Source organism: Pinus tabuliformis, chromosome 7 (assembly GCF_031772625.1).
Source record: "Pinus tabuliformis cultivar Carrire ecotype Pingquan chromosome 7, CPIR1, whole genome shotgun sequence".
NCBI lineage: Eukaryota > Viridiplantae > Streptophyta > Pinopsida > Pinales > Pinaceae > Pinus > Pinus tabuliformis.
In genome coordinates, this window is record NC_142293.1 from 897511869 (window position 1) to 897583957 (window position 72089).

The following is a 72089-nucleotide window of genomic DNA, read 5'->3' on the forward strand; positions in this document are numbered from 1 at the left end:
TACATACTGCCACATGCAACATTCCTTGTGGCATGATGGTTCTAGCAATGGATGATCCTCCAACTCGAACTCATCTGCATGGACCATTAATCCTTTTCCTGCCACAATATTAAACATCACTTTTCTTTGCAACAACCACCATCGTTTCCTGTCAATGTTGTCATCAACAAGCTTTGGCAACAAGATTAGATACCATATTAATGAATCAATAATCAACCTCTAAAATACATTCTTTAACATCTACTCATATGCATGAGCAAGAATGACATACTATTTAACTAGTACATATACTCAAGTAAATATTGTTTTACCTCCACAATATTTATTGACACTAATGCATAATTTTCTTTAAGAGATCTAACTCTTTAGATCTACTAACATGTATAACACAATCGTTATATCTTCATACATGTAATATATTGTTGTTTCTATGCTTAAGTACATATGTTCTTTTCACATAGTTATTTTTTGAGAACTCAACATGGTTTCTCTATCATACAAGGAACATAACTCTTATATCAAAATGTCTATTCTTTGTGCATACGTTGGATTATCATAATAGCCATTCTTTAATATATGCAGCACATATTCCCTTCACTAGAATACTACCATCATTTCATGTAACAAATCACATACTTCTTTCTTAAAGGAAGTCATTATAACCCCATTTCTTTATCTTCCTATAAGTAAGTTCCTCATGCTTCCCTTTCAAGAAATTATTATAGATACCGTCTTTATGCATAAAAATTTAGGAAACAATAACCTGGTTAACTTAACCTTTTATGCACTAAAATTGAGAAATCGACACAATCTCATCTAACAAGACAATCTTTTCAAGAGATTTTTATTTTCAAGAAAGTTAACATAATCACTTTCTCTATGCACGCATGAAATAATATTTCCAAAGTCACAATAGCTACCCTTATGTGCATGCAACTTGTGTTATTCCTAACACAATTAATCTCACCTCAGTGCACATATTCTTTTCATGAAACAAGTATGGATTCTGGTTCTTTTATGAACACTATTCATATGTGTCTTCTAAGGAAATAATCTTTATTTTTGTTTTCAAGAGATCTCCCATAAGGTCATTATTTTCATGCATGAATAATGCACTCTTTTCCTAAAAAGAAACTATATTTATGTGTATATAAAACATACTCTTTCTTCAAGAAAGTTAGTATGATTATCTATGTGCCTAGAAGCACATCATTAGAAATTTCTATCATGCATGCAATGCATAACTATTTCACAAAAACTTTGAAATTAGCTAATATCCCAATGCAATAAAGCATATATCCCTTCTCAATAAAATCCAACTTAATTGCTATTTCTTTTATATGCATTCATTAAAATACTTTCTTTACCAAGAAAACATATAAAATATTCAATCTTTTACTGCATGCATTAACATATTTTCTTTACCAAGAAAACATATAAAATACTCATCTTTTACTGCATGCATTAAAATACTTTTCTTTACCAAGAAAACATATAAAATATCCAATCTTTTACTGCATGCATTAACATGTTTTCTTTACCAAGAAAACATATAAAATATTCAATCTTTAACTGCATGCATTAACATGTTTTCTTCACCAAGAAAACATATAAAATATTTAATCTTTTACTGCATGCAACAACATGTTTTCTTCACCAAGATAACATATAAAAATATTTAATCTTTTACTGCATGCATTAACATAATATTTTCCAACAATCCAAAAAATAAAGGAATGCAGTTACTTATCTGATGGTGTAAAAACACTGTGCCTTGCAATAGTCTTAGGTTTCTTCGGTTCCGGCAGAGGAATCTTGGAAACTATAACGGTTAGCACCCCATCCTGATAGGCAGTAGAAATGGGCTCTACGTTGTTGCCAGTAGGCACAGTGAACTCTTCTCATGAATCTATACTCGTGCGCCAGGCCAGCATGAAACCCTCGGCTCCTAGCATCCCAATGGATGGGCGAATTCATGGTAACACCATCAGCTAAACCAAGACAATTATGGTAGTGAAGAGTTGTGTCAGAGACATGAATAACTCTCGGCATGCTTGGTGTCTTTGTTTTCAAAACAAAAATAACACTCCTTCTTGACCCTATTTCTCATTCATCTAGAACCCTTGTTCTTGGCAGTATTACTTAAAGAAGATTCGTCGCTGCTATCCGCAACAGCGCCCTTGATCTTCATCAAGTTATCACTGTTAATCTTCGCCCATGAAGACATTGACAGTCCCTCGCACAAGATCAATCCCTGAGCCTCTAAACTAGCATAGCAAGGGCATTAGCAACATGCACCCAGAAGGTTACCTAGACATGCGAAAAGATGGCAGAGAAATAATAAGAGGTTAACACTTCATAAGTAAAAACCACTGCAACCTCCCACCAAAATATGTGCATAAGATGAAGAGCTAAACAAAAACCCCCAAAGCGCCCTCTGATTCCCTCCTTGATTTCATCCTCAATCTTGTTTCTTGAATATCAAGAATTAGTTTTTATAACTGATGGATAACTTTTAAAGTTAATATTTCATAACTGATCGATTTACCTTGAGTTATTTACGAGAGGGATATGACATACTCCCCCCTTTAACAAGAACACCATCCTCGGTGTTCATCTCTCGTTGGGAACTTGAGATTTTACTCATGATATACCATCTAAACCACACAAAATGTGATCCTTCCTCTTTAAAATCAAAGATTTCATTCCAAGAAATGACAACAAACAAAATAATAATGATATAATCATAAGAAAGATCAATAGTCATAAGCACTCATAATTGCAAAAATATGCAAGTTATAATTTCCACCACTTGGCCCTTATTCAAATTCAAAAACCAAACTCTATATCAACTTACCATTACTTACCATCTACTCTTGAGAATCATGAGCACTTTCACGTAAGAATTTTAATAGTGGTTGGACAACCCATCAACTCTCCATGGTAAGTAATCCTGTAATGTTTGAAAAACAAATTAAATCGCATTAGTCATAATATTGTGAGTCAAATAAAATACTTTTAACTATCAATCAATTGTGTAATGTTAGATGATTTTTAAATCACAATACTTTTACAAGTACTTAAGAGCTCATCACTACTCCACATGCACACTAAATTAACTCTCACTAAATACATCCACAGAGTACTTCTAAAAGTACCAAAAGAGCACCTAACTCCCTAATCATCAAAACAATCAATCACCGCGTCAAGTAAAAGTTGTCTTAGCCCCTACCAAGACGTTCACAAGATTAATAATACAATAAAGGAATTAAAATTTCCAATAACTCCTTATTGATCACTAAGCTCATTTCCTGTTAAATGTGCATGACATTTTCACACATCTATATATGAAATTCATTTTTAACATAACATATAGCTGATTAGTTAATTTCCTTAGCTATGAGAACCACAATAGGCTAAAGAATTCCCAACCCATGGGAACTAGTTTTCACAACCAGATCGAGTCATTTGCACATCCATATAGTTTCTTTGATAGAGACCTTACCAGGTCCAACATGGAATTCCACTGGCCAACCAGCTCAAGAATTCCAATGACCACATAAACTCTTTTCCCTTATTGAGATAATTTATCTCTAGGGAGAAGAAATCCGGGCAAACAAGTATTATCAACCCCTATGGGTAGGTAACTGCCATCAACCCAAGGCATTCTAGCCTTTCACAATCCGGGCAGACAAGTACCATCAACCCCTCCGGGCAGGTAACTGCCATCAACCCAAGGCATTCTAGCCTTTCACAACTATCTGCAACTGTCTGGCATGTTAAATTTCTCTTTTATCACTATCCCCAAAGTAATTTACATAATGAACCATATAATCATTATCGTTAACAAAACAAACATGCATGTATACCATGCATCTACACTTAACCCTCAACATGGGTCCACAACATCTAGATTGTTAGGAAACACAACTGACATACATGTTGTATGCATTCTGATTTCCAAATAACACAATCATGCATATCATATAACATTATTATTTCTCATTTATGATTGCAATTCTCATTGCAACATTTTACGTGACGAGTTTCCTTGTTGTCATTAACCTACCACTACTTAATCCCATTAGGAACATTAGTTATACATATGCATCCTTTAACAATTATTCACTTCCCTAATATTTTTCCTTTGCGGCACAATACTATCATGCATAAAAGCATATGCAATATTCATTACTGTATAGATGTCAACAATAGTTGAGCTAACAATCTAAACATTTCCAATTTCCCTCAATGTATTGCCATCAACAGACCAATACATGAAGTAACTACCATAATCACTTGTTTTCGAATTGTAATAAGCTTAAATCAAATTCAATTCACGCACATAAGTGCTATTAGTTAGTCATACAACACTAACCAATCACAACAACCAATCATCTTAATGGAACCATGGCAAAACTTAATCAAAATTAGTTATGACAATCAAGTCTCACTACTTGACTCATTTCATATTTTCAATATCTAAAGGGGTTCTTCTAATGTCCTTTTAAAATAATTTGTCATCCTATTCAAGGATGTTCCCCATAATTTATATTCATGCATTGGCTCATTAAGTTTCGTTCATTGTAACTTCAATCTTGTTTAATAAATGCATCATTGTTATTGCCATATTTGCAAATCAAAAGTGGGTAGTTGATTGTCACTTTCCTCAACGAGTGTTCAATATTGTTCCTAAGTGTAATGAGCGTTCAATATTTTTCTTAAGTGCGACAAAAGTTTCATTGTCTTTTATCCTCATCAGGAAGCCAATGTCATGAACATAGTTATGCAACAACATTATTACTTACTACTCAAAGCAATTTAAAAACAAATCACACTTATCATGTCGAAAGTAGTGTACTACATAAATCAATATGTGAATGGTTAAACTCATACCTGAGTTAATGCCCACTGATGGTGTACCTCAATTTCCTTTCCACTTACAACTTCCCAAAGGCGCTAGTGCTGCAACATTTAGCTTTGATACCACTTGTAATGTACCCTGGTAACCTCGCATGTAAAAGAAGCGAGTTAGAATTTTTTTTATACAAATTACCCACACATAATTATCTAACTTACAACTCCACAATTCCTCATTAACCATTAGATATAATGTTCATTAGTATTTCAAGTAAATTGCAATAAAAGATAGTAAGTTGCATAACCATTAACCACCACTGTCGTAGCATGAACTGTCTCATGAATCCTTGCATCCATTTCATGATTTCCTTAACCATATTAATTAATCACATACTTGGACATTATGATTATCCCATCTAATAAAGAACCATCATCATCAAGGATTCAACATCATCAAACTGACACAAAAGGCAAACACACCATTGAACACCGATATACCCTGGAAACCTCATAGGGTGAAAACCAGCAAATGTTTAATCTTATTATTAAACACTCGTGAGGGATTTCACCCCTCACTCAATGGCTTATAAGGGATTCCGTCCCTTAACCATTGTTATAAAATCATTACAATGGAATATCATTAAGTTGTCACATAACTAGCTAAAAGCTAATACATATTTCCATGAAACCCTTTTCTTACATACCACCACATGCAACATTCCTTGTGGCATGATTGTTCTAGCAATGGACGATCCTCCAACTCGAACTCATCTGCATAGACCATTAATCCTTTTCCTGCCACAATATTAAACATCACTTTTCTTTGGCCACAACCGCCATCGTTTCCTGTCAATGTTGTCGTTAACAAGCTTTGCCAACAATATTAGGCACCATATTAATGAATCAATAATCAACCTCTAAAAGAGATTCTTTAACATCTACTCATATGCATGAGCAAGCATGACATACTATTTAACTAGTACATATACTCAAGTAAATATTGTTTTACTTCCACAACATTTATTCACACTAATGCATATTTCTCTTTAAGAGATCTAACTCTTTAGTTCTACTAACATGTATAACACAATCGTTATATCTTCATACATGTAATAAACTATTGTTTCTATGCTTAAGCACATATGCTCTTTTCACATAGTTATTTTTCGAGAACTCAACATAGTTTCTCTATCATACAAAGAACATAACTCTTATATCACAATGTCTATTCTTTGTGCATACATTAGCTTATCATAATAACCCTTCTTTAATATATGCAACACATATTCCCTTCACTAGAATACTACCATCATTTCATGTAGCAAATCACATACTTCTTTCTTAAAGGAAGTCATTATAACCCCATTTCTTTATCTTCCTATAAGTAAGTTCCTCATGCTTCCCTTTCAAGAAATTATTATAGATACCATCTTTATGCATAAAAATTTAGGAAACAATAACCTAGTTAACTTAACCTTTTATGCACTAAAATCAAGAAACCGACACAATCTCATCTAACAAGACAATCTTTTCAAGAGATTATTATTTTCAAGAAAGTTAACATAATCACTTTCTCTATGTACAGATGAAATAATATTTCCAAAGTCACAATAGCTACACTTATGTCCATGCAACTTGTGTTATTCCTAACACAATTACTCTTACCTCAGTGCACATACTCTTTTCATGAAACAAGTATGGATTCTGGTTCTTTTATGAACACTATTCATATGTGTCTTCTAAGGAAATAATCTATATTTTTGTTTTCAAGAGATCTCCCATAAGGTCATTATTTTCATGCATGAAGAATGCACTCTTTTCCTGAAAAGAAACTATATTTATGTGTATATAAAACATACTCTTCCTTCAAGAAAGTTAGTATGATTACCTATGTGCCTAGAAGCACATCATTAGCAATTTCTATCATGCATGCAATGCATAACTATTTCACAAAAACTTTGAAATTAGCTAATATCCCAATGCAATAAAGCATATATCCCTTCTCAATAAAATCCAACTTAACTGCTATTTCTTTTATATGCATTCATTAAAATACTTTCTTTACCAAGAAAACATATAAAATATTCAATCTTTTATGGCATGCATTAACATATTTCCTTTACCAAGAAAACATATAAAATACTCATCTTTTACTGCATGCATTAAAATACTTTTCTTTACCAAGAAAACATATAAAATATCCAACATATTTTGTTTACCAAGAAAACATATAAAATACTCATCTTTTACTGCATGCATTAAATTACTTTTCTTTCCCAAGGAAACATATAAAATATCCAATATTTTACTCCATGCATTAACATGTTTTCTTTACCAAGAAAACATATAAAATATTCAATCTTTAATTGCATGCATTAACATGTTTTCTTCACCAAGAAAACATATAAAATATTTAATCTTTTATTGCATGCAACAACATGTTTTCTTCACCCAGATAACATATAAAAATATTTAATCTTTTACTGCATGCATTAACATAATATTTTCCAATAATCCAAAAAATAAAGGAATGCAGTTACTTATTTGATGGTGTAAAAACACCATGCCTTACAATAGTCTTAGGTTTCTTCGGTTCCGGCAGAGGAAGCTTGGAAACTATAACAGTCAGCGCCCCATCCTAACAAGCGGTAGAAATGGGCTCTATGTTGCTGTCAGGCACAGTGAACTCTTCTCATAAATCTATACTCGTGCGCCAGGCCAGCATCAAACCCCCGACCCCCAGCATGCTAGTGGATGGGCGAATTCATGGTAACACCATCAGCTAAACTAAGAAAATTATGGTAGTGAAGAGCCGTGAGACATGAATAACTCTCGGCATGCTTGGTGTCTTTGTTTTCAAAACAAAAACAACGCTCCTTCTTGACCCTATTTCTCATTCATCTAGAACCCTTGTTCTTGGCAGTATTACTTAAAGAAGAGCTGCCACCGCTATCCGCAACAGTGCCGTCGATCTTCATCAAGTTATTAGTGTTAATCTTCACCCATGAAGACATTAACAGTCCCTCGCATAGGATCAATCCCTGAACCTCTAAACTAGCAAAGCAAGGGGATTAGCAACATGCACCTAGAAGGTTGGGTCGGCAACATAGACATGCGAAAAGATGGCGGAGAAATAATAAGAGGTTAACACTTCATAAGTAAAAACCACTGCAACCTCCCGCCAGAAGACGTGCATAAGATGAAGAGCTAAACAAAAATCCCCAGACCTCCCTCTGATTCCCTCCTTCTTGATTTCATCCTCAATCTTGTTTCTTGAATATCAAGAATCAGTTTTTATAACTGATGCGTAACTTTTAAAGTTACTATTTCATAACTGATCGATTTACCTTGAGTTATTTACGAGAGGGATATGACATCCACCCAAACATGCCCTCTCTTGCCAAAAAGTGTAAACTAGCTCGATGATTTCACCCATAAACCAACCTAGATCCATCTTAACTCCAGGGGATCAAACTCTTTTCACTCTAAAATAGATTTTCACCTCAAGAGATTTCATCCCTCTTCTTAACTCCAGGGGATCAAACTCTTTTCACTCTAAAATAGATTTTCACCTCAAGAGATTTCATCCCTCTTGGTGCTTGGTAGATGTGGAGTTAAGATGTATCTAGGTTGGTAAATATTTATTTTTAACTAATAAAATATAGATAACAGCTTTTATTTATAATTTTTAAAGTAATTTATTACAACTTTAGTTTTTTTTTTAAGGTGGTAAAACTCATCATTACTCATTTGCTAATGGGTAAAAATAATTGTTAATATTTGTTATTTCTCTTGGTAATGTAAACTAACTCATTACTATTGTTCAAGAAAACCACATCATTTAAAATATTTTACTAGTAATTTGGAAAAGGGTAGAATTTCATTATTAACATAGACTCTTATCAAATTAAAAATAACTTGAAATCTTTCTTTAAAATAAAAATATGATTTTTTAAATAATAATAATTATAAAAAACCCAATATGTTCTTTTACCATTAAAATTAAAATGAATCTTCAAAATGCAAGGAATTACTTTTATTTATGTTTTGAAAGTAATTTTGTACAACTTTAATTTCTCAATATTTTTAAGGATATGGTGAAACCTATCTTTACTCATTTTTTAATGGGTAAAAATAATTATAATTTGTTATTACTATTGATAACCTAAACTAACTCATCACTATTATTCCAAGAAAACCAAATCAATTAAAATAATTTATTATTAATATACACAAATATTTTTTTTCTTAAACATTTAACTTATTTACTTATTTTCCAAAGAACATGAACTCTTAATTTAAAATATGTCCATAAATTTTTAAAATATATTTTTTAATTAATAATAATTATGAAGAAACAAATATCTAGTTTCATTATTAAAATGAGCTCCTTAACCCTCTCATTTTGTCAACTCAAATAAATTTTCACTTAATTTTGAAGCTTTTAATTTTCTCAACATTAATGAATATTAACCTTGAAAAGTAAAAAACTCAAATATATATATATATAATTATATATAATTTAATATGAATCTTAATAAACACAGTAAAGTCAAATGTAAATAATAATCAGAATACAAATAACATGAACATTTTAAAAGAATTGCACATGATTCGTCCTTGTGTGTAAACAATGGGGTTTCCGATAATATTGAGTTCGAATGGGGTTTTAGATAATATTGAGTTCCAAAGGCTCCAACGCATAGATATTCAGCAGCCTGAAATGCCTTTTTATGCTTATCACGGTTTATTTAATAAAGCTTTTGTAACTAAGTAATTTAAATCGTAAATTCAACTAAATTTTTATTAAAAAAAATTAGAAAAATTAAGGAATTTCACAAAATTAAGTATAAACCAAATTAACATTTCACAAAATTAAGTATAAACCAAATTAACACATAAAACTAGCATTTGCACCAGATGTTGCAAAGAAAACGCCGTAAGGCATAAAGTGCGGAAATCCATTATCCATGTAGTGTGTGCATTATTCAACAAGGTGGATCTCTTTAAATTTGTTGCAAACATTTATGTTATTGCATTGCTAATTTATTTAGAATCTACTACTACCTCCTCTTCTTGGAATATTAAATTTCTTATCACCCCATGATGACAATCCCTCTAATTATTGGAATCACAATTTTTTCCACTTTAGTGGGTTTACCGTCAACCTAAAGAAACATGAATTTGAGTCACTCAACTAAAAAGAAATTGCTAAATTTCTATTTATCATGTTTTGAGTAAAAACAATTAATAACTCATATTTACAACCCTTGAAATATTTACAACCTTTTAAGTCTTGTATTTATAACTCATATTTATAACCCTTTAAAATGAAACTAACTATCTATATTTTTATTAATAATAAAAAGAATCTTCTTTATAAAACTGACACTCACATGCTACTCCTATTGAAAAGGAATCAATACTCTTTGATAAGCAATATTCTTTGATAAGCAGGGAAAGAATTATACTCGACCTCAGGGAACTCAGTGGGCAAAATTATCAATAACTAGTTAATATTGATTTGCATCAATTTCTTTTGGTCCAACCAGCAATTAAAATCCACCCCTTGCCACTGCAACAATAATACACCATATATCACCTTCCCACTAAAACTGAGAATGAGCTGCAAATAACTGTGAGAACGCGGATGCCTCATAAGCATGGAGTTAAGTTTGATCCCTGAGCTTTGCTACAATCCTCAACTGTAGAGATATTGAAATTTTTAAGAAGACTCTGGCCATTTCATAAGCAGCTGACTTGACAACAGAGTTTGTCTGTTGCTGAGTCCCAATCATAGAGATGTCTATATGAGTTATGTCAATGTCTAAGTAGAGCTGTTGAATATGGAATGTCGGTGTAAGTCCTCATCTCTGTCCAACTTATGTCAAAGCAAGGATGCTACATAGGAAGAAAGAATTGGTTAATCGGTTGTGGATGATGGCATTTTCCCTAGAAAATGCAATATCTCCTTCATTGATTTCAAAACTCCATTGCTTCACTTGCACCTATCTTCTCAGGCTTTCATATTGATAAAAACAATGTAGAAAATTTTGGTTGAGTTAGTTTCAAACCATAAAATCTACCCCAACTTCATCTAATGGGCTTGTAATATAGCCTTCTTTCCCACATTTTCTTGATTATAAAATAATGTCAAAGTAAAACAAGAGTTAGAAATATTTTTCAACAATAGTCACTTGCATCAGATAATTATTATCTCGCTTGGTTTTCATCCTTATGGCTTAATATGGACGGACCATTTTCTGCAAGATTAGGAAAGCCTACTGTGTCTTTGAAAGATCAATTTGATTAATGGACATAAGTTAAAAATGCAGTGATCATCCTGTAAACAAATATATATACTCTATATATATCAAAGTAGTAGACTGAAGGCACTGAATTTTCCCATTTCAGACTCATATATGATATATCTATTCAAATGTTTACATAAACCAATATTTCATCCACAGTGGCTAAGAGTAGTATATATCAAAGACTGAAGGCACTGAAATTGCCCAATTCACTCATATATATGTTCTCAAATTTCTACACAAACCAATATTTCATTCACAGTGGCTAAGAGTATATATCAAAGTAGCAGACTGAAGGCACTGAACTTGCCCATTTGAGACTTATATATCTATTCAAATTTTTAAACAAACCAATGTGTGATCCACAGTGGCTAAGAGTATCTATCAAAGTAGCAGACTGAAGGCACTGAACATGCCCATTGCAAAATTCAGACTCATATCTATTCAAACTTTTACACAAACCAATGTTCATCCACATAGGCTAAGAATATATATCGAAGTAGCAGATTGAAGGCACTGAACTTGCCCTTTTCAGATTCATATACCTATTCAAACTTTTACATAAACCAGTCTTTCATCCACAGTGGCTCGTGATTTTCAAAATTTTTATGTATGCCATAATAAGCACTTCACGAATCAACTAGGAATTGAAGGCACTTGCACAAAGAATATAATAACATAAAACCAATGTATTCTTGCACAAAGGAAATCTACTTCAACCTCTACTGACGATGCCGGTTACTGAAGAAGAAATACAGGATGTTGTTTCCCCAAGAAAAGAAATCGCGTCCTCAGCCACTTTTAAGGGTAACACCAGTAAAGACTAAACTTCCCCAATTGAACCACGTCCTCTATAGCATATGCTAAAAGCATTCACGGAACACGATCCCTCGATGTAAATGAAATACTCAATTCTCCTAAACACCACCTTGACTTAATGAATATGGCTGTGGCTGGTCAGAACTCCGGAAAACGAAACTGGCATTGATAATGAAAAATTTCTCTAATTAATTCTGAAGTATACAGGCTATTAATCTTGTCGTACCTAATAATCCTGAGGAGAGCTCAGAGATCATAGAACAACCGTTTAAAGCCGTGAAACAATTTGTAAACTCAACCATCGGAAAAGAGTAACGATATGTTCCTCCTAATTAGACAGGATCTGAACTGCTGATAACAGAAGGAAAGAAATAGTAATTCCTTTTCACATTATCATAAGACGATGAAAATGTCATAAAAACAGAGTACATACACCTTATTATTATCTGCACAAGGCTACGCATGCAGGGAAGAAAGACATGAAGAGTCTCTGCGAAGAGTCTCATCGCCAGCAGAAGAGTCTCATCGCCAGCAGGTAGTCTCTGCGAAGAGTTTCATCGCTAGCAGAAGAGTCTCATCACGAGCAGGGCAGGCCTGGCCTTTCATGGCCCATTACCATGGGAAAAAAACTATTTTTCTATGAAAAAACAGATTAAATGAACGGCAGAAAACACCCCAATCATCTAACACACAGAATCAATGGCTCAGGATCGCACACGTCACATTTTAGGGATGTCTTTCTCAGAGGGAACGCCTGACGGCGTAAATATGATCGCGCAGTGGCATGAAATGACAGTGCATATCTGAGCAAGTGAATAGTCAAACATGTGAATAAGGTGCAATGTTATTACAACGTTAATGCATTATTATTATTGTAGATGATAGAGAGACTGAACAATTATTATTGGAACGTTACAGATCTCTGTCGTGTTAGTTTCCTCCACCCTATAGATGCCATTTTCAATGTATGTGTTACATCATAAGGAGGGTAAAAAAGAAAATTAATAATAATAATAATAACACGACCCTGAGAGATGTCCCCTTGTGCGTTGCTGCTTTATTCATTGGCATTTGGTATGGTGCATTAGTTATTTTGGAGTGAAAGGCATAATTGTTTAACATTTGTTTGAAATTGGAGCCTAAATTTCAAAACAAATTGCGTGAACAACACATTTAAACTTCAATTTGAATTGAGAACTGGAGAGAATGGGAAATAATTCACAGCAATGGCGTGCAAGATGATGCCATATGTGGTCTGACTTAACTTCAAATATAATAGATAATGTTGTTTTGGAGACCAACACACCTATTCCGTATGATCTTGTTAATGATTTGAAAATTTATGAATATGGTGAGCCTGGTCATTTTGTACGAGAATGGAGGGTTAGGAAGTGGTTCGGGGTCTCAGTCCTCGATACAGGTGTAGTTCAAGTTATGGTCGTCGTTCTCTAAGACGTTGATGTTTCAAACCTATATGGGGACGAAGTATTAGCAGGTCACCTCCACCTCGTCATGATCATCGAGTTCAACCTTGCGATCATGTCTTCTGCTTCTGGTGTGTTCACTGTGCCATGAACTATCACAGAGTCATATTGTTCACTCTGTAGGAGTCCATACAATCATTTTCCAAGAGTGTGAATTTCTTGACTTTATTCTCTTGAAAGAATTTCTAAAGGATTATAGACAAAAAGCAGAACACATACAAGAAGAAGAGTGAAAAATGAAGATATTCTCTCCCGAACTTGATGATCCTGAAACTACTAAAATCATGTATGGTTCAAAGTTGAATGGCTCAGAAACTACTACAAATTTTAGGGAATCTTTCCAAGAAAAATCACTTTTAGAATTGAGCACTACAACAAAAAGCACAGATAGTATTTACTCATCGGTGCTATTAGGAAGGGAACTGAGTCAATGCATAAATCTTCTTGTCATCAGAGTGAATCAGTTGATGTTGAAACATAAGTGATCGTTAACATTCTTAAAGGAAATGATGGTCCAGGAGGTGTGTCTTCCAATACAATAAAAGATCATCCAAATACACCGTCTTATTTCATGTAATAAAGTTACACTGGATGATGTTTTGTATTGTTGCTGCAAAAGGTTACTGTATCATCTTATGGTCCTGAATTATGGTCATGTGGTACTTCAATCATGCATTAATATCACTGAAGAGAGAACTCTTAACTGCCAAGTTTTTCAATGGATACACCCTGGAGATTGACCATCTGTTTGTTTAAAGTTGGACCATATCTTGGAGAAAATATTTCCTATAGAATATGCTGAAAGGAAAAAGCCAGTTCTTGTCCAAGAAGAAAAACACCAACACCAACAAATAGAGGGGGATATGACAGATGCCCTTGTGGGATAGGATGTTTTCTCCTTTGATATCAGTAACCAGAAGGCCTCTTGCTGCATCAATTTTAGTATAATTCTTAGGGACATGCTAGCGATTTTGTACGTTTCCTGAATCAATCCCTCGATGTAAATGAAATACTCAATTCTCCTAAACACCACCTTGACTTAATGAATATGGCTGTGGCTGGTCAGAACTCCGGATCCTGAAACTGGCATTGATAATGACAAATTTCTCTAATTAATTCTGAAGTATACAGGCTATTGATCTTGTCGTACCTAATAATCCTGAGGAGAGCTCAGAGATCATAGAACAGCCGTTTAAAGCCCTGAAACAATTTGTAAACCCAACCATCGGAAAAGAGTAACGATATGTTCCTCCTAATTAGATAGGATCTGAACTGCTGATAACAGAAGGAAAGAAATAGTAATTCCTTTTCACATTATCATAAGACGATGAAAATGTCATAAAAACAGAGTATATACACCTTACCATTATCTGCACAAGGCTACGCATGCAGGGAAGAAAGACATGAAGAGTCTCTGCGAAGAGTCTCATCGCCAACAGAAGAGTCTCATCGCCAGCAGGCAGTCTCTGCGAAGAGTTTCATCGCCAACAGAAGAGTCTCATCGCCAGCAGGCAGTCTCTGCGAAGAGTTTCATCGCCAGCAGAAGAGTCTCATCGCCAGCAGAGCAGGCCTGGCCTTTCATGGCCCATTATCATGGGAAAAAAACTATTTTTCTATGAAAAAACAGATTAAACGAACGGCAGAAAACACCCCAATCATCTAACACACAAAATCAATGGCTCAGTATCGCACACGTCACATTTTAGGGATGTCTTTCTCAGAAGGAACACCTTACGGCGTAAAAATGAAAGAAGAATTATATCATTATTATTTCTTTTAAAAGAAAATCAAGATTTCCTCTCCTTGAGAAATTAGCGACGCATTGATTACGCCAAGTTTTAAACACTTCTAAACCTCAAGAATCCTGCATGTAGATAAGCAATGCCATTTTTTAACGAGTTGAATTTAATTAGAATGTCGGTTTAAGAATATTTTAATATTTAATGTTTATTGAACTTAATTAAATTGCTGGTTTAAAACTATATTTTGTTGATTTAAAAATAAAAAGTGAATTGCTTGACCTGCCTTTTGTCATTTAGGATATTAAAATCTAAAATATTTTTGAAATTAGAAATCTATCAATTAAAAATATTAGTGTATTACTTGACCTGCTTTTGTCATTCTGCCTTGTCACTACGACTCTGTATATTAAAATCCAGAATATTCCTGAAATCCACTAAAATCCCTTCCAATAAAGCCATTGGCAATATCAATTTTTTTTAAATTCTAGAATACCTGAAGTCACCGAAAAAGGAACTCAAACTCTTGAGGCACAACCTCCAATTTCTCAGCTTTCAAAGCAGGTTAGGGTTGTGCGTCCTCCTGGATGTAAACACCTGTAACAGATCACAAATGCAAACACACACGAAGACAGTAGAAAGAAGAAACTTCTATATATATATGCAATACAATGATGTGTTTCACACAGAGTGAGAGTTTAGGCAATTTATTTAAAATCCATATGGAACCTGCAATATCTAAAACGAAGTCAAATACTATTTTTTGCAAACCCAGCATTCGCGTATTCTGATCTTAGAAAGTGGCCTTGTTCAGCGCCGTAAACGTGACGGAGGACGACTGGTCTATGCTATACGAATCGTATTGCAGGAAGAAGTGCGCCACAAACAACCGCGCCACCATCACAACAATGTCTTTGCCCCCACACTGCTTGTTATCGGCGGACGTTTCATCCGTTTCGCGGCCGTTGGACCAGAGAACGTACTTGAGCATCTTCTCCCCTTCCGAACCCATGAACCGACGGGGCACAAACTCATCCGCTCTATCGAACAACTTTGGATCCTTGGTCGCAAAAGACATGAAGAGTCTATGCGAAGAGTCTCATCGCCAGCAGAAGAGTCTCATCGCCAGCAGGCAGTCTCTGCGAAGAGTTTCATCGCCAGCGGAAGAGTCTCATCGCCAGCAGAGCAGGCCTGGCCTTTCATGGCCCATTACCATGGGAAAAAAACTATTTTTCTATGAAAAAATAGATTAAACGAGCGGCAGAAAACACCCCAATCATCTAACACACAAAATCAATGGCTCAGGATTGCACACGTCACATTTTAGGGATGTCTTTCTCAGAGGGAACGCCTTACGGCGTAATTATTATTTGAAAAGCCATCGATACTATCACATAGCATATATAATATATAATCTATTTGGCAGGGTCTACACCACATAATGTTTAAGGGAGTACAAATTCTTATGAAATTCCACCAAATACGTAGGGAGAAATTGAATTTTATATGAATACAATAAGGAGTTGTCTAACAAGGTAGAGGAATTGCTTAGACGGCCAAAAGTGATTGGAATTTGGGCAAAAAAATTCAAAAAATCTTGTAAAAGCAGTGTTTGAATTATGTTTTTGATGGTCGAAATGGATTCAGCTCATCAAAAACGTATAGGACACCTAAAATTTTGAAGTTTAAAAACCATAACTTGGATTTACAAAAATATTGGCCAGATTTTCTCTAAATATGACCAGAATTTCCAAAAGGTTCCGAACAACTCCTCCGCCTCGTTAAACTATAGGATAATGCTAAACACTGAAATTATACTGGAAAGATATCAACCAATGTGTGAGAGCAGTTGAATTTTATATGAATATAATAATAATAAACACAAATAAAATTCTTAAAACTGTAAATCTGGACAAATAGAAAACACTGCTGCCCCCACATTGCAAGTGCCAAAACCAAAACCAGTCTAATCCAATTTCTCCAGGTTCTCCCAAATAAATCAATAACTGCAAATCTGGACAAAGAAAACACTGCTGGCCAACAGCAGATCATGGTTATGAGGATTCTGAGAAACCTCAGAGCAAGAGATGAGTTTCAAGGATGTTTTGAGACAGAACCTAAGTCATCGTACTCCCGGAATATACTCATTGGCAATATTTATCAAATTAGAAGATATAATCAATTAAATGCAAACATCGTTAAAAGATATAATCAATTAAATGCAAATATCATTCGCAGTGCAAAATGGAGTTTGACCATTTTGGAATCCTGGAGAGGAAAACCAATGTTTCTTTCACAGCAATACATAAATTTATTATCAGAATCATGACATCATGACAGCGATGACTATAAATTATAAATGAATGAATTATCTTACAAGGAAGTACAGTGAAATCTGAACATTCTCTTTATCACACATGTATGTATGCGTTTCTGATAAAATCCCCTATTCTCCTCGGTGCAATCGACAATGGCACCCAACAAAATTACCATAGTCCGTCAAGTAAATGCTTACCTCTGAGGGAGACATCATATTTGCAAGGCTTACGGCGTTGCTCAATCCCTTCTTCTTTGCCCTTAGATTCAATGTCTACGTTACAGGAATAATCTGAGAGAATGGCCGCTTTATTGGGAGAAAATGGTCGCCCAACCGTGATTCCACTACCGGATACCACAACGGAGAAACCCATTCTGGAGCAAGCACCAACACTATGCACCGTATACGCCCTCCAACTCAATCTTTTAACATCTTCACTTTACAGCAGGATCTCAGGAATTTCTCCTCAAAAGCCCTTCGACGCCGGCCATCCATATTCAACAGTGAATTTGGAAGGCCGGGTTCTCTCGTTTTCTGTGGAACGATGGATCTATGTTGCCGCCTCATCATGGATGCAGATGATCTAATTTAAAAACCAAGGAAACCGCCTCAGCATGGATTTAAAGGATTTAATTAAAAAAACCAAAAAATGTGGATTCAGAGGATTTAATTTTAAAAACCAAGAAACCGCCTCACCATTGATGCAGAGGATCAGATACTCTGGCACAGCGAGGCGCTCTGGCTTGCTGTTCCCGATACTGTCCACGTCCTGGAAGATCTTCTCAATTGCACTAAAGGAGAAGTCCATATTATCTGGATGAGTGGCGTTCCTAATATTGTTGATCCTAGTCGTCATTATACGCAGGGCTCTCTTTTTGATTGTCCATTCGAGAAAGATTTGCTCTGTTGGAATGATAGGCACCCAACGAAACAGACTTGAGGGAAATGAAGGGAGGAGCGAAACAGAGGGCAACTACGGTTCAACCCCCAGCCCCTCCGCTTCGCTAACCCTTGGAATAGCCAGCGACATATATTATGTTTCGAGGGTTCGCTGCAACTGTATTTTTTTTAAGTTATAACTCTATTTTTGATCGACGGTCTCAAATAGTTTAATCGTCTAACATTAGATCGGATGGATGATAGCAAGACAGGTAAGACGAGAGGGCAATTGATCTCAGCAGGGCTCTCTTTTTGATTGTCCATTCGAGAAAGATTTGCTCTGTTGGAATGATAGGCACCCAACGAAATAGACTTGAGGGAAATGAAGGGAGGAGCGAAACAGAGGGCAACTACGGTTCAACCCCCAGCCCCTCCGCTTCGCTAACCCTTGGAATAGCCAGCGACATATATTAAGTTTCGAGGGTTCGCTGCAACTGTATTTTTTTTAGTTATAACTCTATTTTTGATCGACGGTCTCAAATAGTTTAATCGTCTAACATTAGATCGGATGGATGATAGCAAGATAGGTAAGACGAGAGGGCAATTGATCTCAGCAGGGCTCTCTTTTTTATTGTCCATTCGAGAAAGATTTGCTCTGTTGGAATGATAGGCACCCAACAAAACAGACTTGAGGGAAATGAAGGGAGGAGCGAAACAAAGGGCAACTACGGTTCAACCCCCAGCCCCTCCGCTTCGCTAACCCTTGGAATAGCCAGCGACATATATTAAGTTTCGAGGGTTCGCTGCAACTGTATTTTTTTTTAGTTATAACTCTATTTTTGATCGACGGTCTCAAATAGTTTAATCGCCTAACATTAGATCGGATGGATGATAGCAAGACAGGTAAGACGAGAGGGCAATTGATCTCAGAGGGAATGCCTTACGGCGTAAATATCACTTGTTTTCATCTTTTTATTGTTTTGATTTTGATTATTCTTCAACTTCAATGTTTGGCCATGGAACATAACCTCTGAACAACCATTATAACTATATATTGAGTTCTCGTTATTGTTAAGATTTAATCTTTAACCTAAGATTTAATCTTTAACCATGGAACATCAGTCAGAAACGACTATTATAATGTCAATGTTTAGCCCTGGAACATAACCTCGGATCAACCATTATAACTATGAATTGGATTCTCATTATTGTTCGGATTTAATCTTTAACCATGGAACATGAGTCAGAAACGACTGTTATATGACTATTAGAACTTGCGACGATAAAGTCTATTACATGACTATTATAATGTGTGAGATACACTAGAACACCAATCAAAGCCTTCATCAAATGTTTCTATATAGAGAAACAAAAAGTTCGTGCGTTTAAATATCTTAAGTGGGAGAAGAATACCATCACGACAATTATATGTTAAGAATATTATGGTAAAAATTATGGTGGAATACAATGACTCAAAAAGTTGCTTTTATTAATTTATTAGTATAATTGTTTAGAGGAAAACACAACATTTATTCCATATTGGAGAGGACTTCTCCGCACAATAAAAAAAAGAGTAATTTTATTAAAAACTAAAAAATTTATATTATATTTTAAAATAAAAATATTATATTCAAAGTGAAGAATTCAAACACTTTCAACTATTAATAAACTATTTTACTTTAGGAGTTGGCTGCGCGCGCGATTCAAAATCTCTCCCGCCCTCGCCTGGTTCTGCCCCCCAGGCCTGACTGGCAGGGCTGCCGACAGCCCCTGCCCTCCCTTCTGCCTGCTCCTGACACGGGCCTCCTGCCGGTGCTGCTCTGGGGCCCCTGTGCCTTCGTTTCCTCCATCCTGGCTTCGCAGTTCTAAATGGCTGGGAACGCCATCCCCTCCCCTCCGGACCCTGAAAACCATGAAGTCCTTTTCGCCTCTCTGCTTCCTGAGAGAGCTGCATCAAGACCGCGACCCTCTGAATCGAAGTTTATCAAGCGTCTCGATGAAATTCCTGAGGTATCGCTCCCTCCATCCCTTCCATGAAAATCGGCAATAACACTCGCTGAAAGAGGCCTGGTTGGCCAGTTTATAGGTTTATGGCCATCTCCAAGAACAGTGCAGAAATGGGTGGAGCGCAACTGGAATGCCATGATCCAAGGGAAAATAGCTATCAGATTCTGTGGAAGGGGTTATTACACCTTCATATTCGAATCCAAGGAGGATAGGAACCTCATATTCAGAAATGGACCTTACTTTATGGACTCGAGAGGCCTCTATCTAAACAGATGGACTCCAGACTTCGATCCGGAAATGAACATCCCAAATGCAGTCCCGGTCTGGGTCCGCCTCCCACATTTTCCGCTCCACTGCTGGGGCGACGAATCAGTCAAGGCAATAGGGAATGCAGTAGGTAAATTCATTGAAAAATCTGAGCCAAGGGAGAACATGCATGCATGCGCCAGGATTTGCGTTGAAGTAGACCTCGGGAAAGGCCTGCTGGAAGCTATCAAGATTAAAGTCGATCAATGGATGCACATCCAACAACTTGACTACGAACAACCCCCCTTCAAATGCAAGGTATGTCACGAATATGGACATTTTGCAAATAGATGTAGCAAGCTAAAAATAAATGAATCCACTGAAAATGAAGAACAATCAGAAGGTCAATGGGAACAAGTCAAGAGGAAAAAACCCTCAGTCAACCCAGGAACATCCTCACAGCCCCCTTCAGGAAACCTCCCTCCTCCTCCTCCCCCTCCCCCCTCCACCTCTCCATCCTTCCCATCCTCCTCCAACCCTTTCGAATCTCTGGAAGTCGAAAACCTCCCCTCCCCTCCTCCATCCCCCCAACCTACACTCGCTGTAATTCCCTCGCCCTCAATCCCTCCTCACTCCCCCCCTCCAACTATTGAGAGAATTCTCACCAGAAACAAATTGAAAGAAACCAATATCCCATCAGACCCGCCAAGAAAAGTAGGCAGAAAATGAAATAAAGAGCTCAGAGATGAGGCAGCAATGAAAGACATGGCAACTGGAGCACAGCAGCGAATGGATTCCTACTTAGGTCAGCAAAAAGGAAGTGGAGAAAAATCAAAGGAGCGGATCGGGACTCATCCAAAGTCTGGGAAATGATGAATCTGGTCTCTTGGAATTGTAGGGGGATGGGCTCCTCCCCAAAAATAAATGCAGTCTGAGATCTAATAAGCCAGGAGCAGCCAGAAATTTTCCTCATCCAGGAGACCAAGAATTCCAAAATCAAATAAAAAGATTCAAAAATTTTGAAGGTTTCTCTACAGGCTCAGAAGGCGCCTCAGGAGGCATGGGAACACTTTGGAACAAAAATAAATGGATCCCCACCAACTTTCAGTCTTGCAACTGGTGGATCAAAACTGATCTCAAAAACAAAGTCTCACAAGAAGTCTTCAGCATCTACAACATCTACGCACCTAATCACTACCGGGACAAAGCATCCTGCTGGGACTCTTTATCCTCTGAATTACTAACCTCTCCGAATAGGAACATAATCCTGGGAGGAGACTTAAACCTTATAAGAAACACGGATGAAAAGTTTGGAGGAAATTTTCATTCGGATCCCTCAAGAGAAGCACTGAAAGTCATAATACAGACTCACAACCTCATCAACATCCCTCTCTGCAACGGGAAATACACATGGAGTAATAAAAGAACAGGCAGTCATAACATAAAAGAAAGGCTTGACAGATTTCTAATACAGGAAGGAATAGCAGCAAGTCACGCTCTCATTAAAAGAAAAATAATTCAGGCCTCGGCCTCTGACCACAAACCTGTGGTTTTGTATATGGAAAAAGGGAGAAACCTGGGTCCTCTACCCTTCAAATACAACAAATCGTGGGACCACAACGAAAAATTCAGTTCTCTCATTCAAACTCAGTGGGCAAAGGAAGTTGTGGGATCCCCAAGCTATGTCTGGGAAACCAAACTAAAAAATCTGAGAACAGTCATTAAAAAGTGGGCCAAGGAAAATGCTGCAATGGAAAAGAAGAAAAAGGAGGATCTCAAAGAGCAGATGGAACAGTGGAACAAAGCAAAAGAAAACAGCCAGCCTACAGCTGAAGACATAAACCATGAAAATGCAATGTACAGAGAATTATACAGGCAAAATAGACTTGAGGAAGAAGATCAAAGGCAGAAATCAAGATGCCTATGGTTAAAGGCTGGAGACAAAAATCCATCCTTCTTCCATAATAGCATCAAGCTCAGGCATGCAAGAAATCAGATTGACAAAATTGAGGTCGACGGGAGAGAGATCAATGAGCAAGAAGAAATCAAAGAGGCAGCTTTCTCCCACTTCAACTCCCTTATACCAGCAGCCCCTCAGCAGTCGGACAACTCAGATTTTCTCAATGCGGTTGAGAACAAAATCTCCGACCAACAAAACCAAGAGCTGGATAAGGAGATCACCGAAGAATAAATCAGACTTGCAGCATTTAGCATGCAACAGGATAAAGCCCCGGGGCTGGATGGCTTCACGGTGGCCTTCTTTCGAAATCATTGGAACACCATTAAGAAATATTTTGTAAGGATGGTCAAGAATGTCTTCAAAAACTTCAAGATGGGAGACAACACTAAATCCTCCCACCTTGCCCTTATCCCTAAGGACCCTAATCCCCGCTCCTTTGACCGCTTTAGACCAATTTCCCTTTGCAATGTCTCTTACAAGATTGTAACCAAAATCCTAGCCAACAGACTTAAAAAGCTCCTCCCCCATCTTATCTCTGAGAACCAAGGAGGTTTTGTCCCCCACAGGCAGATCACTGACAATGTCATCCTCATCCAAGAGGCAATCCACAGCAGTATCAGCAGAGAGGAAAGAGGCATGATAATTAAACTAGACATGGCAAATGCCTTCGACAGAGTCGATCATCACTTCCTATCAGCTGTCCTCAAAAAATTTGGGATCTCAAACAATTTCATAAATATCATTCTTGGTTGCATCTCCAATCCATGGACTGCCCCACTGATTAATGGCCGCCCGAGCAGATCTTTCAGAAGCACCCGGGGGTTGAGGCAAGGCTGCCCTCTCTCCCCGTTCTTGTACATCATCATGGCAGAAACTTTGAGCGCACAACTGGAAAAACTCCTCAAACAAAAACTGATCACTGGAATCAGCATAGAAAGAGGGACTAAAGAGATTAATCACTCTCTCTTTGCAGATGACACCCTCCTCATCGGGGGTGCCTCAAGCATAATGGCCAAAAGATTTAAGAATATCCTGAACGCCTTCCTAGAGGCCTCAGGAGGATTATTGAATAACAAAAAATGCAATATTTACACTTGGAATGTCCCTGACAAAATCAAGAAAAGAATCTCCAATATCTTGGACATTCCAATTCAAGGGAACTGGAGCTATTTCTCTTATCTTGGCTTGCCTTTAGCCAAAGCAACAATCAAGGCAGAGATCTGGACCAGCCACATTGAAAAAATGAGAGGCTTACTTATGAGCTGGGGAGTTTCATGGCTCAACCTAGTGGGCAGATCAACCTTAATAAAGGAAATCCTTTCGGCCCTCCCCATCTATCAGTATGCGGTCACCTTGGCTCCAGCTAGCATTCACAAGCATATGGAACTGCTCATGAGAAGTTTTCTGTGGCAAGGGGGGAGGCAAGAATCAAAAAAATTCAGTCTAGTCAAATGGGAGCAGGTCACTCTGCCTTATGAAAAGGGAGGCCTAGCCATAAAAATTCCAAGCCTCTCCAACCGCGCCATGGGACTCAAACTGACCTGGAGATTACTCAATGACAAAGGCGCCTGGTGGGTGGATGTGCTATCAAAGAAATACCTCAATGGAGAAGATTCAAATCTTCTCTCAGAAACAATTGCTGAGCGGCCTTGCACCTTAGTCTGGAAGCTCATTAAAAAGGTCCTCCCTCAGTTCAGGGACAACATATCCAAAGCGCCAGGCAATGGCAAGGAGATTAATATATGGAAGGATAAAATCATGGGCACAAAACCGAGAAATCTCAACCAAAATATCAGGCCCTTGCAGACTTGGATGGAAACCAAAAACTTACATAGTTTGTACGATATCTCTACCTGGGAGCACAATGTTTGGCAGGGCTGGAAGGATATAAAGCCCCCCATAGATATTGAAGACTTGTGGCTCAACCTCAAGGCCTCGCTCTCAGGTGCCGCTCCTACCAATTTATGGGCTATTGACAGGTATATATGGGAACCAAGTGGAGGTAAATTCACGGTCAGAGATGGATACAAATTCCTTCAGACTCTCAATCCAACAGAGAATTGGAATCTCTCCACAACGGTATGGAAAACAGAATGCATTCCTAAGGTCAAGCATTTCAACTGGACACTCCTCAAAGGTAAAGTGCTCACAGCTGAAAACTTAAGGAAAAGAGGCATTGTAGGGCCTTCAATCTGTTGTTTCTGTAGAATCGAGGAGGAAAGTAGTCATCACTTGTTCTTCCAATGCCCTCTTGCTCAAAACTGCTGGAAACAGATGACCAGCCCTTTGGAAATCGAAGAAACAAACAACCAGCTTCCATCCCTGCAAAAAAATTGGGCAAGACTCTACCCCTTCTCCAAGAAAGGCAAAGGCATCATTACCCGAGTTTGGAAATGCATCCCAGCCACTCTTTGCTGGCAAATATGGCTTGCCAGAAACAACTGCATCTTCAACGACAAAAAGCCCAATCCTGCCCGAATTTTGGCCAAAACAATTGCCCTCATCTCTGAAACAGTAAGTGAAAATTTAGCAGCTCCCCCAGAGCAAAGAAGAGGAGGAATGGCTCAGCAAATTCCATATCAAATTCAGCAAAGTATGCCCAGATTATCCCAAAGGTAGCATGAGAAGACCCCAATGGAAGATCAGGGGCAAAAAGGAAGAAGTAAGTCAGTGGATCTGTGATAAAAAACGCCACACTCTGTTCTTCGATGGTGCCTCCAAGAACAACCCAGGGAAAGCAGGAGCTGGGGGGATCATAAAGGATTGCCAAGGGAAAACCTTAGTGAGCTATGAATGGGGATTGGGACAAATGTCCAACAATTTGGCAGAAGCATACAGTCTTTATATAGACACCTCCATTTTGAGCAGGTTAAATTTCAGGAACCCTTTAATAATTGGAGATTCGGCCATTGTTATCGCAGCCATGGTGTCGGGGACTCAGTTCAAAAAAGAGGCTCTTAACAACGTGAAAACCAGAATCCTAGACAATCTCAAGGAACTGGGGGATACATTATTCAAACATGTTCTGAGAGACAATAATAAGGAAGCAGATCACTTTGCCTCCATGGAAACATTCAGGCAAATCGGTCAAGTCAAGGATAACGAGCTCATCTATGGCAAAGCAATCCCGTGATCAATCCAGAGGTAAGTCAAATCCTCGGACAAGCCTAATCAACACCTCGGTAAATTCCGACGCAATCTTTCTCTGCAATCCTCCTCGTGATCCCAGGTCTCACTCAATCATGTTGCAAGTCATCCGTCCCGCCTCGAACCAAGCTCCTCCTCCTGCATCGAGCCTCTCCCGAAGGTACTGGTACGTAATCAGGATCCATATCTCTCAAGATTCCCGTGATTTATCCAAGCCACCTCCTGACTTCAGTCATTTCATGATCTTCACAATCTATGACAAAAATCCTTCCCTCGATCTTCATTCAGTGCAAATCCACTCCTTCACATCACTCCCATCGCCCCCCTCCACCTCCGCTCTGATTTATACCCCCCTTAACCCTCCCAACATCGCGCACCTCAGCATTTCGATTGTCTTCTTCCCGGTGATCAGAGATCTTTCTTCACACAGTCGGATCCAGAAGCTCTGCAACAGGCGAGGCAGTTCCCTGAGCATCACTGAAGCGCGTTTCCACTCTAAAGGATACAGGTATAACTTTTGTTATCTTCAGGTTTTTTTGTCACTGACTCTCCTCTCCTCCACGGCTGTCCTCTTCTCTTTTAGCTCCCTAGTCATGGCGGAGACTTCAGAAAACAGAATGCAGAACGAGAACCAGGAAGGTAGAGACCAACCTGAGAATCCACTGGACCGTGTGCTTGGCAACAACACCTGCACGCTCTGCAAACAACACTGCTTCATGATTGCTAGGTTCATCAAACATTTCAATGAACTAAAAGAAGACTTCCTGGCTGACAGTCGATCTAAGAGAAAGAAACTGGAAAAGCAAAGAGCCGAGATCGAGAGCCTGAAAGAAAAATGTAATCACATGGAAGAGGCCATATCTCACATCAAAAATCTCACTCAGAGTATGCAAGCTGAGGCATCAACCAAAGCAAGCATCAAGAAAGAACCTCAGATCGAAGACTCTGTCAACGAGTTTTGGTAATCAATCAAATGTCCAGTAAATTTTGCTTACTCGCAGGCCTCTTTGTAAGGTAATACAGCCGCTTCTTATTTCAATCTTTCCTTTTTAAGTTTACTCTCAAGAAGTCAGGGTCTGCGCACCCATTTTGGACTTCGCTTCTTCTTCCTCCTTCACTCTCTGTAACAGCACTTGCTATTTGCAGTTTTTTATAATAGAAAAGTATCCGATCGTGTTAAAAAAAAAAAAACTATTTTACTTTAATTATTAATTCATTTCATTTTATTTTTAGTTTTATTTATATGTAATTTCACCAAGTCAAAATGTTAAACCATATTCAGCTCAAGTGCAATTACTTTCAATTGATGTTTTTTAATAGCTTAAAAAAATTATAAGATGTTTATTGAATTTAGCCTAAGTAAATATTGCATAAATCAAGTTAATAACAAAAAGTGAGCATATTTTAAGATGTTTCTTGGAATTTAGCTCGGGTAAATATTGCATAAATCAAGTTAATAACAAAAAGTTTGGAAGAAAGTAAAAGTGACAGAGATGTTTATTAAATAACATTAATAGATGCAATGTAACATAGTTCCTACCTCTACTGCTATTGTTAATTAATTGGTGCTTATATTGTTAATTAATTGGTCAAGCACCAGCATTTTGGTCTCCCTGCAAGCTTTCTCCGCACACACTTTCTTTGCACATCCACCTCTGCACTAACATTTTTGCTTAATAAGAATATTTGTGTTTTAGTTGAGGGCAAGTGTGAACATTTTTGTTTAATAACAATATTTTTGTTTTCGTTATGGTCAAGTGTGAATATTTTTGTTTAATAATAATATTTTTGTTTTCTTTGTATGAAGCTCATTGTGTGAAGGTCCTTGCAGAATCATAAAACAAATGCCCATAAAAATGAAATTGTTTACATTTTGTTTAATAATAATATTTGTGTTTCTTTATATCAAGTTCATTGTGTGAAGGTCTTTGTAGAATCATAAAACAAATGCACATAAACATGAAATTGTTTACCATAGAAGACATAACATTTAATGGTTGTTGCTATGAGAGATTGGTAAAACATCAAGTTAAAAAGAATAAGGTTAATAGCATCCCGTTTAATTCTAGTTAATAATTTTCACTCTATTATTGCATATGATTCGACTATTTATAAATGTTCATATATTTGTTTTGCACCCCCCATCCCACATAAAGGGGCTTGCAACTATGTCACTTCTAACATCATTGGACATAGCACTAGCATAACAATGTGAATGTTAGAGTACTCACCCACATAATGGTCACCCACAAAATTAACATTTTTTCAATTTTAAAATTATTTGTTAGGCCATGATTAATACCAAAAATAAAATGTTCTCCAGGAGAGATTTCTTATCCAATGGAAAATTAGAAATAAGATTACCAAAAAATTAGTTTTGAATTTATGGGAAAATAAAACTATTAAGCATTTTCTAAAAAGGTTGGTTAAAATTGCATAGAACTTGGGAAAATAGTGAAACTCAAATATGATGCGAGTGGAATGTGAAAGAATGACTAATGATTGATATGTTAGTGTAACATCCCAAGTGCCACATACCTTTCGTGTAAGCAAATTTTGAGGTTTTACCACGTTTCTCCAACTCAATGAGTGACTAGCATGCATGTTATATTCAAGGTAGGTACTTATTTCTATCATTATTTATATATGGTTGTTCCTTTACATCACTACAAGGAGTACTCTCCGTAATCTATATGGTATAAACATACTTGTGAATGTGAAGTTTTTCCGCCTTAGCACCCATTGTTTAATTCGACTATTAAATCTCCTTTATCTGTCACTAACCATAAGCCATGTTACAAGTTTATTTCACTACCCTTGAATACGTCATTCATGCCATGAGTTTCTTTTATGATATGGGTAGCTTATGTATTGAACTAGGAGATTAGTATTACTTAATTATTTGGCAACATTCTTTCTCAATTATTCCACAAAGAGACATGGTCGTAGTGACACTTCAAAGGTGTCCCCCGCTAAACCCTTGGATTACTTGACTCTGGGTCGGATGGTAGAGAGGATTTAGGGTAGTTATGGGTGTAACCACCCCCTTCCTCCATCGCGCCTGCCCTCCATTCACACCCTTCTGCAGCCGGAGAGCGGTATGCATGAAGATTCTCATTATGCAATAGCTGAAGTGCCTATTCGATTGGCAATTTATGCTCTTTATATTTACAAAATGAAGGTGGAAAAGATTTTCCCATCGTTGATTTTTCTCTTATTCCTCGTTTTGGTTTCGCTTTTGGGCACCGGTTCTCTAGGTAATTGAAAACTGCATTTCCTCTATTGATAATAACTACAATGTTTTCATGGTTTTCAATGAACGCTTATATTTGCTTCTAGGAGGAAAAGGGATGCGACCACTTCCTCATTTGGTTCTTGTTTATGATTGATATCACTTCTTCATGCTAGGCTTACCCATTCGATTCTCACCGGGTTACCCCTTATAGGACGAGGGCCGGTTCCACTCTTTCTCTGTTGTTTCGATACGTCTTCATTCAAATACTAATGGCTCCAATTGAGTATTTCCAGCGTTCTCAGCTAACGGAGAACATCTATATTTTATTTATTCTTCTTTTCATCGGTAAGGAATCTCTCGTCCTTTGCAGACTGCTTACGTAGTTTTTGTTTTTTTTTTTTTTTCTCAACAATGCATTGAGGACCTCCTCATGGCATTATGAGACTTTAGGTAGGCGGGCTTCTATGGTTTATTTGTGTTCCATTTTATATCATGTCCTTGTCCGTGTCAATATTAAGCGATCCCTTTGTTTGTCACTGTTCTTACAAGTGAAGATCTGGTGACTATGGTTTTGCTTCTTGCATCCACCTATAACTTTATTAATGCTTCAAGACTCAGGTGCTCATAAACCTCCACTTATTCTTTCTGTAGGGTCTCCTAGAATTTCAAGAACAACTTGCTTAATTCTCTGCATCTGTTAGCGGCCTGTCGGCCTTACCTTTTTGTTCCCATATCTACCATTGCACATATAGTGTTTCGGGAGTTTTCACAATGACACTGCCCTATCTATAATGTAATTTAAGTCCCTCTCGCCTAGAGGTTGACACGATTTTTAGTTCGGATTATAACAAAAGTTTTTATAAACCTATGTGTGTAAACACGATGGATTTGCCTTCCGCTACCTAGATGGATTGTCTTGTATTGGTTTATATTATCTGTTCTACGACCAAAGAAAATGAAATTATTGCCCACGCTTTTGGTTACTACTCTTTTATTTATTGGAATGGGAGTTGTTGTTTTCTTCCATATTTTTCTTGATGCAAGAGTTATATACTTTCATTTCCCATCACAGTTACCATTGGGGTTTTGCTGGTAGAATTAAATAAAATGATTGTCTAATGACGACTCCCATGACCATCGGTCTTTTAGACTGTCTGCAATTTTCATGTCAACCTTCGATAATTATTTAGTTTCGTATTAGCTATTGGTCTAGCCATTCTCACAACATTGTTAATATGATGATATGGCACTATTGTTGCATTTCCTTATTGGATGTTATTATTGTTATTTATTCAATACTAAATTATTCCAGCTAATATTACCTCTAACCATTTCTAGTTTAATCTACCTAATAATTCTGGTTGTTAAACTTATTAGGCAAGTGAAACCTAGTATTTTGGGAGTATTTAAGAAATTCAAGTACATCCAGAAATAAGGACTAGGACTATTCTAGAGCCAGACTCAAGTCTGTTTTACTTGAATAAACTTATTTAAGTTTTTAACCATTTACTCTACTTATAAAAATGAAATTTTCAAAGGAGACATGTTAGCATGTTAGTACTATCTTCAAACATAACATTCAACCATTTAATCCAAATACCTATTCTTATAGAAAGATTTAGATTTTTCATTCTTCTATTACAAACTATTACTATCTTTTTCATTATTCTATAACAAGTTATTACTATAGGTCCCATAACTTGTCCCATAACTTTTACAAGAAAGTAATTACAATATTTTTTTTTTCTATTCTTGAGAAAGTCATTGTTCATAGATACTTACATGTTTTAGAATTACTCTGCTAGGGAAAATTATGTAGGATAAAGTTCACTCTTCTTGACCATTGAGAATGGTATCCACAACCATTTCTCCCCTTGTGCGAGTTTCCACTTTCTAGAACAGTTGTTTGATAGTGACCTAGTTGATAGTGAACTAGCAAAGTCTGTTAAACCACATCAAGATAGTAGAAATACAACCCATGAACATACAAACTCACAAGTATGTCTTAGGGTTTCCAGTGGCACTATCCTCAATAGCTATCCTTAATAGGTGCAGTGTCCTCAATAGCCTCTTGTTAGGAGGAATCAAATGATTTCCAATCTCTAATAAACTGATTTCCATCTCTATTCTATGCCTTGGGATCTCTTTGCATACCCTCTTAACTTTTGTTCCCCAAATGAGATGATCTATCTCTATGGGTGGGAGTAATTATCTTCTAACTATCTAGTAAGTGAAACTTTCACTTATTGTCCTTTCACTTAGTGTATGGCTACCATAACCAACTTTTAATAAAATTTAAATAAGATTTATAGATATAAATTCCTACCAATCCTTTCACTAGGCCCCATGGTTTGCCCAATCATAATAATAAAAGTAAATAAAAAAAATATTTGTTATTCATCAAAAGGTGTTACATTTAAACGAGTACATTTTTGGAATTAGAAATGGTTTAGAAACTTTTTGAAAATTATGATTACGTGATCTTAATAATGTTTCTAATATAAAATGTCTAATTGTCTTTCTAGTCCCTTGTAATTTAGGTTATATATATATATATATATATATATATATATATATATATATATATATATATCACCTTCTCACCCTTCTTTTATCATTATTCACATTCTATTTGCATAAATAGGTATATAGCAATGTTAAATAAAATATATAATAAATTAAGAATAATTATTTAAATTATTTAAATAAACATATTAAACAAAGTATATAATAAATCAAATATAACTTTTAAAATAATACTTTAATATCTGAGATAAATATATATGAATGAATGATTACTATGGTTATAAATTAAGACTTTTTTAAATATGCTATTAAAAATATCGATATATATTTTGTTTTAATATTTTGATAAATTCTTTTAAAGTCAATTTAGACATTGTTTTTTTGAGTCAACAATTTTTTTTTAAAGTTTTTTCATTAAAAATTTTTAAGGATTTTCATAAATTTAATTAAAAAAAATATTAATAGATTTAATATTTTTTATCAACTTAACAATTTTTTTTTATAAAAAATAATTTTATTGAATTGGTAAAGTATTTTTATTAGACTCAATAAAAATACTAAGAAAATAATTTTAATTAAGCATAGAAAGTATTAACCCTAAAATCTATTATAGGAGACAATTTTTCACCTTCACATTAGGGTAATATATAACAAAAAAGTTGTCTAAAGAACACCATGGGAGTGAGTTATTGGGCATATTTTTTTTTATTTTAATGGAAAATTTAAGATAAAAACAATAGATATAAATAAGTATGATAGTTAAAACTTATTATGCAATTGTGTTATTGTTATTCAATGACTTGGAGGGGTTGAATTATCTAGAAAACATATGTTAATTTAATTTCAAAGAGAAGAAGTCATTGTTTTATTACATTTAGTTACATGTGAAAAACATAATATTCTACTAAAGCAATAATTACAATTGACAATTTTGAATTCAGTCATATATTTGCACAAAAATTAACAAATACTAAGATTGATTCTATTTTCACAAGTGGATGCACAAGTGGATGACAAGAAGGAAATGGTTGAAGTTATTAAAGAAGAAAGGTACCACAATAGAAGATGCAGTTGCTTAAATTTTGAAGGCCAAGAAAGTTTTACCTAAAGAACAACTAATGAGCCATTGTGCTAACCAAGGATTCTTCTAAAGGATAAAGGATTTTTCTCAAGGCATTTATCCTTTCTCAAGGCGTTTATCCTTCCGATGCTTCTAGAATGAATAATTTCAAACAGGGGTGACATGTAATAAACTAAACATATTTATTAAATAATTATTATAATCTTTCAATAAGCCACCCACATGAACAATTATATCATCATATTAAGGAAAATATATAATATTGTCATTGACCATTGTAATGATGTCATAAAAAATAATATTATATATTTTGTTTAAAAGCATTTTTGTATTTCATGGCCTTTAGGAAGCCCACTATTTATTTACAATTTTTTTTAATAATTTAATTTTTGAAAATATGTATTTTTCTAAATTAAAATGATTTTGATGTTTCCTTCAAAAGAAATAAATTTCTTCCAAAAATTAATTTTTGAGAATTTACCATTTCTTAATTATTTGAATCTCCCAATATTTTAGATAGACAACTCTTCCCAATCTCTCCGAAATGAAATGAAACTGAAATGAGACTAACTCTGTACTAACTCCAACTACAATTTGTTAGTCTTATTGAAAACATTGTTTCCAATGTCATTAATGTGAAACAAATACTTCTTGTATTTTTTCAAGAAGTTCACCCAAAATGAGAAGAAAACCAACAATATTTTAGAGTAACGATTATGAAACCTTTGCAAACATTCATTTAACGGCAACTATATTTGAGTTTAGCACCATCTATTGGCTATTCTAGGGGATGGAGTAAAAGTATGACCCTAGTCACTAGAGAAAATAATTGAAATAACTAGACTTCATGGCTTCCATGGGTGGTACTATTATTGTAGAGACTAAGGAGGAGGATAACTTTACTATTTAAAATTAATAATTTTATGTTCAATTGTGTCATCTCAATGAGAAACTAATGACCATGATAAAATTGATTCAAGGTGATGGGGGGTTTTAAGTTCTACTAACACAATTTCAAGCAACAAATTTGTTGTGATAGAGATGTTCATTAAATAATTCAAGTAGTAGGTACACAATGTAGGGTTTTATTTTATTTTTGCAAATAAAATATCATTTAATGTGATCCACTGTCTCTACAAAGAGATGCCGATGAAATTCATCATTGTTGGCCTATCATTTCAACCACTTGGTTACAATAACGAGGGAAAGATTTCTAGATAGATGGGTCTCAAGACAAATAAGATCAGTTCTACAAATGATTTAAGGTTATCACAAATGCTACATTAGCTTTCAGGTTTGCATCGTTGATGATTCAAAGCATGTATCCACATCTATTTTGGACTCATTATTGTGCAGATGTTTTAAATAATGAACTCAAAGGAATTGCAAAAAAAATTAGATCATCTACATTATTTTGGATGCAAGAAAGTTACAAATGTTCATTTGCAATTACGATGCCTCTGAGGCTATCTACAAATTTATTGAAAAAAGCAGTTTTGGAAACAAATAGATTCAATATATGCCACATATTTTAATCTTCTTGACCATATTCCAAAGATTCAACAAGCCTTAAAGGCGGTTGTTATAAATTTTGAGAGGTCTACATTGAATTAGGGAATGTGAAATACATTATCCCTTTTCATCTTTCAAATATTGTATCTAATTAGGTATGCAAATTTAGATTCCCCTAACCATGCAGACATATATAAGTCAATTGAAAACTTGACGAGGTCTATCATGGGTCAAAGGGACCCCTCTTTGGAGTTTTCTAATGAAATCCAAATGTTGATTGAAAATATATGGAACAAATTAAGCACATATCTTCATATTATTGCTTATGCACTTACTCCAAAGTGGTATGTGAAGAGGGAAGGTAGAGTTGCACCAATAGATGACCTTGAGGAGAAACACAAATTTATTGATGCCATATAAAAGATATATACCCTCGAGAAAGTAGCCATAATTCAAGAAAAATTCTTTGACTTTATAATTCTTAGTCGCCCCACTTTCTCTAGTGGTTCAAAGAGAAAAAAATAGGCATGGCATAAAGAATTCACAATGGATGGTGGAGGATGTAGAGAGCCAAAGTTCTTTGAATACACACTTTTGGTATGTGTTAATGTATTAGTTTGGCAGTTCCTTAGTTGCAAAATGGAACTAGTCAACATATACTTTTATCCACTAAAATTTGATTACCTCTAAGGGAGTGAAGAAAATAGTTTATGTGCATATACTCTTAGTCTTCTTACTAGGAAAGCACTAGAGTATTTATAGGGACCGATATCATGGTGTGATGTAGATCTTGAGGATGCTTCCCATATTGTCGATGAGGTGGATGGTAAATCTCTATAGTGATAAATGTAGTATTGTAGTATTTGATGATATCAAGCAGCAATTTCAAGGTAGTGATCATGACAAGGGAGAACGAAGTGAATGAGTTCATGCATTTTTTTGATAACCTTAATGCAAAAGATCTAAATTTATGAGTAGAGCCTTCATACTAGTATGTGCATTGAGTTAGAAACTCCATTTTCACTTGTTGGCTTCCACAATACTTATTATTTTGAACCATCATCCATGCTTTTCTTCAGTCTCAAATACTTCATTCCTAACCCCTTGTTGTGATTGTCTAAAATTTAAATAATAAAATTTATCTACTATTAAATTTTGTAATTGTTTATGTATAGTACAATGTTTTTTGTTTTTCTTTTAAGGTTATCATTATTGAGATTGTCATTGTTCTACTTTCCAATGCCTTGTAACATTACTCAAAATTTAGAACTTTAAAATTATCTGGAACTAACATTTGCCATAGATGGTCAAAATGTTGAAACCTAAGTTGGAAGACAAAATGTGAAGGTGAAGCTATACAATATATTACTTTTATGAAGTTAAGCTCTACCTTAAACTTTACACCATGGTATAAGAACTTAAACATTCACGAGGTAAAGGTTCAAATATTTTAATTTTGTTCCTAATATGAAATATTATATGAAATATGACCTTAAAAATACTAAATCAACCATTGACATAAGTAACATGGTAGGCTAAAAAAAATACAAGTTTTGATTAATTTTTATATGTGTTCTATTTTTAATAAGAACCACTGGGTGGAAATGTCATTGCTTTTGCTATTTTATTTATTTTTCAGCACATTATCACTAAATAACTTAGGTTCATTGTGCAATAAAAAATAACACAAACTTATGTGTAGAAAATTATTTTTAAAAATATTTAAAGAGAAGACATCAAAATTAAAAAAACTAAATCAAACAAAATAACACCCTTTTGGCTTAAGATATACTTAGAAGATCTTATGATAATTTCTCCACTGTCAACCCATCTAAGTTGATATGATAATGTCCTAAATGATGTAGAGGTTGGGTAGTGGACAAAATAGCGTTGATCAACACTTAGGTCCGATATAAATAGTGATTTTGGTCCTAATATTCTCTATATCAACAACCATTATTACGTTAAATGCATTTTCTAGCAATTAAATTCAAATAATTCACTTGAATACACTCTTTGGATCTCCTGCCCAGTTTAAGAAACACTTTATAATATTGATACTACTAAAGTATTCATTCAACAAACAATTTATTTAACAGACCATCTCTCCATGGATTGAATCGAAAGAATCTAGTGGCCGAAAAATATCAAGGATAGGACAGGAAATAACCCGTAGACAGCAAAACAAACGACATAAATAGCTATAACTATCTCAATTGAAAGATGAACGACTGTATCCATCGGTGTAGGCACGGTTTGTAATAATTTAAAGCTCATTTCAAAGATTGTATTCATCTCAATCTCTGGTGCTCCATTAGTTAAACGTTGCTAAGAGCACTGCGATGAAGCAGAGGAGCGAGAACTGAATTATTTCGTCTTTGTTCGGTTGATGCGATGAAGTAGAGGACACAACCTACAACGCGTAGACCTCAGCGTGCATGCATGATACAACGGCCATGTGGCAATTTGAATGCCTTGCGTACGACATTTATATGTAATTCCAACTTCTTGAAACGATTACACGCTGGGTGATTTTATTTTATTTTATTAATTTAAATTATATTTTATTTTATTTTATTAATTTAATTAAATAAAAATAATTTAAATTAAATTCGTGATGAGATACAAAGTTTAGGCATGGCACGCCAGGACTATTTTATAAAAACAATAAACAATAAAAAAATAAAAATAAAAAACCCTAAAAACACTGAATCCACGGTTGAAGTTCAGCTGCACGTAGCCAAAAAAATAAATCTGATTCTCATGCCATTTTTCTAATTGCAGTTTGGCCTCTTTATAAGGTATCTGAGGACGACCGTTCATGTTAGTCATTAAAAACTGGTGCTTGCAGCTGGCCAACATGAGAGATGCAAAAAGATTTCACTAAAAGGACTAAAGAAATACTCCAACTTGAACACTATATAATAACTTATTTTTTTTAAATACATCTAATAAACATATTACATTTAATTATAAAAGTTAACGAATATATTTCATTGTTATTAATAAATTGAAATTTTACCAAACAAATATATGATTTAAATTTATAGTATTATTTTTTTAATTATTATATATTTTTGAATTTAAGCTTATGTGATTCATAATTTATTAATTAACGAAGATTTTCGGAAAAAATTACATTGTCAATATTTGAACGACGCTTTTCAAACCAGCGAGTGTGGTTCATCTTCAGGACAAGATGAAGAGACAGATCTGAGAGGAAGGTTAAATAGGAAGATAGGTCATCCTAACGGCTAGAGGAAAATGGCTAAATTTGACCAAGGAGGGAAATTTATAATGTTTATTAATATATTTAAACAATTTATTTATGTATTATTATAATTCAATCAAATGGCTATATTTTTTCTTTTAACTAAAATGGTTAATATATATATTATAAATCAACAATTGGGCCGTGGCCTGAACAACCGACATTACAAGGAGTTTTTAAGGTCATTGTGCCTTTCTACTTCTTACAAATCCTTTAAAGTTTTGGAACTTAAAGGTTCATCGCGTCGACTAAATAAGGATGCAAAGAGGTGCCTTATGTCACAAAGAGAAGCGATTAGCGAGCCCCGAGAAATCGCATCAGAGGATGGCTATCGGCGATGTCAGATTTGAGCCCCAGAATTTTGTATGTAAAACACCCCAAAAGCCTTCCATGAGGGTTGAATACCATTATGAGGTAGATTTCCGCAAAACAGTTGTTTCCGCCAAAGAACAGTCTTGGCACATTGATCGAGGTTTCACCTTTATCGGCATCGGGGATCGGCACATCCTCGGCTCTCTATGCAACATTCCTCCTCCGCGACCGATATGCAGTTTAGACTGATGGACTTCAAATTTTTTAGTCTCCTGCGCTTAACCATTTCGGGTCCGCGCCCATCGATCCTTCGCAAAGCTCTTTGCTCTGACAGTGTTGAATTCTTATATACCATTATGATGAGGATTTCCGCAAAACACTCCTTTCTGCCATAGTACAGTCTTGGCTCATTGTTCGAGGTTCCACCTTTATCGGTATCGGGGATCGGCACCTCCTTGGCTTTCTTTGCAACACTCCACTTCCGCGACCCGATATGTGATTTAGACTGACGGACTTCAAATATTTTATGCTCCTGCACATACTCATTTCGAGTCCACACCCATCAGTCCTTCGTAAAGCTCTTAGCTCCGACAATGTTGAGTTCTTATAATCCATTATAAAGAGAATTTCCGCAAAACACTCCTTTTTGCCATAGTACAATCTTGACTAATTGTTCGAGGTTCCACCTTTATCGGTGTCGGGGATCGGCACATCCTTGATTCTCTTTGCAACCCTCCACTTCCGCAACCGATATTCAATTTGAACTGGTGAAATTCAAATTTTTTAAGCTCTTGCGCATAACCATTTCGAGTATACGCCCATCAGCCCTTCTCAAAGCTCTTGGCTCTTTCAGACCCCAATCCTAATTGGTCAACTTTTAAAATGAACTTCCACCGTTGATATGTTTTGTTTGGATCTGACGGTTCTCTCCCTTTTATGACTTTAGGCTTTATAGGCTCGGGCACAAAACCCCATCGAGTCCGCACTCATCAGCCCATCGCAGAAGCTCTTGTCTCAACTAAACGCTGAATCCTGATCTGCCGACCTATATGTTGAAGCTTTGTCATTGATATATTTTGATTAGATCCGGTGGTTCCCATGTATTTCGGGTTAATAACACACTGATGGTTTGACCACCCTATAAAGCGATTTCCCCACCCTCCACCGCTGCTACATATCCTCCTCTTAGTGGAATCGGAGCCAGGCTCACGATACCACTTACCACTGTTTGTACCACCCAAAAACCCACTCTTGGCTAGAAAACTACCTTTCCATTTCGTTAACTTCTGCACTCTTTCACGAGCGATGACCCTTAGACTACTCCAATGTTCTGTTCCAGTAGTTCTAATTAGATCAGCTGATGTTGGATCTGGACCAGTGATTGTTGAGATCCAACAGTTGCTCGGGGCTTGTTTTGCTTGGTGCATCGCTGATAAGCTATGGAATGGTGGTCCACCCGGGTTCATCTGAATTTCTTTTGAGGAACCCCTGAGGCAAATAGCATCCCTTGTTGGCTTTGATATCTGCCTCTTTATTTGAGGTGCGGAGAATGTGAAAGAAAGAGGAAGAGTTGAAGAAAATCAGCAAGCCCCGCAGCCTCTGGAGAGTGTTGTTGAGTGCCAGATTGCTTAGATGCTCATCTGTGTTTACTGTCTTTATCAAGAGCTTTGAATCTCTAAAGACCTGGAGGGCTATGTGGCCCTATTCCTGGCAATCTGTTAGCCTTTAAGAATCCCTAGAATTTTGGCCTAGCTGTTGGTACTCTTTCCTAGTCCCCAGCTGTAGCTATCTGTACGAGAGCCATCCTAAGAGTATACCACACCACCAGCACCAGAGATCCCTGGGTTGCCTTGGGAGGCACCATTGAAGAAAACAGTTACCTATATTTGCTTCCTCCACCAAGATTGGAACTCTACATCTGATGTTTTGATGCACCAAGTAGGACTGAATGTGGGCCGAGCAAGTACTTCTTTTCTGACCCGAATGAGAAGGGTACCCAACCAGATTCGTTCTTTAGTTATGAGAGTGTTATCTAAGTTACTGGGGTAGTTTCCTTGAGCCTCCATTGGAGCCGCCTTAGCTTAGTTAACCACAGACAAGGGAGAGGACAATACATTGTTGAATATCTAGTTATTTTGGGCTAGCCAAAGCTTCCAATAGATGAGCTTGGGAATGGAGTGCCAGATCCGATTCCACAGAGATATTGCTCTAAGGGTCCTAGGACACCTTTCAGTCCAAGTGGACAAAAGTTCCACTACTGTGCACTAGATATGGACAGGTGCATTTAGGCCTTGAAGGACAAGGGCCCATACCGATTTTGCAAAGGTGCAACTTACAAAGAGGTGATCAATGTTTTCAGATGTCGATCTCAACAAAATGCACCACTATGGCCCTATAATGCCTCTCTAGGAAAGATTTTAACATGTCAGCACTTTCTTGTGAATAAGTAACAAATTGAAAAAATTCACCTTGGGTATACAATAAGTGTCCCATGTGCGTTGCCAGATGAAGGGGTTGACGACTTGATTTTTTGTGGGTTGTAGGGTAGCAAAGCCAAGTGCAGGGGTATAGACCCCTGTTTTTCCCCATCTCCAGCGATCCCATGTATGTAGGTTAATTGGTGTCGAGCCCTTTAGCTTATCCAAGAGAAGTTGCTTTTGTTGTGTTAAATGTGTTGGCAGATTGTGGAAGGCCCACTCTTTCCAGTGCCCATGACTGTCCCAGACAGAAATGTCGGCTAGACTGTGCAATCCGTGTTGGGAGAGCCAATCACAGAGATTAGCTAACTCCACTGTGTGTTCAAGGGGAGAATTTCCCATGATTTTATCTTTCCATATCATGATATTTGCTCCATTTCCACTTCCGCGACCCGATTTACAGTTTAGACTCACAGAATTCAAATATTTTATGCTCCTGCACATACTCATTTCGAGTCCATGCCCATCGGTCCTTCGTAAAGCTCTTAGCTCCAACAATGTTGAGTTCTTATAATCCATTATAATGAGAATTTCCGCAAAACACTCCTTTTTGCCATAGTACAATCTTGACTAATTGTTCGAGGTTCCACCTTTATTGGTGTCGAGGATTGGCACATCCTCGGTTCTCTTTGCAACCCTCCACTTCCGCGACCGATATGCGATTTGAACTGGTGAACTTCAAATTTTTTAGGCTCCTGCGCATAACCATTTCGGGTCTGCGCCCATCAGCCCTTCTCAAAGCTCTTGGCTCTGCCAGACCCCGATCCTGATCGGTCAACTTTTAAAATGAACTTCCACTGTTGACATGTTTTGGTTGGATCTGATGGTTCTCTTCCTTTTATGACTTTAGGCTTTATAGGCTCAGGCACAAAACCCTATCGGGTCCGCACTCATCGGCCCATCGTAGAAGCTCTTGTCTCAACTAAATGCTGAATCCTGATATGCCGACCTATATGTTGAAGCTCTCTCGTTGATCTATTTTGATTAGATCCGGTGGTTCCCATATCTTTCAGGTTAATAATACACTGATTGTTTGATCACCCTATAAAGCGATTTCCCCACCCTCCACTGCTACTACATATCCTCCTCTTAGTGGAATCGAAGCCAGGCTTATGATACCACTTACCACTATTTGTACCGCCTAAGAACCCACTCTTGGCTAGAAAACTACCTTTCCATTTCGTTAACTTCTGCACTCTTTCACGAGCGATGACCCTTAGTCTAATCCAATGGTCTGCTCTAGTAGTTCTAATTAGATCAGCTGATGTTGGATCTGGACCCGTGATTGTTGAGATCCAACGGTTGCTCGGGGCTTGTTTTGCTTGGTGCATTGCTGATAAGCTACGGAATGGTGGTCCACCTGGGTTCATTTTAATTTCTTTTGAGGAACCCCTGAGGAAAATAACATCCCTTGTTGGCTTTAATATCTTCCTCTTTATTTGAGGTGCGGAGAATGTGAAAGAAAGAGGAAGAGTTGAAGAAAATAAATAAGCCCCACAGCCTCTGGAGAGTGTTATTGAGTGCCAGATTGCTTAGATGCTCATCTGTGTTTACTATCTTTATCAAGAGCTTTGAATCTCCAAAGACCTGGAGGGCTATGCTGCCCTATTCCTGGGAAATCTGTCAGACTTTAAGAATCCCTAGAATTTCGGCCTAGTTGTTCGTACTCTTTCCTAGTCCCCAGCTGTAGCTATCTATACGAGAGCCATCCTGAGAGTATACCACACCACCAGCACCAGATATCCCTGGGTTTCCTTTGGAGGCGCCATCGAAGAAAATAGTTACCTATCTCTGCTTCCTCCACCAGGATTGGAACTCTACATATGATGTTCTGATGTGCCAAGTAGGACTGAATGTGGGCTGAGCAGGTACTTCTTTTCTGACCCAAATGAGAAGGGTACCCAACCAGCTTCATTCTTCAGTTATGAGAGTGTTATCTAAGTTACTAGGGTAGTTCCCTTGAGCCTCCATTAGAGCCGCCTTAGCTTTTTTAACCACAGACAAGGGAGAGGACGATACATTGTTGAATATCCAATTATTTTGGGCTAGCCAGAGCTTCCAATAGATGAACTTGGGAATGGAGTGCCAGATCCGATTCCACAGAGAATTTGCTCTAAGGGCCCTAGGGTACCTTTCAGTCCAAGTGGAAAAGCGTTCCACTACTGTACACTAGATAGGGATAGGTGCATTTAGGCCTTGAAGGACAAGGGCCCATACCGATTGTGCAAAGGCACAACTTACAAGGAGGTGATCAATGTTTTCAGATATCGATCTGCACAAAATGCACCAGTGTGGCCCTATAATGCCTCTATAGGCAAGATTTTAACTTGTCAGCACTTTCTTGTGAATAAGTAACCAAGTGAAAAAATTCACCTTGGGTATACCATAAGTGTCCCATGTACGTTGCCAGATGAAGGGGTTGATGACTTGATTTTGTGTGGGTTTTAGGGTAGCAAAACCAAGTGCAGGGGTATAGACCCCTGTCTTCCCCCATCTCCAGCGATCCGATGTATGTAGGTTAATTGGTGTTGATCCCTTTAGCTTATCCAAGAGAAGTTTCTTTTGTTTCGTTAAATGTGTTGGCAGATTGTTGAAGGCCCACTCTTTCCAGTGCCCATGATTGTCCCAGACAGAAATGTCAGCTAGACTGTGCAATCCGTGTTGGGAGAGCTAATCACAGAGATTAGCTAACTCCACTGTGTGTTCAAGGGGAGAATTTCCCATGATTTTATCTTTCCATATCATGATATTTGCTCCATTTTCAGGCACCCTATAAAGCTATTTTTTGAAGGTAGCAAGCCCTTTTCCGTAGAGATTCCAGAGCAGTGTGCCTTTGGGAACTCTATCTGCTTGTAGTTTTCTCAAGGAGACTCCTTGGAGATATTTATTCCGGAGTAGTTGAGTGACTAGATGATGTTTATTAGAGTAGAGCTGCCAAATGATGTTGCCTCCTGAAGTGATGTTTTCCAGTCCAGGGTCTTTATTCTAGAGACCACCTTCCAACTTTGGCCTTTTCACTTTGTCCCAACTTACTAGGTGAAATTTCTTTTCATTTCCTTTGCCTCCCTACCATAGGAAGGTTTTGAGCAGCTGTGATATCTGATCCATGATTGTCTTTGGTGCCAGGAGGAAGAAAGCCTGATAGATAGGGAGAGTGGAAAGGGCAGAATTTATGAGAATTAACTTGCTAGCGTAGTTAAGCCACTGCCCACCCCAAGCAGTTATCTTTGTTTTGATCTTGCTGATGGCTTCATTCCATAGTGAGGCTCGATTTTCCCCCAGAGTTAAAGGCAGTCCCAGGTATTGAATTTTGTCCCAGGAGGCATAGCTCGGGAAGTCCAGGATTCTAGCAATTTGGAGTGTAGTTGCTCCTCTCTGTTCCAGTTGTACACTGCACTTTTTCTTTTATTAATGAGCACTCCTGAGATGGTGTAGAAGCTCTGCAGGGTCCCATTGAATTCCTTTGTTATTCTAGTGGAAGTTCCTCCCAAGAGAAGAGAATCATCTGCAAACAAGCCATGGTTGATTGGTTCTAGTCCAATTGTCGGTCGGATGCACGGGAGAGTACCTTTATTTCTTTCTGCTTTTAGTTTCCTACTCAGGGTGTCTGCCATTATTATGTACAAAAAGGGAGATAGCAGGCATCCTTGCCTTAGCCCCTGTGAAGCTTGGAAATAGGAGGTAGGTCAGCCGTTAACCAGTGGGGAAATCCATGGTTTGTCTGTGCAAGCCTTGATCAGATTCACAAAAGCTGGGTTGAATCCGAAGGTAAGTAGAACTTTGCATAGGAATGAAAGTTTTACTTGATCAAAGGCATTGGTCATATCCAACTTGATCAGCATCCATTGCTCCTTCCTTTGATGATTGGGATGCATGGATTCTTAAACAAGTATCACATTATCTAAAATATGTCTTCCTGCTACAAAGCCTCCTTAACTGGGAGATATGAGTCTGGACAACGAAGGTTTCATTCTATTTGCAAGAAATTTAGCAATAATTTTGTAAGAGACATTACCTAGAGAAATGGGTTTAAATCTGTCAAAGGTGGCTGGATTCACTTCTTTAGGTATTAGGGCGAGAAAGGTGGGTTTGGTGCTATCTCCCACTTTAGCCTTTTCCTGGAAAACCTTTGCCATTCTTAGTAGGTCAGATTTGATGATTTTCTAACAGGCTCTATAGAAATGTGCCGAGAAACCATCTGGGACTGGGGCTTTGTCAGGCTCCATGTCCCAAATTACATTGTTGATTTCTTCCTCAGTGAAAGGCTTCATAAGATTTCAATTATTCTCTTTGTTGACCAAGGAAGGGATCTGGGAGAGGAAGTCATTGGAAATCACCTCATCTCTTGTTCCATCCTCTCAGTATAACTATTGAAAGCGAGTTTTAGTAGCTTCTTTGACTTGGGAAAAACCTTTGGCAAATGTCCCATTTGTTGTGATGATTCCTGAAATGTGGTTCCAGGAGAGTCGTGCTCTGAACTACCTATGGAAGAAGGTTGTGTTCCTACTTTTACCCATAGGCTTCTAGACTTAGGCCTCTAGTATTCTTCTTCTTTTCTGAAGGAGCTGAAAGAGGCAAGTTGTGTTGTTTTCTCTTTCTCCAATTCATGTGTGGTTATGTCTTTATCTTCCATCTCGAATTGTAAATCTGCTAATTGTTGGACAATTTCTTTCCTATGTGTGGTGTAGGTATTGGGAGGCATTTTGACCCACTCTTTCAAAGCTACTTTGGTTTCTTTATTTTTTGCTCCCAGACATAATTGGGTGACCCGATGACCATGGTAGACCAAGCCTTATCAACGACTTCCATGAACCCTTCCTGCTCTATCCACGAGGGGCTGAAGCGAAACGGTATGGGCACCAGGTTTTCTTCTTCATCCAATTGTAAGAGGATGGGTTTATGGTCCGAGGTGAGCTTTGGTAGGATTCTCGTTGATACTATTCTCTTGTCCATCAAAAGAGTGCTCTGCACTAGGAATCTATCAAGCCTGGCTAAGATGTGAGCTGCCCCTGTTATGTTGTTGGTCCAAGTGTATCTCCCCTTTTCTGGTTTAAGATCTAGAAGATCCCATTGCTTAATTATGTCCTCCACAAGGGGTAGCAATGGATCTTTGCTATTGTTGCCCCCTATTTTTCTCTTGGGTCGAGAATGATGTTTAGATCTCCTACTATTATAATGTTCATGGGGAAATAATATTCTACAAAATCTATAAGTGTTTACCAACACTCTTTTTTCTCAAGGTAAAGCACAGGAACATAAAGATTAAACATGGTGAGACTGAGCTTACTTGCTTTATGTCTGAGTTCGGTGTAAATCGAATGTTGAGTCTCAAAGGAATTCTCCAGATGGAACATATCCTCCATCCATACTGTGGCAAGTCCTCCTGAGGTTCCCCTTGCGCTTACTCCCATACCAGCTTTGGTCTTCCAGGTCATTCTGCTTAACTCAAGAAGGGGTTCCCCTTCTATTTTTGTCTCTTGGAGCATGAGGATCTATGGGGTTTCTATTTTCATGAGATCTTTAACAGTTGTTGCCTTCATGTTGTTCCCCAAGCCTCTACAGTTCCAAGAGACTATACACATTATTTATTTGGGGTGGTGGAGGAGAGGCCTCCCTTTGGTTGTCGTGCTCTGGTGTTTTGGCTTATGGACATTTCTAGAGTGGGCTGACTTCCTTGAATTTTTTGCCTCTCTACTTCTTCTTCTCTTACTTCCTTGAGGGATTTCTGCCCCGTCCTCTTCAAGGGTCTTTCATTTGTCTCCTCTTCAGATGAGCTTGTTAGTTCCAGAGGCTTCTTTCTTATCATGTCTGCATAAGAGGGTAACGAGTTTTCTCTTTCTGGGGAGTCATTTTGGGCCGGGGAGGCCCCTTCATTTCCTTCCTCAATTAGTAAGGGATTTTTCCTGTTGTTCTGTGTCACTTTCCGTAACATGGGTTTCCTCCTGTGTACTGAGAGCTACGAAGGAGTTTGAGGGAAGGTCTATTCGTGGGGGTGCTGTCCCATCCTGCTGCAATTTTGTGGTTGGCACACTGTTTCCCTCTTGTGCCCCTTTCCCTCTCTATTTTTTATGTTGCTTTGATGTGGTTGTTTTCTGCACCATTGTCCATTGGTCTCGTTTTGATTTATCGACTGCTTCTTCAGTTTCCTTTTCACAGTTCCTTGCAAAGTGCCTATATCCATGGCAGTGCCTACACTTGAAGGGCAGTTGTTCGTAATCCAGTTCTTACACATGTGACCAATTTGCCACTGTTAGTTTTATAGCTTTTGGAAGCCCAACTTCCAAGTCTACCTCAACACAGATTCTGGCATAGGAGTATTGTCCCTTCCTGTCTGCTCTATCAATGTACTTCCTAAGGGTGTTTCCAATAGTTTCTAATGTCTTCGGGCTCCAACAATGCAAGGGTAAATGGGGGAGGCACACCCAAACGGAACGGCCGAGGGCACATCTTGAGCTGGATCAAAGTCCAGGGTCCATTTGTTCAGGTAAAGGCCCTGAGGTCCCATGAAGTATGGCCCATTTCTAAAAATGAGGTTCCTGTCTTCAATGCATTCAAAAATGAAAACGAAGTAACCCTTACCCACAAAATGACATTTAATTCCTTCTGAGACCAGTGGTCTCCAGTTGCGTTGCACCCACGATTTGATGGCTCTTGGTGATGGCCATAACCCAGTGAACTGGCCGATGAGTCCTCTTTCTGCAATATTCAGGGTAGCACGACATGGCTCTTCAGTTGGGAGGGCGATGGTCAGAATTGTTTCCATCTTCTTGACAAACTTCTGCTGGGAAGCTGTCATTGGGTGCTTACTGCATTCGCCCACTAGGTGCTTGAAGGCCAAGAGCTCACGGGGGAGGGAGGAAGGAGGCTCAAAGCCTCCCTCTGAAGCCATGGTTGGGAGTAGGGTTTGCAGGGGGGGCGCTTGTAGAGGGAGCAGCGACGCGCGTGCGAAAAAAAGATCACCTTAGACTTATTTTATCAAACGACTATATTTGACTAGGGTAATGAATTCTAATTTGTTTAATTATTTATTTACTTAATTAACTAATTTATTTATGCATTATTTTATTGTTATTGAATAATTGTCTATTTGGTAATGATTTGGAAAAATAAGGATTAAAAATAATAACTAATGATAAGGAATAAATAAATACTAACACTATAAAAAAATCAATAAAAGGAATATATAGATAAATATTAAGTGTAAAAAAAAAAAAATAGATAAATAAATAAATTTTTAAAAAGGGAATAAAAATAAAATAGAAGGTTATATATATATATATATGTAGATGACACCTGCTCCATATGGCAACACGAACTTGAGAAGTTAGATTGTTTTTTCGAGCATCTTAATAATCAGTTTGATTCCATAAAGTTCACCATGGAGCATGAAGTTGAGGGTTGCCTTCCTTTCCTTGATGTCCTCATTTCAAGGAAAGCTGATGGATCTTTCTCCCATCAGGTGTATCGAAAAAATACTCATACTGAGTAGTATCTTCATGTGAATTCCCATCATTTTCCTGCTCAGAAGATAGGTGTTCTCAGTACGTTAGCCACTCGTGCACTTCAAATTTCAGATGAAGACCACCTTTCTGATGAAAAGTCCCATCTCCTTAATGTCTTTGTCCAGAATGGTTATAGTAGGCAACAGGGTGTCAAAGCTTTCCTCAAAGCTAGGAAAGGTCCTAAGGTTAAGACTGACACTACTGAATCGTCTTGCAGGAGTTCACCTCCCCTTCATCCAAGGGACGACTGACAAGATTGCGAGAATCCTGAAGAAGCATAATGTTCCCTCAACCTTTAGACCCCTCAACACCATTAAGAGCTCCCTAAGGTCTGTTAAAGACCAAGTGAACCCTATGGATTTGAAAGGTGTTTATGTTATCCCATGTTCATGTGGTACCTCATACATTGGCGAAACAGGTCGGTCTATTAACCAAAGGATTAAGGAACACATTGCTGATATCAAGCATGGGAGGACCAAATCTTCTGCTTTGGCAGAACATGCAGCGAAGACCAAGCATCATATATGCATTGAGGAGGCTAAGGTCATCGCAAAGATCTCTCATTTTCATCACCATAAGTTTAGGGAAGCCATTGAAATTGAGAGGTCTTCTAATAATATTAATAGGGATGATGGCTGGAAGATTAGTAGCTATTGGATTCCCGCCCTCTCCTCCTAGTTTTTTCTCCTCTTTGTTTAGTCTTTTTCATGTTCTAGTCCCCCTTATTTATCCTTCCTTTGATTATTAGAGAGTATTAGCCTCTCTGTTTACTTATTGATTAATTTTTATTTTATTTATGCATTTATTATTAGTATTCGTTTATTTATTGTTATTACTATTACCAATTTTTAATAATAATAATAATAATATTATTATTATTATTAATCTATCATCTTCATAAATTAATATATATATATATATATATATATATATATATATATATATATATATATATATATATATATATATATATATATATATAATACTACCTAAGCACCCATGGGGATTTGAACCGGTGACCTATCGCAAGGCAAGGAGTGCCTTAACAATACACCCATTCACCATCAATCCAAAGCCCATGGGCTACACACACACACACACACACACACACATATATATATTAACACCTTCTCTTTTATTTTTATTCCCTTGCTAAAAAATTATTTATTTCCCTATTTTTTTCTTTTTACACTCTTAATATTTATCTATATATTCCTTATATATATATATATATAGTATTTATTTATTCCTTATCATTAGTTATTATTTTTAATCCTTATTTTTCCAAATCATTACCAAATAAACAATTATTCAATAACAATAAAATAATGCATAAATAAATTAGTTAATTAAGTAAATAAATAATTAAATAAATTAGAATTCCCTACCCTAGTCAAATATAGCCGTTTGATTAAATTATAATAATAGATAAATAAATTGTTTAAATATATTAATAAATATTATAAATTTCCCTCCTTGGTCAAATTTAGCCGTTTTCCTCTAGCCATTAGGATGACCTATCTTCCTATTTAACTTTCCTCTCACATTTGTCTCTTCATCTTGTCATGAAGATAAACCACACTCGCTTAAACTGATTGACGAAATATTAACAATATGATTTTTTTAAGAAAATCTTCATTAATTAATATATTATATATTTTATCATAATTTTATTTTTAATCAATAAGTTTTTCTTTAAGTCCTAATAAATTAAAGATTAATTTTTAAAATAGAAATATGATTAAAATATTACCATTAATTTTAAAACTCAATAATATGTATTTGAATAGATATGATATCTATCTATTACTTCAATATATACCATATTTATTATTAATAAATAGAAAATTGTATATATTTATTATTAATAAATAGAAAATTGTATATATTTATTATTAATAAATAGAAAATTAGAATATATATATATATATATGGTTGTTTCTAATTTTTAAATAACTTAATAATTATTAGTTAATATTATTTTTCTTAAAATTATTCTATTTTCCTAATTTTTATGATCGTGTATTAATTGTTTCTTTAATTTTAATTTTATCATCGTTTTTATATTCTTTCACATTGCATTTTTTACTCAGTATTTTTTTTTATTAAGTAAATATATATAACCATTAATGTTTTTCAAAACTCGTTATTATTTTATTTCGATAATTTATATTTTATTATTTTATGCAAGTTTTTAGATTTATTAGTTTATTAAAATTTAATTTTAAAGGTGTTTGGGTGTATATCTTTGTTTGACTTTTAATCGAATAATCTTTTTCTTAAATTTAATTTTATATATATATATAACTTTTTTTAATTATTTATATTTTTTTTCCAATTTTAAATTTTATGGTATTAATTAATTTATTGTTATTGATCCTAATATATATTTTTTATTCATTAATTATATATATTTTAATATTTTATTTTAATTTATTTATTTTTGTTTCACCATAGTTTTTCATATTCATTATTATATATGTTTAATGAATATATATGTGTTTTTTGAATTTAGACTTCTGTGATCCATAATAATTATAATAATTTTTTTTAGATAAAAATCACATAAGAGATATTCTTGTGAACTCGTTTAGAGGCAGTGCGGTTCGTCTTAGGACAAGATGAGGAACCAGATCCAGGCATTGTAATAATAGATGTAGAGAGCTAATTAGCCGTTAGCGAGTAACAACTAGTTTGACTACGGATAGAAATTAGTACTAGGGTTTGACCAAAAAAGGTAAGGGAATCTAATTGGAGTCGTCTAATGAGGTGGAGAAATTGAGTGGACGGCTAAAAGCCGCTGGAATCTAGGCAAAAATAATTCAAAAAATCTTGTAGAGGTAGTGTTTGAATCATGTTTTTGATAGTGGAAATGGATTCAGCACCATCAAAAACGTCTAAGACACCTAAAATTTTGAAGTGTAACAACTGTAACTTGGATTTACAAAAATCCTTGCCGAATTTTCTCTAAATATGACAAGAATTTCCATAACTTTTCAGGCAACTCTTCTGCCTAGTTAGACTATGCGAATCTAATTAAAGAATTCAAAAAATATTTTGATAAAATAATATTGTAAATCAAATAGTTATAATATGTTGACTTAATAAAATAATTAATTTTTATTAAACCTACCTATAACCCTTATAACCCTATTAAAGAATATTATTATATATAATATTCTAAAAAATATAAATATTAATTAGTTTAATCCCATTCATATCCCCAAATATTAACTAATATAAAACTAATTTTAGAGAGTCTTAAACTAAATAATTAGGTGAATTAACAAACAATAATATTATAAAAATATAAATCATATTAAAAGGTAATAACAATATTATTAACCATAAAGTTAGGGGAATAACAAATATTAAAATAATTAGTATTAAATAGTAATAAAATCGAAATACTATAAATTACAAAATTACAAATTGTTAAATAATAATAATAATAAATAAATAAATAAATAAAGTAATATCTCCATGCTAGTTTCCATCATTTCCATGCTCAAAATCTAGGTGTTCTCAACACTTTAGCCACTCGGACGTTGCGGGTTTCTCACAAAAATCACGTTCAAGATGAGAAAACTTGCCTCCTTAAAGTTTTTAATAAGAATGATTATAGTAAGTTTCAAGGTTTGAGGTCTTTTCTAAATGTTGAAAAAGGTCCTAAGAGGAAGATTGATCCCAAGGATTGGTCTTCTGGAGTTCATCTTCCTTTTATTCAAGGGATCACTGATAAAATCTCTAGGATCTTGAAGAAATGTAAGATTCATTCTTCTTTTAGGCCCCTTAACACTATTCAGAGTTCTCTTCATTCTATTAAGGACCTTATTAACCCCAACAATGGGAAGGGTGTTTAAATCATTCCCTGTTCTTGTGGAACTCCTTATATTGGTGAGACCCATTGATCAAATTCACTAATATCCCTATTAATGAGGCGATTGATGTTATCAATCGCATCACTAATCGTGATACTGCTCTTTTAGTTAAAATTTGTCTCACCTCTACTTTCTTTAGTTTTGAGGGTGAATTCTATCAGCAAACCTACGGTGTGGCTATGGGTTCTCCCCTTAACCCCATTGTGGAAAATCTCTTCATGGAGGAATTTGAATCTAAAGCCTTGTCTTCTGCTCTTTACCAACCCAAACTTTGGAAAAATTTGTCGATGACACTTGTGTCATCTGGTCTCATGGTAAAGAGAATTTGGAATTGTTTTACCATCATCTTAATAGTCAATTGAGTTACATAAAGTTCACCATGGAATTCAAAGTTGATGGTAGCCTACCTTTTCTTGACGTTCTTATCTCAAAGAAGGATGACGGTTCTTTTTCTCATCAATTGTTTCCAAAGAAAACTGGCACAGAGCAATATCTCTATGCTAGTTCCAATCATTTTCCTACTCAAAAGCTAGGCGTTCTCAACACCTTAGCCACTTGGGCATTGCGAGATTCTGACGAAAATCATCTTCAAGATGAGAAAACCCACCTCCTTCAAGCTTTTAATAAGAATGGTTATAGTAGGTCTCAAGATCTTAGGGCTTTTCTAAATGCTGAAAAAGGTCCTAAGAGGAAGATTGATCCCAAGGATTGGTCTTCTAGAGTTCATCTTCCTTTTATTCAAGGGACCACTGATAAAATCGCTAGGATCTTGAAGAAACATAAGATTCATTATTCTTTTAGGCTCCTTAACACTATTTGGAGTTCTCTTCGTTTTGTTAAGGACCCGATTTAACCCCAAGGATGTGAAGGGTGTTTACATCATTCCCTGTTCTCATGGAACTCCTTATATTGGTGAGACCAATCGATCAAAAAACCAAAGGATTTGTGAACATGCTACGGACCTCAAGCATGGAAGGTCACGCTCCTCTGCTTTGTTTGAAGATGTTAGGGTCATTGTGAGAATTGACCATTTTCATCATCGTAAATTTAGGGAGGCCTTAGAAATTGAAAAGAGACTTGTTAATTTAAATAGAGATGATCGTTGGAGTATCAACAAAAGCTGGATTCCGACTTTTTTTTTCCTATATATATATATATATATATATATATATATATATATATATATATAGATAACAATTTGTAATTTTGTAATTTATAGTATTTCTATTTTATTACTATTTAATCCTAATTATTTTAATATTTGTTACTCCCCTAACTTCTTGGTTAACATATTGATATTACTTTTTAATATTATTTATATTTTTATAATGTTTTTGTTTGTTAATCCATCTAGTTAATTATTTAGTTTATGACTCTAAAATTAGTTTTATATTAGTTAATATGTGGGGATATGAATAGGATTAAACCTATTAATATTAATATTTTTAGAATATTATATATAATAATATTATTTAATAGGGTTATAAGGGGTTATAGAATGTTTTAATAAAAAATAATTATTTTATTAAGTCAACATATTATAACTACTTGATTTATAATATTATTTTATCAAAATACTTTTTAAATTATTTAATTAGATTCCCTTACTTTTTTCGGTCAAACCCTATTACTAATTTCTGCTCTTAGCCAAACTAGTTAGTGAGTTGTTACTCACTAACGGCTAGTTAGCAGCTCTCTACATATATTTATTACAATGCCTCGATCTCGTTCTTCATCTTGTCCTGAATATGAACCGAACTTGCTGGTTCAAAGCGTGTCTACGAGAATAGCTCTTATGTGATTTTTACCGAAAGATGTTGTTATAAATATATGTTTTTGTTATATTTATTCCCTAAAGTGATTTTTAAGAAAATTTTCTATTATTTTATTTACATATTTTAAGTTTTGTTATCTTCTATATTTTTATAATTTATTGTTTATTAAGAATTAGATTATAAGGTTTTAGTTAACCTATTTTTTAACCTTCATAAAAGTTTTTGTTTCTTGTTTTTTGTTTTTTACTATATTTTTGGTTGACCTCTAATAGTATGATACATTTGTTGATGTAATGAATTAATATATTAGTTTTTGATGTTATTAATTTTATTAATTTTTATTTATTTATTTATTTTTAGATTTTTTGTTTTTAAAAATTGGTATTTTAATTAATTTATGGTTATTGACCTAAATATATTCTTTATATTCATTATGCTATATTTATTTTTTATTTTTGATCTTAAAAAAGTTGACTGTTAATAAAATTGTTCTTTCCTTTTTATCTTAATTTTTTTTAAATATTTTAATTTATCTTTAAATTTATTAAATAGTATGTTGTGATATCCCCCAGACTATGTAAATATTTTAATTACTACAGTTTGGACAACTATTTATTTTCTTAATTAAAAGAAAAATACTATTTTGGAAGTTAATATTTTTTGAATGAAGACAATAGTTATCAGTAAATATTATTTTACTTAATAATATTTACCTTAGTTTTAAGAACTTAGGGAAACAGTTACCTGTTCCTAACTAAGTTCTTAAAACTAATTTCTTGAGGATTTAACCAAGAGATCAAGAGGATAGAGGTATCTGAGATCAAGGAGAAAGAAGGGAAGAGTTACTAAGGAACATATTGTGTTGAAGAGTCAGGCAGTCTTATAAGGCCATGTCTGGTTTGGACCAGAGGGCACTGAGACTATAAGTCTCAAGAAAATAAAGAGTTCCTATGAACAGGAAAGCTCAGGGGGAGACTACTGAAGTAGGTCTCAAGGTTGGGAGGAAAAGATACAAAGAAATTCAGGTCTGGTTGCAAGACTGAATCAGGAATATTTCAAGCTAGATAGTGGTACAGATAAGTAATAATATGAGTGCTTATTAAGTAGATTTTGTCCTAATTATGATATAGACATAATGATCATTTTCAGTAATTCAAGAATGAGATAGCTTGATTAAATTATTGTTAACCGTCATATCAATTTATTGAAATTGTATCAAGAAAAGAACATAAAAGACTAATATTTGTAAAGTTCGCGAATTTTGGAGATTTAGAACAAGTAATGCTATAAGGTTCCACATAGTTATAATTTTGAATATAAATGATATAACTAGAAGACAAACTTCATTTTCATTATTTGAAAATTGTTCCACAGGAAGTTGTATTCCAAGAAATGCTTAAGGATGTAAAACAAGATTACATATATTTCATTCAATAGTCTCGGCACCAAATTGTAACTATTCTAGCCAGGGTTTGAATCACTTCACCCTCAGCATAATTAAAAATATACAAATAACTAAGCCAGTCGAAGCCGGGTAGATCTAGCAACATGTTCATGGCCAAAAGGCCTCAGAAACTCAAAACTAAATTTAAAAATTACAGAGGGTAATCAATATCGCAGTCATGGCAAGGAGAAGTGCCAAAAACTCTCCATGGAGCCACACTCTTAAACTTCTAATTCAATACAGAACTCTTGCATACCTGGGATATTAATAAACCAGTCCCCAAATCGAACTAAGGGCCTTGCAATAGGCTTGACCCACAACTTGTCCATTGCACAACCTCTACAAAACCCTCCACCCCGACTGGGTGGAAAAAGCAAGGATTAATAGACTGTTCAGCAAATGTAACAATAGAAAACAAAAACCACAAGCAAGAATCTCCATTAGAATTACCTGGATGGTCCGAAGGGGTGAGTCGTCTATAGATAAGTTCACACCAAGAATGCCAACAGACTCCTTATAGGAACCTGGAATTGCAAATAACCCTAACAATGAATACAGGGAGTAGAAAAAGAACTCAGAGCTTGACAAAAACCCTAGCAGAGGGTCCTCAAACTATGAATACAAACTGACCCAGAAGATACCAGGAGCATGAACCAAAGAGGAAAAATGATGAGCGAACATACCCATTCGAGGGTTAGACAAACCAAGAAACCCCTCCTCCATCCGATCTAGTGGAGAAACTGATGTCATTGATCCAGAGAGAATTCCAAGGTTACAATGTATGAGGTCCTGTAGTAATAACTCCAGCAAGACGCCACCTCCACCTAGGTCGAGCAGCGATTCAGCCAAAGTTAATGCCAAGTAGTGTGAACCATAAGGTAAATATAGAACTGGACCTCCATCAATAGTGGTAAAATCTTACAATACAGGTTCATTAATGTAGAAAAATCATGAAAGTAAACAAGTGTACTTGATAATCTGAGCCATCACGAGTGATGGACAAATGTCCTCATCTCGAACTTATATCACGATGTAATTCGTAGACTAAAGTCTGAGAGGTATTCACAATGTAAATTTGAATAACAGTTTCTATCCTTAATAAAGTTTTCAATTACTTTGATTGTGTGTAATAGATTCTATAGAATGATTATTTCTATATATCAATAGAGATTTCGGTATTTTCATAGTAGTTAAATAAATAAAAAATTATATATGTATATGCTTAGTAGATGTGTGACATATGGTATCAGAGCGCTCAGGTTGCTAAACTGAGGCCTCTGGAATAACAAAATAACAACTTTGATGTGCACGTAGGAAATAGTCAGCATGAGGAGAATGGGGAACCCTCCCCATTGGACAGTAATGGGAACAGGACCAACATCATTTCAAGAAGGTAATCCCGAAGTATGGGTACAGTTAGGAGATGAGCCACGAAATGATAATACAACCATCCTGGAAACTGTACAAGAATTAAAAGATGAGATGGCTCGGCTGCGGGCGGACAATGAACGACTAATGCAGGAGCAAGAGAAAATTATGAAAAGTATATCTGATAGACATAACCATCAGCCATTAGCCCCTAGCCCTGAACACGGAAATATGATAGGGGAACAAGAATATCAAACTGAGAATATGGAGATAGAAGGAGGTGAAGAAAACCATGAAGAAGAATCAGATAACGTGTCAAATCACAAGATACATAAAAGACAGAAATCAGAACTTCAAGGAGAATTTTGAAAAATTAAACCTCGTCTATACGATGGTGAACAAGAAGAGGCAACAAAGGCATGGCTCATTAACATGAACAAGTATTTCCAGTTGTATGAGTATGACCATAATCTGAAGGGTCGACTGGCCATCTTTCAATTACAAGGAAAGGCCACATTATGGTGGGAGTAAGTAAAAACAGTCCAAGGAGTTAATGAACAAAATATAACCTGGGAGAATTTTCAGAGATATTTTAAGGAGAAATATCTAACAGAAATATTTTATGATTAAAAAGCGAAAGAGTTCCATGATCTCCGATTGGGTCAGATGACCATGGATGAGTTCATAACCAAGTTCACATCACTACTTCGGTATGTCCCTTACATACGTGAAGAAAAGGAAAAAGTGCAGCGGTTCATCAGTAACCTCCCACTATTCATGAAGGAATGGTTGGAGTTTGACAACCCAAAAACCATGGACGAAGTTATTCATAAGGCATAGATCTGTTACCAGCAAAACAAACCCAAGGGTGATTTAGGCAAGAAGTGGGCTGACAAAAAAGGGAGAAAATTTGTTCCCAGCCACAAAGGGAACAAGGGTACATGCAACAAGGGATCATTTAAAGGTCCAATTAACCATAAAACAAATGGAAATCAGCCCAGATTTAAGGTACTAGGTGAAAATAGGATGAATGAACAAGCTAGTAGATCTGAAATAGAATTAAATAACAGACCACCTGTATAGTGTTGGGGATGCGGAGGGCCGCATTATGTCAAAAACTGCCCACAACGCAGAGGAGTTGATCAGATTTCACAGATATAGGAAGCATCTACCATGGGAGAGGTGGCTAGGAGCATCCCCAAAATTAATGCCGCCCTTGAAGACCATCAAGTAGAGTTTCAACCAACAATGGTTGAATTTGAAGGTAAATTTTTTTACAGACCTATATCTATTTTAATCGATCTAGGGGCTACCCTAAGCTATATTAGCCCCAAGATTGTAGAATAGTGTAAACTGCAATCTGTCAAATTTAAAAATCCATGGCTAGTACAACTAGCCACAAGAGCAAAAAGAAGACTTTTGTCCAAGGTCAGCAATTGCCCTCTAAGTTTAGCTAACCAGACTATTATAGCAGACCTTAATGTGTTACCCCTGGGGTCCTACGACGTTCTTATAGGTATGGATTGGTTGGAAAAGCACTGGTCCCTTATTAACTGCAAGACCAAAACCATTAATTACCAGGATGAGAAAGGAGTAAGGCAGGAGATTCAAGGTATTCAAAAGCCTCTGCATATAAGACCTGTAACAGCCTCCCAATTAGCAAAATGTATTAGAAAAGGCTGCCAAGTCTATGCAATACAAGTAGGATACACTAATTCTAAAGATAAATCTGTTTCTGTAGAAAGTATTCCAGTGATACAAAACTTTCCAGATGTATTTCCTGAGGAAATCCCAGGCCTACCCCCAAAAAGAGACATAGATTTCACCATCGAGCTAATTCTGGGAATTGCCCCAGTCTCCCGAGCCCCTTACCGCATCAGCATACTAGATCTAACTGAATTAAAAATGCAGCTACAAGAGCTACCTGATAAAGGGTATATTCAACCGAGTGTGTCCCCTTGGGGAGCAAAGAAGGATGGAAAATTGAGAATGTGTATGGACGACTGTTAGTTAAACAAAGTGACCATTAAGAATAAATATCCTTTGCCTTGTATTGATGAATTATTTGGTCAAGTAAAGGGTGCCACAGTATTCTCAAAGATCTATCTACGCTTGGGATATCATCAAATCCAGATAAAGGAGGAGGATATAGAAAAGACCGCATTTAGAACTTATTATGGACATTATGAGTTCTTAGTGTTGCCTTTTGGACTAACTAATGCCCCAGCCACCTTCATGTGTCTCATGAACAACATATTCCATCAATATTTAGATAAGTTTGTATTAATCTTTATTGATGACATACTAATATATTCTCAAAGCATGGAAGAACATAAGGAACATCTCTGTATTGTTCTGCAAGTCTTAAGAGAACACCAATTATATGCCAAATATAGCAAGTGTGACTTCTTTAAGGATCAAATCTAGTACTTAGGACATGTCATCACCAAGAATGGCATTGCAGTAGATCCAGAGAAAATAAGGACTATCATGGAATGGCCAGTACCGAAAGATGTAGCTGACATAAGATCATTCATGGGTCTAGCTGGATATTATAGACAGTTTGTGGAAGGGTTTTCTAGGGTGGCATATCCTATCACTTCTTTGCAAAAGAAAGGGAAATCCTTTAAATGGACCCCCGACTACCAAAAGAGCTTCGATCAGCTCAAGCATCTACTCACCACTACATTCGTGAAATAGCCATGCAAGATTTAGTATACAAACATTTATGGCAGAAAGAAAAAATTCCAAACAACCATGAACAACAATTAGGATATGAGGTAAATACAAAAGGATTGTTGATTTATAGGAAGAGGTTATATGTACCTAACAAAAAACATCTTAAAAACTTAATTTTAGATGAATTTCATAAGATTCCTTGTGCAGACCATCCTGGATACCAAAAATGATTTCTACCTTAAGAAAGGAATTATTCTAGCCTGCAATGAAAAATGAGTTAGCAGAATATTTAGCCAAATGTCTGGAATGCCAGCAAATAAAAGTTGAGCACCAACACCCAACAAGTTTACTCCATCCCTTACCTATTCCTGAATGGAAATGGTAAACCATATCCATCGATTTCATCACCAAACTACCTAAGTCAAAAAGAAAAAATCACTCCATCATGGTAGTGGTAGAGAAACTAAGCAATTCTCTTGATTTCATACCAATCCATCAACTTATAAAGTGGTACAGGTTGCTAACATTTTTATGCAAAATATTTTCAAGTTACATGGGATACCCATAATGATCATCTCAGATCGCAATGTGAAATTTGCATCAACCTTCTGGAAGGTCCTTTTTGAAGGATTGGGCACACAACTACATTTTAGTACCGCTTATCATCCTCAAATGGATGGGTACATAGAGAGGGTAAACCAAGTGGTTGAAGACATGTTGTGAACTTATGCTATGCGACAACCCTCAAAATGGGAGGACTACTTACACTTGGTAAAATTTTCTTATAACAATGGATACCGCACATCTCTATAGATGAGTGCTTTTGAAGTATTATACGAGCATAAGTTTAGAACACCATTGAGTTGGAGTGGACCAGAGGACAAGTTGATGTTAGGACCAGATATGTTGGAAGAAATGGAGGAAATGGTAAAGAAAGTACGAAACAACTTAAAGGCCGCTCAAGTTCGGCAAAAGAAATTTGCTTATTGGAAACAGATTCTTTGGTAATTTAAAGTAGGAGACCATGTTTACATTAGAGTACAGGCTAAGAAAAATACATTGCAATGGACTGGATGTTCTAAGCTAGCACCTCGGTTTCGCGGGCCAGTTCAAATCTTAGCTCGGACCAGGCTAGTGGCTTACTAGCTTGCTTTACCCAGCCACATTTGTGTGCACAATGTCTTCCATGTTTCTTTACTTAACAAATACATTTATGATCCTAAACATTTAATCAATTAGCAAAACATTCAGGTAAAATATCCGAGAAAAAATTTCTTTAAATGAAAATATATGAAAGAAGTTGATTGATGACCTAAGTCATTTTGTTGCTATGTAGGTCGAACCAGAAGGCGGGTTCTTGGTTGAGCCTCTAGGTATACTAGATTGGAGAGAAGTAACATTGCGGAAATGAGTTATCACCCAGGTTAAAGTGCAATGGAAACACTTTGGGCCTGAAGAGGCCACCTGGGAAGATCACTAGGTTATGAAGAAGACCTTTCCAAATTTATTTTTAGAAGGAAAACATCGGGACGATGTTACATCTTAGGGGGGGCAGATGTGATATCCCCCAAACTATGTAAATATTTTAATTACTGCAGTTTGGAAAACTATTTATTTTCTTAATTTAAAAAAAAAATATTATTTTGGAAGTTAATATTTTTTGAATGAAGAGAGCAGTTATCAGTAAATATTATTTTACTTAATAATTAGTTAGGGAAACAATTACCTGTTCCTAACTAAGTTCTTGAAACTAATTTCTTGAGGATTTAACCAAGAGATCAAGAGGATAGAGGTATCTAAGATCAAGGAGAAAGAAGGGAAGAGTTACTAAGGAACATACTGTGCTGAAGAGTCAGGCAATCTTATAAGGCTATGTCTGGTTTGGACCAAAGGGTGCTGAGACTGTAAGTCTCAAGAAAATAAAGAGTTCCTGTGAACAGGAAAGCTTGCGGGGAGACTACTAAAGTAGGTCTCAAGGTTGGGAGGCAAAGATACAGAGAAATTCAGGTCTGGTTGCAAGACTGAATCAAGAATATTTCAAGCTAGACAGTGGTACAAATAAGTAATAATATCAGTGCTTATTAAGTAGATTTTGTCCTGATTATGATATAGACATAATGATCATTTTCAGTAATTCAAGAATGAGATAGCTTGATTAAATTACAGTTAACAGTCATATTAATTTATTGACATTGTATGATTCAAGAAAAGAACAGAAAATACTAGTATTAGTAAAGTTCATGAATTTCAAAGATTTAGAACAAGTAATGCTATAAGGTTCCACATAGTTATAATTCTGAATATAAACGATATAACTAGAAGAAAAACTTCATTTTCATTATTGGAAAATTGTTCCAAAGGAAAGATTTCCAGAAAGAGAATAAGTAACAGGAATAAAGTTGTATTCCAAGAAATGATTAATGATGTAAAACAAGATTACATATATTTCATTGAAGACTCTTGTCACCAAATTGTAACTATTCCAGCCAAGGTTCGAATTGCTTCACCCTCAGTATAATTAAAAAAATACAAATAACTAAGCCAGTAAAAGTCAGGTAGATCTAACAACATGTTCATGGCCGAAAGGCCTCAGAAACTCAAAACAAAATTTAAAATTACAGAGAGTAATAAATATCACAATCATGACAAGGAGAAATGCCAAAAACTCTCCATGGAGCCACACTCTTAAACCTCTAATCCAATACATAACTCTTACATACCCAGGATATTAATAAACAAGTACCCAAAACAAATTAAGGGTCTCACAATAGGCTTGACCTGTAGCTTTTCCATTACATGGCCTCTACAAAACTGTCGACCCAGATTGGATGGAAAAAGAAAGGATTAATAGATTATTAAGCAAATGTAACATTAAAAAACAAAAACCACAAGCAAGAATCTCCATTAGAATTACCTGGATGGTCCAAAGGGGTGATTCGTTTATAGATAAGTTCACATGAAGAATGCTAGCAGACTCCTTATAGGAACCCAGAATTGCAGATAACCCTAACAACAAATACAGGGAGTAGAAAAAGAACTCAGAGCTCAACAAAAACCCTAGAAGAGGGTCCTCAAACTATGAATACAAATCAACCCAGAAGATACCAGGAGCATGAACTAAAGAGGAAAAATGAGGAGCGAACATGCCCATTCGAGGGTTAGAAAAACCAAGAAACCCCTCCTCCGTCCGATCTAGTGGAGAAACTGATGTCGTTGATCTAGAGCGAATTCCAAGGCTACAATGTACAAGGTCCTGTAGTAATAAATCCAGCAAGACGCCACCTCCACCTAGGCCGAGCAGTGATTCAACCAGAGTTAATGCCAGGTAGTGTGAAGCATAAGGTAAGTATAGAACTGGACCTCCATAAATGGTGGTAAAATCTTACAGTATAGGTTCATTAATGTAGAAAAATTGTGAATGTAAACAAGTGTACTTGATAATCTAAGCCATCATGGGTGATGGAAAGATGTCCTCATCTCGAACTTATATCCCGATGTAATTCGTAGACTAAAGTCTCAGAGGTATTCACAATGTAAATTCAAATAACAGTTTCTATCCTTAATAAAGTTTTCAATTACTTTGATTGTGTGTAATAGGTTCTATAGAATGATTATGTCAATATATCAATAGAGATTCTAGTATTTTAGGAAGTAGTTAAATAAAATAAAAAATTATATATGTATATGCTTAGTAGATGTGTGACATATGTTTGGATGGTTAGTTGAAATATTCTCTATTCAGAAATTTACTGATATATCCTAGTGGTTCAATTAACTTTTTATTTATCATTATCATTATTTATTCTTTGTCCATGATCAAACTCGCTATCTTAGCCATGAAAATAAACCACAATAAATAGTTTGAAACTCCTCCACTTAACAATTCTAAATAAATTCAATATACATAACTATTCATGCATTTCCCATCCTATAACTTTGAGAATGTATTTAATAAATCATACTTTGTACATGCATTCTATTCAACTATTGGCAAACATCATCTATGCTCCCAAATTTGGCATACATGTTTATGAGAGCATTGCTCACAATACCATTTAGTTCACATCCATTTGCAATTATAAAGGCATGAATCTCCATGGCTTGTGGAAAAACTGCTAAATTTTCACATGCCACGGTGCATCTAAGCCACTTGAACTGAGTACCACGCTCTTCAAATATTTCATACGAAAGAATGAAATCCTCCCAATGTTGCCAACAGTTAATGATCTTATCTTGTCCTTTATTAAGCACCCTTACACCTAAGGACCTTGCCTACATGTTAGCCCATCTATCCCTCTTTGTCTTATGTTGATCAACCACATTCTTTTCATTCTCCTTGCTGCCATTTGTTTGCATATTCTTTTTATTTAACCCATCATCGTTGCTATGACAATCAACATTTCTTGCTAATAATGGAATCTTTTCTAAAGTGACCTTTAGAACATGGAATGTTTTTTTTCTTTTCATGTCAAATATTCTTCGTCAACCAAACCTGCTCCAAAGTTCTTCCCATAATTTTTTTCCTGACCATAATTCGAATACATTAGAAACAATTGTCTCCAGAAAATTCAATCTTATCATAAAAAGATGACAACATGAATTCCACAAATGTAGAGAAATTTGTGTATGCATCTTAGTGCTAAATTGATCGCTGAGAAAACAAACACTTGTAGCAACTCCAGACCTTCTACATGACAAGTACCCCATATTTGACAGATAATTGCATAGGCGAACAAAATTCAAATGATGCAAGTGTATATATTGTCCTCAAAATAGGTGGTAAAAGATTATTCATTGCATATTTTCATATTTTATAATCTAAACATTGTGAAAGCGTATCCAGTGTTGTCAAAAAAATTATCTGCAAGAATGATAGTTTTGTAGAATACAGATCTGAAGACATTCAGATTTTTCTAATATTGAACTAAGAGTGATTGATATTTCAGACCTCAAAAAAAGTGTAAAAGAGGTTTTATATTTATATATATGTTGGATACCTTGCTAAGCTTCAAAGTTTAGTTCTGATGTCCTTGCATATTGTTTGACCATATCAGTTCAAAATGGGCAAGCGAAGCAAATGGAAATATATCATGGATTTTGAGGTGTAAGACCTCGAAGGCAAAATGACCTTCTCTAGTAAAGACTTGGTTTGGACAGAAATAAATAAAAAAAACAATAGTATTGATCGAGTTGTCATAATCCCATTAGGATGAGTTGTTGACTTTATTAAAGGATAGGAATAAAATCCTATTTCTCCATGTAAATTTCTATGAAAAACAAACAAAGAACCAAAACAAAGAGCTACCGCTACATTGCAATATGAGATGTGAGTATTTAAAAAATGTATTGTTTAGATCTTTTGAAACCACGTTTATCTTTCTTTGTATGTACTAACATTTTAAATTTTTGGTGTAGTTATCATTGTTCATTTGGCCCAGAGGACAAAAGAGGAGACCCTCCAACTAAATGAAAGACCTCATTTGTGCAGAAGAGGGGTTGGCAATGCCATTTTATTGTGAAAGTTATGCATGAAATTCCTGATAGAGAAATACTAACTTTCAATATGTATGAACATGAAAATGGGGAAGGTTGGGCTTGTCATGGTCAACGTGACACTTCAGGTGAGACTGGGACCTTGCATAGGCCAAAGCTTTCAATGGGCATTGTTTCATATGTAGAGAGTTGTTTCTTTCTGGGAGTGCATGTTGATCTAGTGTATAGAACCCACATTAATAGACATGTTGACATGGATGTGGCAACTCGAGATAGAGATTTCTTCTTATGCATGAAAGATATTTTAAATATCTATAATAGGTCGGCAAAGGGAAATTATCAACTTCACAAAAAGGATGAAATGAGTGTAAACCTTTGGTATCAAAAGCATTGGGAAGATTTTTTCTTTTACCAAAAGCCCAATGGTGTGGAGGTCATTTTTATAATAGGGATTCAAACAAAGTTGTTGTTGGAGACAATGGTCAAGCTATCGCATAATAGCTTAATAGCCATGGATTCAACATTTAATAAAAATAAATATGGGGTAAGTCAAATGGCAATGATTGATTGAATATATTTATATAACTTGTATACATTCAGAATGATTAATAACTTGTATTTGACTTTATGTAATGTTGAATATGATAGTATCAGTTGTATACACTCGTGGCATTTGATGAAAAACAAATCATGGTTCCAGTTGCACGGGTCGTGGCATCTCAAAACACATCAGATGATATTGCAATATCGTTGGAGTAGCTCATGCGAAAGTGTTTCCAAACTCATTCTGATTAGAAAGCCAATGTTTTCATGTTTGATGACGCACTGGGTAAAATCACTGCCTTAAGGTAACTTTAACATTGTCATGATATAACCAAACTTGCATTTTTTCTAAAATAGCACATTAAAATGTATTGAATATGGCAGGAGGATCACATTTTGTGATGTGATCTTATTCGTTTGGCATGTACGGATGGCTTGGTTGAAAAATGTTAATTGGTTGGCCACTAGTTCCATAAAATCCAATGAGATGTTCAGTGTTTAAGTTTCATCATGAAACACACTCTCAATTATGAAGTGGAGGATGCAATCAATCAATTTTTCTATCAAATTTGCAGATGAAGAGAAGTTCTTAAACTATTTCCGCAGGAATTGTGTCACTGGAGATAAGATTCATAAGTAAACAATTTTTTCCTATTATATGAAGTTTTTTCTTCTATAAAGGTGATATAGTGAGATTGACATGGTTCTATTCGCAATTAGGTATGTGGGTGAAAGGTTGTCGAGAGTTTCCTCATGCAAATCAGGAGACCAATAATTTTGTTGAGTCATACCATTATTACAGAAAAAAAAGCATTTGTATCTGATAGAAGGAAAAAATGTGCCCAGAGGATGGATTGGTTAGTGCATATGCTACTAAAAACAGTTGAACCTTGTTATCGGTTCAAGGAGATCTTAAAAGAATAAGGATTTCTAAACAACTACAAGAGAGAAAAGTAGCTAGAATCATCACTGGAACGAGCAAGAAAAATTATGGATATTAATTGTTGTCCTCATGAGAGCATAACCCGTGCTTACTGGGTGAGAAGTCAGACAGATCGAGGTAAAAAATACCTTGTCACCTGGTATCGTATGGATTTTATAACATGTGAATGTCCATGGTCTATCCGTGGAAACATTTGCAAGCATGCCATAAAGGTTAATTGGTTGTATTTCCACTCGGATAATTCAAATCCATTGCTTCATCAACATGCAGAGGATAACATATGCAATGACCCACCTAAGATCAATATAGAGCCTCAAAACCATGATGTAGATGTCGATGCTACTCTTATGGCCACAAATATTGTTGATGCAGATGCCGAGGCACTTCATTTAGTAAAGGAGGAGTTTTTTATCTATGCATATCTCATTTTGCATAACCCTACTACTACTTTGATGAAGATAAACCAGTTGATTGGTTGCTTAAAAAAATGTTGGATGAAGCCAATAATTTGTACGTTACTGATTTTGACTTCACACCTGGGTTGGGTTCTCTCGATCCATCTTTGAAGAGGAATAAGAGTTTCCTTATCCCCACAAAGAGAAGAAGAAGCAGCAGAAAAAACAATGGTTTGAAAATTGATGTTAATGTTGATCCATCATAATATGAACCATTGAGTTTCTATACTTTAGTAAGCGAGGATGTCTTCAATCAAATGATGCCCTGTCTATGGTTCCAAGTTAGTTTCATGTGTTGAATAGAGTCATGGTTTTAGATTTAAGTATTTAATCATCACCATTCTTTAACATGTGGTATGTTTATTTTTATAGCAATGCAACAATCCCCAACCTTGAAGATAACCCAAGACGAAAGGGAGATGTAAGACCATCCAACCTTACCTTCCATGACAAGTACATTTGACACTCTATTTTATTGTGTGCACACATATATCTTGATGATCTAGCAAATTTCTTTGCGATAACATATGACACTTTGCTAGGTAACTATAGAACAAGTGGAGAAGCGTCATCTTCTACCATGAATGATCATCCATGGAAGGGCTTCAACTCTAGTGGAAATCAATGAGGTATGCACAAAGAATAGATAATCTAGGTTTTCATGGCCTCATCAGGTGGGTTTCCCTTTTTCATATGATAAGTCTATATATGTTGTCCTATTGTTATGTTCATTAGGGAAATTTTGAGGTCTAAAATGGGCCTCCTAAGAAAAATGTACAACCAAAATAAACATTATAAGAACCAAAGGATTCAAGATGATGATGTCAACCATGGGGGATGATTCATCATTTTTGGATTAAAAAAGTACAAAGGTTAAAAAATAATAAAATAATAAAACTACTTTTTCAACTCATATTTTCAACTTATCTCCCCAATTTTTTACTCAATTTTTGAGTGAGAGTACTCATCAAATGCAAAATTTAATTTCTCATCCAAGGAGTACCCATGTTACATACTCTTTATGGACCCTACTACACGAAAAATGAGAAATACATGAAAAAACATTATTACAATCACGTTTTTCATGTATTTCTCATTTTTTGTGTAGAAAAGTCCATTGAAAGTATGCAACATGGGTACTCCTTGGGTGCAGAATCAAATTCTACATCCAATGAGTGTTTCTGCTTGAAATTTGAGTAAACCTATAGGGCGATAATTTGAAAATACGAGTTGAAAAAATAGTTTTGTCTTTTTTCCCTCTAGAATTTGATGATGTAATCTAATCTTATTTTATTGTTTCCATTATTATTTTATAATTCTCTTAGGAGGCCCATTTTAGACCTCAAAATTCCCTTAATGGTTCTGAATAAACCCTTTTCACAATCTATTCATGGTCATTGAAAAATTTATAGATCCTTTTCTACACCTTTCTATCACTAAGGTGTAACTGTATTTTCTATATGCATGCCTAGTTGATGGTACTTACATGTTCTTCAATGTTTTTTCATGGTTTAGGTCAAAATGGATTTCTCACTCGAAGATTAAGATTGCCAAATGTGATCATTGTGAGTGCTTATGTTTCTTCCCATGTATTGCTCACTGAAACAAAGTTCAGTCCTCAATGCCTTTCCCCCACTAATTTGTTAACTTTATTTTCAATGCCAAAGAGATGGGATTTACATGCATTTTTATGCATGTTCATAGTTGAGGAAAGGTGGTTTTTTTGTAAAGATTAGGACCATCATATGGGTTCATTGCCCATGCTTGTGTTTTTTCCCTATCCATCATGCTGGTTGTCAAATAAAATCTCTTTACTTATTTATGTTCATGCAACATATTTGATTTTTATACTTAAACATGTAGTTTCTATGTTCTCGTACCTATCTTCATGGTTGAGTGTTTATTATATTTATAGATATTTATAACTTTATAATTTTATGGTTAGATGGTCAAAGGTAAGTGAGATTTGAACCTTATCATTGCATTTTTTGTTGTTGGATTTTTGATTCCTTTCCTCTAGTCAGAGAACTCATTGGATTTTCATGACGTCATCAAGATGATTTTTCCTTCATGAAATACTAGATGATAGCATGGTAGTTTGTTATGTTATTTTGAACATGCCCTCTTCATGGTTTGTTGATGTTCACTGAATGATGTTCTGTCCTTTTATCCCTGTCATAATATGTGAACTGATCCATTGCCCAAATCAAGGTTGGTTGTTATCTTTAAGTTGTGTGTTTGGTGAAAGTGTTTATTTTGATCTTGTGTGCTCGTGTATATATGCGTGTTGAAGTTCATGGTCACATATAGTTTATGGGCTGCTAGGATAATACATGTGTTGATTAATTTTCAAAATTTTATCATGGACACTCTTTTTTTCAAGTTGTTCTATAGTTCTATTTCAAACCAGGATTTTCCATGCATTGAACCTCAACATGGAAGACATAAATTCTTAGCCAAGTACACAATGTGGTCTTCTGCCAAGCACACAATGTTTATCTAAGATCCTCAAATAATTTCTAATCTAGTTGACTAAATTTTTATAGTTCAGGCTTGTTGGGAGGGGTGGTAACTATTATGGTTGGTTGGTTGGAAATTGGTCTACTATACAAATATGTTTTGTTGTAAAACATATCATGGAAGTGATGGTCATGGTTGAAGGCTTCTATTTTATCTAATCCATGGTTTTCCAACTTCTAGTTGTACAGTAAGTGAAAAAGGTGTGATAGACTAATTTATCTTTTGTATAAGCATCATTACATGAAATGAAGCTCTGGAAGCACCAGGGAAGTATTACTCAATAATGTGGTAGTTTCCACATTCTTGAGGAAACAGTTCTAGCATTTTGTAATAAATTGAATATAATGAAATCCATTACAATGAATTTCTTGCTAGCAATCTGTTATATTTCCAAACTTTTGATGCTCGGCTCCATTCCATTTTGATATCTTCTTTTTTATGTCAGTAAAGTAGATCCATTGCAATCACTGTACTTATCATTCCAATGGTAGCCCCTCTAAATTATTAATTAATCAATTTAAGCTAATAAGGAATATCCTTCCAAGTGTCCACTCTATTCCATCTATGCTCCTTAGACATGCCAATGAAAACACTGATTCATTCTTTGAAATCTGCTCCCTTAACCATATTTCTACTTTTGAACTAATCTGTTAAGGAAGTGATTTCTAGTAAATCTCTAACATGGAATGTGGCCCATAATCAATTAGGTACATAGATTTGTCATCTCCCCATCCCCAATAGAAAAGATTTTGGAGATAACAAAGTAGCAAGTGATCAATAAATGGGGGAGAGTTTTATTTTCTTTCTAGTAGTGCACAAACATACAAGGCCCTTGGAAACCTCTTCTTTACTGTTTTCTGCAGTAAGAATTTTCCCTTCAAGGACAAATGGAAAATTTAACTTTTGTAGGTGCTAATGATTTCCAGACTCAGACCCATTTAGCTAAAGGATAACTATAAGGTTTCCTATGTTTCTACGTTTGGCATTTATATCCCTCAATGACAAAAAAGATAGCTTCTTACCCCTTCTTAGACCAATGTTTTTCTCTTCTCTCTAATATACACCTTTCTTCTGCCTAGTTCCCTCATAAGTGATAAATAAGCAAGCTGATAAGGAAAATCCAGCCAACTTTACATTCTATTTCATCTCTGCATCACTCCAACCAAGGCAAGGAAAATCATTAACTTGGGTATATTTGGGTATTATCCTATACTAAACATATATTAGAGCAGATGGAAAAGACCCTATCAACTCTCCACTTGCTTTCAGTGTCAATCACCATAGAAAGAGCCATAATACCTGACACTAGTGAAGACCCAATAAAAATGGCCTCAAAAAGAACATGTTTTTCACAAGTTACCGAAAGAAATGTAAACTGTGTCTAGCTCGCATTGGGAACAATTCCACAAATTCAATGGCCTACACTTCAAAATATAGTAGAGGGATAATTTATTGTAAGAGCATTTCATCATTCTAGTGGTTTGTAAAACCTTTGGTATTTGTTATATTGATTAACAAACCCGTATCTTGAGTAGCAATGGTTGGAGTGGTGGGAGTAGATCTTGCACTCTCTCCACCAAGTTCAAATCTCCAATGAAACTAGGACCATTCTGACAAGGCTAAAAGAGTATGAAGCATGAGACCCTCAAAAAGTGGGTGTGGCTCCAAACGTTTTTGGCTTTTTACTGAATCATAAGTTATCAATATACTCTTGAGTTAGTTATAATGGTAGCCATCCCAAACCAAGATGAAACTAATTAACTTCACATTACTTCAACCAATGGCCTTTGTACATTCTCCACACATTTCGAATCAAAACATAAATCCAACATATAACATATATAGAGAAATGTTATGCTCATAGCACCAAGTTAAGTCCTTGTCTAATATACAAAGACATGGAATCTCTATATTGTTTTTAATTGATTAAAAAATAGAAATGTAATGAAGTATTTTAATTGTTTTATTTTTTTAATTTATATCACTAAAATTACTTAAATCATGATCACAATCAAAATCAGTCAATGTATATTCAAAATTTACTTAAATTCTGATAAGAAAATCAAGTTCAAACAAATAGAATAATTAGAAGATAATAAATTTATGTTTAAGATATAAAGACATAACATATTTATTATTGAGAAGAGGGAAAAATAATATATCCCTTAGAAGAGCTATGCCTTCATACATGAAAGATTTCACAGATTTCATAAGAACCTGTTAAAAAACAATATATTGCAACTTTCCATGAAGACAGGGGAGGTGTTTCTGAGTTCACCCATGTTAAGAACATATCACTAGATTGATCTCCAAAGGCACCAGCGAAGGACACCAAATATTCTACTTCTTTCATCTCCAAGGATGTGAGCTCAACGAAAAGAGCACTATGTTTTCTTCTAAGTTCTTCACTTTGGTTGTCCTAGGTATTGGTGCAACATCATTTCCCTAATGTTGAACCCAAGCAGGTGATAGTTGGGAGGGGGACATGGTAAGTTTTAGTGGCAAATTTTAGCCCAAGGGTGAAATTTAAGGGGTTTTTCATTTTAGAGGGGCAAAATTTTAATAAAACACCCATTTCATATATTTAGCCCAACTTTTATTTAAAAAATAATTTTTCATTTTAGCCCAAAAAAAATGGTGGATAAACTATGAGAAAACTTATTTGACCTGATTTGCCTGGTTTGGGAGGTTATATTCCATTACAATCACCTGATTTTCAGCTTTGCAATGTTAAATTCATTTGCAATTGCCCATTTGGGAGGTTGTATTTGGTCCCAATAAATAAAAATATAAATAAAGTGGATGTATGGTAAATAAATAAAACCTCTTTTTATACTTACTATGGTAAATAAATAAAAATATAAATAAACTAGAGGTATTCTAAATAAACAAAACCTCTTTTAATATTTAGTCCATAACCCAAAAGTCTCAAAAAAGAGGTTTTATTTAAGTGAATCCTATGGGCCAAATACCATATTTATAAAATAGGTATAGTAATTTAATAAAATATAAATAAACTAGAGGTATGGTAAATAAATAAAACATTTTTTTATATTTACTCCGTAAGTCACCTTATATAAATAAACTAGAGGTATGGTAAATAAATAAAACCTCTTTTTATATTTAGGTCATAAACCTCATTCTATTTAAGAAGGCTTAAAAAAGAGGTTTCATTTAAGTGAATCCTATGGGCCAAATACCATATTTATAAAAGAGGTATTGTAAATTAACAAAAATATAAATAAACAAGAGGTATGGTAAATGAATAAAACATCTTTATATTTAGGTGAAGCCTATGGGCCA

The 72089-nt window shown here is 35.6% G+C and overlaps 4 protein-coding genes across 4 annotated transcripts; 3 read left to right on the forward strand and 1 right to left on the reverse strand.

The window, feature by feature from the left end:
• Positions 1–16006: 16006 nt before the first annotated feature.
• On the reverse strand, positions 16007–18557 carry LOC149250506 (allene oxide synthase 1, chloroplastic-like). Its single transcript, XM_089453673.1, has 4 exons — positions 18227–18557; positions 17729–18113; positions 17128–17243; positions 16007–16273 (listed from the first exon to the last, which is right to left on the reverse strand). Exons 2-4 carry the CDS (start codon positions 17901–17903, stop codon positions 16007–16009), a joined length of 558 nt encoding a protein of 185 aa, XP_089309799.1. The 5' UTR covers positions 17904–18113; positions 18227–18557.
• Positions 18558–20551: 1994 nt separating this feature from the next.
• Positions 20552–22853, forward strand: LOC149250507 (uncharacterized). Its single transcript, XM_089453674.1, has 2 exons — positions 20552–20813; positions 21700–22853. The coding sequence occupies exons 1-2, from the start codon at positions 20552–20554 to the stop codon at positions 22851–22853; spliced, it is 1416 nt and encodes a 471-aa protein (XP_089309800.1).
• A 2389-nt stretch (positions 22854–25242) lies between these two features.
• Positions 25243–25755, forward strand: LOC149250508 (uncharacterized). The gene has a single exon (XM_089453675.1). The coding sequence runs from the start codon at positions 25243–25245 to the stop codon at positions 25753–25755; it is 513 nt and encodes a 170-aa protein (XP_089309801.1).
• Positions 25756–57671: 31916 nt separating this feature from the next.
• Positions 57672–58163, forward strand: LOC149250509 (uncharacterized). Its single transcript, XM_089453676.1, has one exon. The coding sequence runs from the start codon at positions 57672–57674 to the stop codon at positions 58161–58163; it is 492 nt and encodes a 163-aa protein (XP_089309802.1).
• The last annotated feature ends 13926 nt before the right edge of the window (positions 58164–72089 follow it).

What these genes read in the sequence shown, in the direction of transcription:
- LOC149250509 (XM_089453676.1), top strand. Translation starts at nt 57,672, where the DNA reads ATGGATTGGTTGGAAAAGCACTGGTCCCTTATTAACTGCAAGACCAAA.
- LOC149250506 (XM_089453673.1), bottom strand. Translation starts at nt 17,903, where the DNA reads ATGGGTTTCTCCGTTGTGGTATCCGGTAGTGGAATCACGGTTGGGCGA. An exon ending in ATATGATGTCTCCCTCAGAG is followed by an intron (nt 17,244 to 17,728) that starts GTAAGCATTTAC and finishes GTTGGCCAGCAG; the next exon opens with TGTTTTCTTTGTCCAGATTT. An exon ending in GGCAGCAGTGTTTTCTATTT is followed by an intron (nt 16,274 to 17,127) that starts GTCCAGATTTAC and finishes TTTGCGACCAAG; the next exon opens with GATCCAAAGTTGTTCGATAG.
- LOC149250507 (XM_089453674.1), top strand. Translation starts at nt 20,552, where the DNA reads ATGATCCAAGGGAAAATAGCTATCAGATTCTGTGGAAGGGGTTATTAC. An exon ending in GGCAATAGGGAATGCAGTAG is followed by an intron (nt 20,814 to 21,699) that starts GTAAATTCATTG and finishes GTTTCTCTACAG; the next exon opens with GCTCAGAAGGCGCCTCAGGA.
- LOC149250508 (XM_089453675.1), top strand. Translation starts at nt 25,243, where the DNA reads ATGAGAAGACCCCAATGGAAGATCAGGGGCAAAAAGGAAGAAGTAAGT.